At 43.1% G+C, this 70,863-nt stretch overlaps 5 protein-coding genes and 2 non-coding genes across 8 annotated transcripts; 3 read left to right on the forward strand and 4 right to left on the reverse strand.

The window, feature by feature from the left end:
* Window positions 1-27,230: 27,230 nt before the first annotated feature.
* rps29 (ribosomal protein S29) lies at window positions 27,231-28,127 on the reverse strand. The gene is made up of 3 exons (XM_053843629.1): window positions 27,960-28,127; window positions 27,492-27,591; window positions 27,231-27,345 (listed from the first exon to the last, which is right to left on the reverse strand). Exons 1-3 carry the CDS (start codon window positions 28,019-28,021, stop codon window positions 27,337-27,339), a joined length of 171 nt encoding a protein of 56 aa, XP_053699604.1. The 5' UTR covers window positions 28,022-28,127; the 3' UTR covers window positions 27,231-27,336.
* A 599-nt stretch (window positions 28,128-28,726) lies between these two features.
* mgat2 (alpha-1,6-mannosyl-glycoprotein 2-beta-N-acetylglucosaminyltransferase) lies at window positions 28,727-32,923 on the forward strand. The gene is made up of 2 exons (XM_053888037.1): window positions 28,727-28,864; window positions 31,174-32,923. The coding sequence occupies exon 2, from the start codon at window positions 31,368-31,370 to the stop codon at window positions 32,781-32,783; it is 1,416 nt and encodes a 471-aa protein (XP_053744012.1). The 5' UTR covers window positions 28,727-28,864; window positions 31,174-31,367; the 3' UTR covers window positions 32,784-32,923.
* Window positions 32,924-37,473: 4,550 nt separating this feature from the next.
* wdr20b (WD repeat domain 20b) lies at window positions 37,474-43,810 on the reverse strand. The gene is made up of 4 exons (XM_053887063.1): window positions 43,525-43,810; window positions 40,744-40,926; window positions 39,215-40,657; window positions 37,474-38,972 (listed from the first exon to the last, which is right to left on the reverse strand). The coding sequence occupies exons 1-4, from the start codon at window positions 43,771-43,773 to the stop codon at window positions 38,916-38,918; spliced, it is 1,932 nt and encodes a 643-aa protein (XP_053743038.1). The 5' UTR covers window positions 43,774-43,810; the 3' UTR covers window positions 37,474-38,915.
* Window positions 43,732-49,246, forward strand: hsp90aa1.1 (heat shock protein 90, alpha (cytosolic), class A member 1, tandem duplicate 1). 2 transcript variants are annotated; one of them, XM_053887062.1, is made up of 12 exons: window positions 43,732-43,884; window positions 44,849-44,946; window positions 46,244-46,393; window positions 46,469-46,835; window positions 46,914-47,047; window positions 47,121-47,426; window positions 47,509-47,674; window positions 47,742-47,932; window positions 48,010-48,157; window positions 48,220-48,488; window positions 48,561-48,894; window positions 48,981-49,246. In XM_053887062.1, exons 3-12 carry the CDS (start codon window positions 46,244-46,246, stop codon window positions 49,088-49,090), a joined length of 2,175 nt encoding a protein of 724 aa, XP_053743037.1. In that variant the 5' UTR covers window positions 43,732-43,884; window positions 44,849-44,946; the 3' UTR covers window positions 49,091-49,246. The 2 variants fall into 2 exon arrangements, with proteins under 2 accessions (XP_053743037.1, XP_053743036.1); XM_053887061.1 differs by lacking the exons at window positions 43,732-43,884; window positions 44,849-44,946 and adding an exon at window positions 45,456-45,600.
* Window positions 49,247-49,435: 189 nt separating this feature from the next.
* Window positions 49,436-53,807, forward strand: hsp90aa1.2 (heat shock protein 90, alpha (cytosolic), class A member 1, tandem duplicate 2). Its single transcript, XM_053887416.1, has 11 exons — window positions 49,436-49,601; window positions 50,362-50,511; window positions 50,901-51,267; window positions 51,347-51,480; window positions 51,553-51,864; window positions 51,945-52,110; window positions 52,185-52,375; window positions 52,454-52,601; window positions 52,690-52,958; window positions 53,022-53,355; window positions 53,423-53,807. The coding sequence occupies exons 2-11, from the start codon at window positions 50,362-50,364 to the stop codon at window positions 53,533-53,535; spliced, it is 2,184 nt and encodes a 727-aa protein (XP_053743391.1). The 5' UTR covers window positions 49,436-49,601; the 3' UTR covers window positions 53,536-53,807.
* Window positions 53,808-63,447: 9,640 nt separating this feature from the next.
* On the reverse strand, window positions 63,448-63,519 carry trnap-agg (transfer RNA proline (anticodon AGG)). The gene has a single exon. It is a non-coding gene; the product is annotated as a tRNA-Pro (tRNA).
* Window positions 63,520-66,245: 2,726 nt separating this feature from the next.
* Window positions 66,246-66,317, reverse strand: trnap-agg (transfer RNA proline (anticodon AGG)). The gene has a single exon. It is a non-coding gene; the product is annotated as a tRNA-Pro (tRNA).
* Window positions 66,318-70,863: the final 4,546 nt, after the last annotated feature.

Genomic DNA, 70,863 nt, shown 5'->3' on the forward strand with positions numbered 1-70,863 from the left:
CAATCTGACTTACGACCGGTTCGTCGGAAACCGATCGCGGTCGTAAGTCGGATGTTACTTGTTGTATAGCAGCCTACTGGTTCATATGACTCAGTGATGTTTGCCCTGTTGCAGGATGGAATTTTGGCGTAAGTGATTCCTAGTTGCATTCTAACCTTATACTCGATAGAACTTTAAGTAAAAAAGCAAAGCCTCTCTGCATAGCTTGTTCGCATCACCTCAACTACGACAACCAGTCGTAAACCTTGGAACACATAGAAGCTATCGCAGCTTATACAGCAGAGCAGCCAAAGAAGAGGAAGACAGAAAGAATCCAGACCAGAAACTGGCCACACCATGCGAAGATATTCACGGTGCCAAAGTAACGAAACCAAGTAAATAATGCAGCAACATTTGTTGAATTTGTTGTGCCGATATGCAGGTTTTGATAGCAAGTATCTAGCGGCTACCAATACGCAACCCAGTCTCACTGGAAAAACGTGTAATAATGACGTTTGTCCACTTGGCAAAACATAGCCATTCGACAGAAACACCAGAAGAACCATCACCCAGTTACATTTTACTTCTCAATAGCTCCATTGCTACAAAGTTTTCAAGTATTAGCATCATTGGACCAGGGTAATACATTACAGAAATGAAAGTGGTATCTCAGGGAAAGTGAAATGGCACCGCCCCATGTGGATAAAAACCATCAAGAGATTGTATTCATACTCTTACCACAGAAAATACATTTTTATTTGGCTCGTGTCATACTGCACATGCGTTTTGAATCAAACTGGAATGAGATTGATAGAAGATTCATTCCAATCTCTTCCTCTTCAAAAGAGCTCTTCCATCACACTTCATCGGAGATATATCACAACTCACCAAGTCCATGTTTTTTTCCCCAGCCATAGTAATGATTTAAACTGACACTGAGTGCGCCCCAGCTCGTACTTTCAACAGAGAATGTCCAATTTAGCGTGTTCCGGGAGGTGATAATACTATATGTCTATCACCTGCTATACAAGTTATCAAAAATTTGCATGCAGCAATAGCATCTTCGATTTCCATGTCTCAAAGATTGTAGCCACAGTTTGCACGCATTAATGTTTCAGCCTGAGTGAACTTCTTTCCCACACAGACTGACCTCAATAATTCATTGTAAAACGCTATTTTGGCCCTAAAACTGACCAACCAATGTGGTGAGGTCATAATGAATTTTGCATCACAGTGCAAAAAATACCGATATCTCAGGAGTGCCCTAAAATATTTCCACATTTACTCCTTACTGCCGAGTTGTAGCCCAGACTTTCACAACCAGAGTATGAAGCTTGACTCATTCAGACCATACTGATGTTACGCTCTGCTCTGCTTACACCTGACCTCTCTTGTGGCAGCCTCATGCCTTGTTTCTCCAATTTTTCTTGAAGAATTTTCCGGAATTCCGCTGTAAAAATGACACGCTAGCAGGTCCTGACGTGCCCATCTGTGGTTCTGGTGTTGTCGTCTTCTATTCTCTCTCTCATCGTTTCTGGTTATTTACAGAGTTCAATTTGGCTAAATCCAGACAGACACAAAGACAGACGACGGCTGATGTGAATTCATCTGAACCTCCTCGTAAGGAATGAAGCGTGAAGGGAGCAAGAGGAGAATTGGTTTGCTCTTGCAAATATGGCCCTGTTTGTTTACATCCTCTCTACACACAGCAGCGTCCGGCTCGTGCTAATTGGTTAATTTATGAGCAAGGCATATAAAGGCTTGGTATTGTTACTTATCCCGACAGAGCAGAGCAGTGGCCAGATTAACCGTGTCAGGCTAAAGATGTGGCTCGGCAGGAGTGATGACTCCTGAGCAGCTGGGAGACAGAATCAACAACTCCTGATGCAAAAAAATAAATAAATAAATCCCATGCAAACCTTGCTTCTCCCCAAGCCACTTGAGTGATGAAGTCAAAGAAAATAATAATTTTCAGTCTTTTATCCCCTTCATTTTCTTAAATATTTTTTATTTAGCCAATTTTTAAACGCATACAGTGGTACCTCGGTTTTCGAACGCCTCGGAATTCAAACAAATCGGAATACGAACAAAGATTTCTGGATTTTTTTGCTTCGGATTTCGAACGAAAATCCAGAACTCAAGCGCCCCCCAAAAAAAGCCGGAAAAACATAACGTGTGCGGCCCGATCAGCTGACCCACGACGCGCTCTGTTATTGTGTATAACGCAGCCTCTGTATGCAGACGTGTCCCGCTAGCTTCATTTACTGACTGTTTTTTCTTCATACTGAGGTGTAAAACCTTTCCTGTCTCCGCACTGGACCGTGGTAGAGTGTCACAGGGGAGGTGCTTGCTCTCCACTCCTCCACTCCAGGGTTTGATGTCCTGTTGTGGGCTGGAGCTGGGACAGGGATGAGGCGAGTCTGGGACAGAGCGTGACTTGGTTTATGACTTTGTCACAGCCAAACTGCACAGAAGCGCACATTCAGAGCTGGACACGCACCGGGCACCTCTTCCCTTCTGGAGAGACGTCACTCACTCAGCAACCCCTCCCACATGCAGCGGCCACACACATAGAGGAACAGCGCACCTGCAGCAGACACTCTACATTCACTCCGACAAAAGACTATTTTAAGGCGCATTATTTCTTTTTCCATTCATTGTAATGGGAAAAATCGATTCGGACGATTTCCGGCTTTCAGGAACGGATTGAGGTCGAGAACCACGGTACCACCGTATATAAATCCAAATCCATTTTAAAGTCATGCGTACAAGAGCCCCGTTCACCGTAACGTATTCTATCCATACCTTTTTCACTACAGCAATGTATTCTACCGAGGTTTAGAATGAAATGACACGGATGTTCTTCTGGGCCACAGCTGAGTGTCGGGGATTTTTCTTACCATTTAACCTCTCCAACCCTTATCTGGCCTGTCATATCCTGATGCTGCAGGATGCCTTTAGCTTGCTGAATCAAGGAGAAAAAGTGCAAGCGCCAGTGTCTTTCCTCTCCCCGGATGCTTCTCTTTCCCACCAAAAGCAGTTGCAATTAAGATCTAAAAAAAAAAACTCTGACACATCCATTTCCAAGTTCTCCCATGACTAAGTACTGCAGAGCTTTTTCAAAACAAGGAATAGGGTCTTGGGCAGACGTTACAAATCCCCCTTTTGCGCTCTGAAGTTTACCCACCCTCCTTGGTTGGTTGTTATTGCTGTTCACCAATGTATGTATATGTAATAGAGCTACGTATCGTGTGGTAACAGCAACACTGCCCCCCACAGTTTCCACATTCGTAAGCCGTCCATATGGAACGTTGAGCATAAATGGCCTTAAAATGGAAGAAAAAAAAAGCCAACACTTGGGGGAGACTCTGTGTTTGTGGAATTGGGAGGTCCCGCCAGTATGTAATTCGGTGTCGTACCACATGGCATTTAGCAGCTAAAAGAACACCCTAAAGGTACATCCAGACCTCCTGAAACTATGGAGCATCCTGGGCAAAATCAGTCACCCCCTCCATCAGTTCCTGATCCAGCACAGAAGCACACAAAACAATAGGCCCATCTCAAAGACTGAGCGCCACAGGAGGTCCTTTCTTCCTGTGGCAATAAAACTTTGAACAGTTTATTTTTTATTCATCCCTGTAAAATTTACTGTGAAAGATTTTTTGGAACTTTTTTTTTTCTGAATCTGTTTTTTATTTTTTGCACATTGTACATAGTCCGCTTCCATGTCCATCTTTATGTGCACTATGTGCCTTCTTTCTTTCACTGTCTGTTAAAAAAAAACAGCATTTTGGATTTTATATTTTACATTTCATATTTAGATTTTTGTTGTTTGCTAAGTTACAAACCATTCTGATTCCATTGAATTTGAAGCACAACAAATGAAGCCCAGCTCTTTTGAGATAAGGCGACCAGGGTCACAATATCAAAGTGAAACCAAATCTCTCAAATGATCTTAAGGTGCTTCAATTACAACGCTCTTTTCACCTTATCGCAGCTAACTCATAGATCTAAGGTGACAGGCTTAGGTTTGCGAGTAAATTGAACTGTTGTCGGGTTTATGTTTTCTGCTGATTTATCGCAAAATGAGGCCACAAATGGACATTTGTGAGATATAATATTATGTTTTAGCATGAAGCATCTCCATGGCTAGATACTGTTATCTTCCTGAACAACAAGGCGTCACGCCCATGTGCTAGTATGATGTGATGTTGGGAAAGTAGACTTTTGCATCTCATACTGCGACAGAGGAGTTTCAAACATTTGAAATCATTGTGTTTCAGGCTATGACTCATTGGTTTGCCCAGGTGTTGCTGGCTGGTCTAAATCATCACGGTAGCATTTATTCCTAAACAAAGAAAATGATTCAAGCATTTCTGCTAAATATACCTAAAAAAAAAACTGCATGTACCATCTCTATTCTCAAAAGCAAATCATTCTCACAGTGTAAATCCACGACTTCGACTCAATAAAAATGTCTCCTCGACTGTATTCTTGTTTGAACTATGAAGCTTCCACAGGTGGCTTTTAAGATGCCGCGACTGGAAGGAAAGCCATTCATTTTCCTCCGTATCCGTAATGGACCATCTGTATGCATGCGTCTCAAGTACAGACGCACACGTGAATAACACTTGTGAACAAGGAAAAGCATGCTTTTGTGGTCTTCTCAGGGATGAGTGAAAGACCCTCAGATGACTTTATGGAAAAGATTGTAGTGATCCTCCAACGTGGCGCTTCTGGTGCTCGTAATGACGTGCAAAACCTACACTTCAGAGGAAAGATAATGGACAAAATCTATTTCCTTGTAACGCCAATTTGGCGATGGGGCGTGGACTGAAACCATGGCAGGTTGGTGTGACTGACAGTAATGAGCACATCAATAGGAGAGCTCAGGATCTGCCCCCTCAGCCCTTCTGTCCTCAACCCACTGATGAATCGCGCCTTACAACGACTCACACCGGGGCCAATTTACCGTTGAGATACAGCTTCCTCTGGTTACAGCCAATAGTGCTGAGGTGGTGGCTTGACTTGGTGTATTTAAATGTCAACTTTTATTTGCTGTGTGGCATCCTGATGTTTTTGCTGGTGTTACGCAACACGTCTAAGATGCACCAAAAGTCGTAACTTTTCTGCTTTTTTTTTTTCGCACCATACTCTGAATTTGTTTTTCCAGTCTATAACCGACTGCTGATCCAAATTTTATGAGACGCCACATTTATTTTTCAGTTCTCCTCGCATGGCTTTGAAGAGTTTCCATTGTTATTTATTGGTTAATATTCTGTTTAATTGCCTTAACCGTCTGCTACACTTGGCGTCAGCTGCAGATTTACTTCTCAGGGTGAAAAAGCATTTGAAGCTACCAGTCTGATTCACCGAGCTTTAATGTAAGAGAGAAGCTCTCAGGGGACGCAAAGGCAGGAATATAGAGAGAGGGCGCTTTAATGGCAACTGTTAATGGGTTGGGAAGATTTCAGGAAGTTCCAGCTGTTTAGATACAGTAAGAAGACTCCATTGGGTTGAGAACACTGCTTCCGCTTTCATGCTGAAATGGGAGAGTGAGTGATATTTCTCAGGTAATTTCTAGTTTAGTATGAATGGGAACAAAATCTACAGTTTAATGCAGGTCCGCAACTATATGCAGACCATAATGTAATGCTAAGAACACCGAGGGAAATGTCTTTTACTTGAACCTTTTCCACCTTTGTTGATGTCGCTCGTACAGGTAAGTGCGCAACGTAGACATGTCACTCATATACATTAATGTTTCGGAGATGAACAAGAAGACTAGCGTTCTGAATAATCATTACCTCCACCAAGGTGGTTATGAATGTCAGTGTGTTAGCATAGCAACAAAAGAAATGTTTTTAAAGGGACATATGATTCAGTTTTCGTGTAAGAGGGCAGGTTTGCCAATGTTAAGTGGAGAGAGCTTCCGAACGTCTCCCCACGCCTCGCGGAACTGACGCCTTATTCAGCCTTCAATGCAAAGGGAGTCTAATGTGATTCGAATGATGACAGTAGTCACCGTGTGCTGAGCAAGGGCGGGACACTATTTGTCAATTACACTGCGGTGACATCCGAGCGCTGGCCGTCCAGAGTCAAGTCCAAATGCTGCGGCTGTCAAGTTCTGGGTCAATATAAAGGTCCTTTTCTTTGAACTGAACAGCGCTTTAGTAGAAGCTGCCCAGGCTTGGCTCTGGCAAATTTCGTGCCTTAAGCTAGACGACTCCCACTTATTAATCTGTCCATATTTAGTGGTTACAGGGCAGTACATACCAAGGGAAGGCGCAAAAGAGCACCATTTTTCTTCCACTATCTCAAGGCCAACGAGGACTGGTGGCGTCTGTCCAGCCCTCGAGGCCTTTTTCCCAATTCCCAATTTAATAGATTTAAGATATTATCTATCATGTTGGGGTCCAAGTGAAATGGTGACTCATTGGTATTCCAGTCAAAGCAGAGAAGTCCCTTAACACCACTCCAACAAGAATCATGTGATTGGAGTTCACATATTTGTTGGGTTTCATTGAATTTGCGCTTAGTTTGAGTCCCAGTATTTATTCCCATATATTCAGCCGAACCCCAAGAGAACACCGCAATTTGTAGTGAGGCGTCAATGAGGTTTCATGACACAGTATTGAAGGGTGGATGAGGTTTCAAGACACAGTACTGAAGGGTCGATGAGGTTTCATGATACACTATTGAAGGGTCTATGAGGTTTCATGAAACACTACTGAAGGGTCAACGAGGTTTCATGACATAGTGCTGAAGGGTCAATGAGGTGTCGATCCGGCATCGAGCAGGTTTTTATGACAGTCTTGAAGTGCTGCTGAGGCTTCATGAAACAGTGTCCTGGTTTTCAGTGGCCACCAGATGACACTGTCTGCCATAAAATGTTTAAACCTGAATAACAAATTCCATAGAACCTCACAAGATTTCTAAACCAAGAGCTTCTCAACATAACGGCAGGTCATGCTGACAATTTAAAACACGTCATGTTAACAACAGACAGCGACTGCCATCCATCAGCGCACTGTGGTCTTAAAAATGGCTTGGTATGATCGCAGCGTGGAGTGTAAAATTGGATGCCTGCGGCATTTCACAGATTTGTAACTGCCGTGTAACAAACAGGACGGCTGAGAGCAGCACGGTGTGAGCATGTGAAATATATGTGTGTGTGTGCGGGTGTGTTTTTGGATATGGTAATAATGATTATACGCAAAACCAAAGAGACAGGAGTTAAATTGCCACGAGAATAACAAGAGAAAGTGACATTTCATTCCGGGTTCGGCTGACAGTCGAAAGGTAATATCAATAAAGTCATAATGAAATTTTGAGCAGGTGCCCTGGCTGCGGTTTTGAGGCGAGACGTGTGCGACCGTGCACATTCATCCGCTTACACATTTCAAACCCTCCGTGGCTACATCTGAGTGAAATTAATATCTATCCAGAGAAGCCTCCAGTGAGTTCCAGCTGGGTCGCCATCTTTCTGCGGGGCATATTCAATCAGCTGCACTGTAAAAAATGACATTTCACTTAAGCTGACCGCCTCAGAGGCCCCTTGCCTCGCCCGTGCTCCCTCACAGCACCTGTCACTGCTCCCATCCTGAAGCAACATCACGAATTCAACTTGCATCTGGATGAGCTCAGATTAGCTGGTGTCCACTTCTGCAGCTTTATCATGGTCGCGCGGCCTCGTAGATCCACGGCACAGGCGTCAATTCCGTCCCGTGCTGATGGATGCCGTGGCGTTTATTGGTTTGACCACCACTTGCAGGCGACAATATATCAGCTGCTCCTTATGCACATACTGTTTACAAAGAATTACGCAGATTAAACTCCGTCTGCTTGCTATAGTGAAACCATAAATCTCTCCTGATGATGACTGAAGCTGCTTGTCGGCAGGTGACGCACGGCGTCGGTTATCATCTCCGCTTCGTGATACAAACGGGAAGCTTATCGTCTTGCCGTTGTCCCCACTTTAATAATGATACCAATTAGCAATTCAGGTCAGGCCGCTGATTGAGCTGTTGTTATCGCAGTTGCGTAAACAAGGTTCCTTTCTCTTCTCATCCCTCGCTTCATTAGCAGGCACACGGTCGCGTCCTGCAGCTCGAAGACACATGAATCTATAGATCGCAGTGGGCACGCCAGTATGAAAGTGTACGGAAGAAGAAAAGGCCACTGGGAGTTGTATATGTAAGAAACTTGTTTACCTAGAAAAACACTAGCATTTTTCCATGTCTTGTGTGTGACATGGATGATGATGTTTGTGGATGAGCTAGTGATTTTGGGATCATATGAATGAGGAAAAAGGGACTTGAGAACAGGAACTCAAAGGATTGAGTGAAAGGGATCATTTATCCGACTGTAGTGAGGCCTGCCATGATCTTTGGTTTCGAGCAGTGATTCTTAACCATAAGGTTTTGGTTTGTTTACGTGTGAGTAGAAAAATATGGTTATTGATCGCAAATGAACTCAAGAGTCATGAATCACTTCTATTGAATGGGCCCCGGGTCCATTTATTCTGGGAAAGGTGGGCCCCGAGATCAGGAAGGTGAAGAACCCCCTGGTTTAGAGGGACTGTCCCTGACACTAAGACAAGAGGCGGAGCTAGAACAGGCAGAGTTGAAGGTGCTCAGGTATCATTGGGAGTGAAGGACTGTGGTAGAGGGTCGGCTCATTGGCAGAGGTGAGGAGACAAAGGCTCAAATGGTGTGGACACATAGAGAGGAGGGACTCGTGTTGGTGATAAAGATGTTGAAGAGGAAGACAGAAAATAAATAAAAAGATGGCCAAGTCTGAGGAGACTGGACACTAGCGCAGGGTTTGTCTGATGATGGAATTGTGAAGTGTCATGAAACAGTGTCCAAATTTTCAGAGTCTCTGTTTAAAAATGATGTGAGGTTTCATTGAAATGGTTCTTTGGATCAGAGAGTGCTGTCTCTGAATGAGGTTTCATGAAGCATCATCAGGGGTTGCCACAGCAAGCCAGCCACCTCAGCCTGTCTTAGTAATTTTTAGAGGCTACTAGATGGCGCTGTAGTTTTTTTTTTGTTTGTTTGTTTTAGAAATTATGTCAGGTTTCATTGAATTAGTTGTTCAAGTCCAAATATTTTAAAGTAGATAGTGCCATCTGGTGGCCTCTGAAAATCAGGACAGTGTGTCATGAAACCTCATCGACCCATCAGGACTCAAACCTTCAGTGAGTCCAGTCTGTTTGTCTGCCATTTGTTAAATTCCATTTATCGTTTTATTTTAGCGCAACCTTCTCCTTTTTATTTGAAATGCATTTTTGTGTTTCACTTTAACAGATGAAAAGCGTGTTTAAAAGCAGAATTGATACACTGATGGATGCCTGACAGACAATAACGGTAAAGCACCAATGGAATAATCCCTCAGATACACAGCCAGCTTTGTAACTGGCTTGCAGGAAATCCTGAAAAGACACATCACAGGATGAAACTAAGCATGTTGCTTTGCATGTCTCCACATAAGGACGTATGCTCTTTCTTTACGGCAAAGTAGAGATTAAATGTACTAATCCACTTACAGGGAAAATTGAATTGTGGCAGCTGACAGCCTGTTGCATTGAAACAGAAATTTCAAGATCACACACCAGTTTCTGAGATGAAAACGACAAACCATACTATAGTGATCCACCAATTCCACTCATGAATGGAAATAAAGATTTAAACATGAAGCTTACAGCGTACGACATACAGAATGCTCACTCCATCTTATATACAGTGCATGTCTTTGCATCCTTTTTGTGGACTTGAGACGCGCTCATGAGGCATCATGAAACAGTATCATCATTTTCAGAGACCAATAGATGGAGCTGTCCGCTTTTATCGTGCAAAATCGGCACCTACTGCGCTGTGAAAATGAGGATACCTAGGATTCCCCTCACCAGCAACAGAGCCAAATTACAAAACTGCATCACTCGGTATCCTCATTTTCACAGCGTAGTAAGATAAAACTTCCACGCAGATCTCCACATAATGAAAGTGTGACCCCATCAGACAAGCCTGAGCAGTTCGTGACGCACCATAATAGCACATGCAGTGAGGAGACGCCCACCTTGTAACCCCGGCGCCCTGCATTGATTATAAATATCACTGCCAAGTCTGGGGGCAGGGAACCGCTCGTGTTTCACTAAGTGAAGTGATTTAGCATATTAGATACTGCCTTCGAGGTATCTTGAGAACACTCACCAGTGTAGGACATAACCCTAGAAAATGGAGGCCAAGGTGCCCAGGATAAGATACAGTCCAGAAGTTACAAGACCTTAGTTTCTTCGACATACAATATCCGTTCAACAGTGTTTTATCTGAGCTAATAGTCACAGGAAATAGCAAAACAACATGGGAACATACCGACCCCCTCTATCTGTCATTCTGGGGGGCAATAGACGCATGTTGTGGCGGCCTTTTTTTTCTTGTTTTCCAGAACCAGATGCCTTATTGTCACATCTCCTACCACAGGATAGGTTTCATGAAACACTGTCCTCATAGTGTGAGCTAAGTAGTTGGCGCCATCAGTCTAAAAATGACGTGAGGTTTCACTGAAGGTGAACGTGTGTATTTGAAAATGATGCCGTTTCATGAAACCTCACCAGCGTATCACCAGCTGAGGATGGTTTTAATGAGAATTCATAAGACAGGCTCAAAAGGTGGTGCCCTAGGTTCAAAAATGATGAGAGGTTGCATTGAAATAGTAGCTCAAAGCTAGTGATGGGGAAGTGAGGTTTCATGAAACAGTGTCCTGATTTTCAGATGGCACTGTCTACTGTAAAATGTCGGACTTGGAAAAACAAATTCAATGAAACCTCATATCATTTCTAAACCAAGAGCACCATCTAGTGGCCTCTGAAAATAAGGACACTGTTTCATCAACCCTGCAATACTGTTTCACGATACCTCATCTACCCATCACTAGTTAAAGCCAAATATTCTTGAGCAACTAGTGCCATCTGGTACCAACTTATCACTTCTCCTATTGGTTTTACCAGGTTCTTCCAAGTCTCTGGACTCTTCTTAGCGTTGCTACAGGTTCTTTTTTTAACCAAAATGAGTGAAATGAAAACAATGCATGTCGCGTGAAATTACAATAAGTGAATTTGATCGGATTTTATTTTGGTTTTCTTCAAATGGCACACAGCTGGGACCGATCTACAGTCAACCTTGGTGTCTGCTTAAACCTCCTGGTCCCAGGCTTGTGTGTCAGTTTGTCCGGATTCCTGACTGGTGAAGGCCTCTGTGTGGCTCTTGTGGTTTGTTCTTTTTGTCCCTCATGTCTGGAGGGTATTGACCTTCACCCCCTCAGTTCTGTCTTATCCCTGCTTTGGCGGACATTTTGTTTTTGTGGACATCTGAGATATTGGGCGCTTTGTGTCGTGGTTAAAAGCATTAAATTGTGATGTTGTTATTAGATCTGGTTGCCATTCCGACATCAGCACTTGGGCTCAGAACCTCCTTGGCGTTAAAGCAAAAGGAAAACCCAACCAAAGAGAGCACTGACCAAATTTTGCTTTAGTGTCCTTCAGTTTTGAGGTCAAAAGAAATCCAAATTTTGGGAACTGAAACGCAGTAGTTGCAGTTAGTTAAAATATGGTGTCATCTTCAACATACTTCCTGTATGAGGTGGGTTTACGTCCGTGATGGAAACAGAAAAGAAAGTAGACCCACACATGATTCCCCTCGCACGGCTCTTATAAGACTCTGACTGAAATTCCACTCAACCTTTTGTTGTCATTCCACAGTGATCCTGCCTGACATTTATGAATTAATAAAAGACGGCAGAATGTCAGCATATCTATTTGTAGGTTTGCCCACAGAGCATTGGTGCACAGGCTACTCATCCACCATTAAGCTTCCGCCAACTGTCAAAGGTACACGAGCTTAAGGGCTTGTTTTTCCTTGAATGTGGGGCACATGCGTTCGTCTACACTGCAAGTGTGCGGATGATTCATAATCAAGAAACAGCGTCTTTTCCCTCCTGTTTTATCCAGCAACAGCTAAATGCATTGCATTTATGAGGATTCTTACAGCTGTATCCAAAGTAAGGCAGTGATGAAAAAAATTGGAAATGAAAACAGCATTATGAAAATGTGTTCATGAAAGTATGCAGAAGCTTCAATAATGTACAGAATTATATGCATTAATAAATAAAGAAAACATGAAACATCAACACTACGTCTTTCTAGATACTAATATAGACAGCAGAAGAAATTAAAAGAAAAAAATCTTTTTTTTTTTTTTGTATCTCAGCATTCCCTGTATCGCATCTGTATTATAGTCATAATGAAAAAATTATATATATATATATATATATATATATATATATATATATATATATATATATATATATATATATATATATATTTTTTTTTTTGTCTGCCTCTTGAAAAAAGTCTGAGAAGGAGAAGCAAAAGATTCTCCTTCAATTCTAATAATTGTAATGTGTCTCTTATGATTCATTTTCCCGGGAGTCATCATGAAAAAAAAAAAAAATATATATATATATATATATATATATATTTTTTTTTTTTTTTTAATTTTTTTTCTGCCTTTTTCAAGAGGCAGACATTGCTACATGACTATATGACTATAATATATATATATATATATATATATATATATATATATATTTTTTTTTTTTTTTTTTTTTTTTTTTTTTCATGATGACTCCCGGGAAAATGAATCATAAGAGACACATTACAATTATTAGAATTGAAGGAGAATCTTTTGCTTCTCCTTCTCAGACTTTTTTCAAGAGGCAGACATTGCTACACTAAATAAACAAAAAAATCTAAATAGTAACATTGGAATAATATTAGAAATATTTTTGCTCAGTAAATGATGATGTTATAGATTATTAAAAAAATAGCTAGTAGTAGTAGTAACAGTTTTTATTTAAAGGAAATTGTCTACAGAAGTGGAATCAAGTTCTGCAGGGAGGAAGCCGTCCTGCTTCTCTACGTGACAGATGAGCGGGGACATCTGCATACATCATGTTTTCCCAGACTGATCAGCAGATGAAGTGGAAGTGAGGTGGAGGAGTCCCTGCGGCGCTAAAATTTAGACTTAATCATTTCACGAAAGGCTGCGCACCAGCAGAATCACAGCAGACAGGAGAATCTGACAGGAGAATCTGTGTCGCTTTTGTTGCTCTAGAGATTCACTTCCATTCACTTTCTGCGTTTCAGTCCTGGGGGACTGCATGGCTCACCGCTGAAGGAATCTGTGGCTGTTGGTTTGCTGATATTATCCTCCAAAACAACTATTTTAACATTTAGCTTTTTTTCCCGAATAAGAATGAAGATTCATTTTACCATTTTTTTCTGTTTTATTATGAATTTTTGAAAAACTAGCATGAATCTGCTGCTGTAGTCTGCCGACTTTTTGGACTCACCGTTCTCAGACTCACCAGTCTGAGAAGGAGAGCAGAAGATTCTCCTTCAATTATAATCATTTTAATGTGTCTAGTATGATTCATTTTCTCATAAGTCATCATAAAAGTGTCACTACTCGTCCCAAAAGAATGTGGTGTGTATTGTGAAAGAACATTATTCCCATGAAAATAGCATCATGGGTATCACAAAATGACGGTCTCACAAAGTAATGTGAAGACAATTGCGAAACAGCATGGTGAGTTTCACAAAGTAATGCAAAGAGTATTGCGAGATAACGTTATAAATAATTTGAAGCGTATTACAAAGTCACGCAATGAGTATTGTAAACAAACAAGAGCCAATATAACGTGATGGGTACTATGAAATAAGGTGGCGGGTTCAAAAAATATAGTGTCAAGTGAATTGCAACTCGAAACGTGTCATAACATAACAGTATAAAATAAGAGCATTACATAGTAACGTCATGAGTATTCCGAAAGAATTTATAAACTGAAAATAACGTGAAGAGAAGTACAAAATAAGGTCATGGGAATCACGAAATAACATGGTAAGTTTCACAAAATAATGTGATGAGTAGTGCAACAAACATCAAGGGTATTACGACATAATAATATCACAAAATAACTTGTTGAGTGTCATGAAATAACATGATACTATGAAATAAAGAGAAGAGTATCCCGAAACAACGTGATAAGTTTGCAAAAAAGACAAGACAATATCATGAGGCAACGTAATACTGATCCAAAAACTTTAGTACCCGCCTTGCTCCAAACTTCGAACTTCTGTAGTTTTTCATCGGAGGTGCGACACTGTTTTTGTTGCTCTTCACCGCGACATGAAAGTCTTCACACTCCAAGCATTTCTCCTTCAATACCTTTATTTTAACTCACCAGCAGAGTGGTTGCGTCTGGTCCACGCCTGCGGTCTGGATTTATCCGTCTCTCAAGGAAGTGTTTGTCCCGCTGGTTCATAAGATCAAGTGGCATCTTCACATTCACAGACACACACGGTGCCTCCACACTTACGTACGTCGTTCGCACTGTCTCCATTGCGGCACTGATGTGTTTCATTCCAGTCCTGGACCAAACCCAGCCACTTGCTCAGGGATAACACACTTAAGCCCATCGACATTCACCGCAGACATGAGTCTGACCTTACAAATAGCGATGAGGTCAGCGCAGAGCTGGAGGCAGAGCAGCAGAGAAACAGAAGAGAATACAGCATGTTCCTCGGAAAGGCCAGAGGTCAGGACACGCTTGTCCCCGTGCTTGTCCTCAGTGGTGGACACAGGGAGCAGCGAGTCGGTGACATCACACGGGGACGCTGGCGGTGACTCACAGCTACTAATTACGCCTTCAACCTTCCGCCCTCTCTCAGTTTGACTCCTCTCCACCTCGCAGCTGACATTTCCACCTGCCACATTTTGACAATCTCTCACATCTTCCACACTGGCGCTTGAACTTTTTCCCCTCACCTGCATCGACGAGTGTGTCGGGCTCACACGGATGAGAACAACGCACGTCCCTGCACAAACACTTATCTCAGCAGCTTTGAATTTCCATCAGAAGACAGAGCTCAGACGGGAATGGAAATGGCAACAAAAGGAGAATAACATGAATCGAGATGCATCATGAATCAAAGACGACAATCGGCTTGCGTGAAACCATTTCATGTGGCCAAGACAATAGAAACATATTTATGCCTATGTACTCGATAAACTTGGATGATTTCAGATTTTTTTTCAGTCAGATTTTAATCTCAAAATTAGCATAGGTCATCATCTTTTTTTTTTTTTAAATATATCACTATATTTTATCAAATTATCAGGAAATATGAATAATGGAGTGACAGATTCCACCAGGTTGTAAATGGTGTTTCTTATTAATTGTATTTTAATTCCAAATTGTGAACAAACATGAATTCATCCAGATGAAATTATTGAGTTTTTTTGTCTTACGTAGTGTGGAATATTACTGTTAAAGCAAAAGTAAAAATACTTTTGAAAGAGGGTAACTAAAAGCATTTAACACTTCAATAGATCAGTCATCTGTGGCCACTAATGTGGAACAAAGTTAGATAAATAGGTTCAAAATATGTTTGAAAATGTTTTTGGGGGGATTTTTTTTTTATATTTTATACATAATTACAGAAATTTTCATTTCACCAGGCAGGAAATATCACATGGTGCAATGACAAATGAGACGTATATAGAATGGCTTACTGAAATTGTGATTTTTTTTTTTTTTTTTTTTAAAGGTTTGTACTGTGTTTCATGTACTCTTTGTTTCCAACAGCCATCACCACAACGGTTATCTACAGCACAAGATGATTTACAAGAAACCATTGCATTTTTAGCCCACTGAATAAACAAATATAAGGTGTTAATTTCAAAATAAAAGCCCAGAAGCCAGTTGAGCAGATTATTATTTGAATTCTTTATGGAACGTTGAGTACAAATATTGCATTAAAAAAAATCACAGATAATTGCCATCATATGTACTGGGGTAAAAGTACCTGTAAAATAATTTGTACTTAAACACAGTAGCAAGAGATGTATACTTTCTTTAGTCACTGCCTCTGGATTTGCAGTTATTGTGTGCAAAAATCTATATGTTTTATGTTTTTGAAGAATGTCAGGAAAGTACTTCTACCTGCATCTTTCTTCAAGCTCATAGTAAAACAGTAAAACAGCTTATTTATGATACAAAAAAAGCACGGTTTGTTGCAGAGTGTGACTCAAAAATGAATGCAAGGAACTTTCAAAAGTGAAGGCGTGAGTCAGGGGTATGGAGGTGGGTGTGTTTGAGCTCCTGGTTAGCGGTGTCAGCTGGCTGATATGAGGAAGTCCTGGCAGAGCAGTCAGCCGGCTCACCTGAGGAGTAAACATGACAGATGCCGATAGACCCTGACACACGCTGATAAGCCCCTCTTCCACAATCCCCCGGTGCTGTCCACAGACGTCTTATCGTACGGGTGCACCTCTCCGCCTCAGCCTACCCTCTGCATCGCCACCATCGCAGCCTCTGCTCGGTCGCCCCGATACCCTTTAGGCACCGTGTGATCTCCTCCCAGAGCAGTGCACGCTCGCCCTGCTGCAGCTGGAAATCTTGCTTTGACTCCAGCCATTATTCATGTCTGCTCAGCGAGCAGCTTATTTGATGGACATCCTGGGGTGTGACTGAGTGCAAATCCACACCTAACAAAGAGGGGCTGGTTATTCTGGAAAATAGCAGGAATGATGAGACGACCGCGGCGCGGAGATGCAAATGGATCTCTCAAGAACATGGTGAGATGCGGCTGCAAATCACAGCAGCTTGTCAAAGCAACAATGGGTTGATTGTTTACGAAAATCAGGGCTTGTTTTCAAGCTGCTTATATTGATGACAACAAAGTGCTTCGGCTTGTTGACTTGTCTACTAAGGTGCAGAGAAAACGTCTTGAATACAAGACTTTGCTCCTCAAGATCACCAGGGAGAGCCACAAATAGTCTGCACTCCCACAGAGGAAGTCGCTTTTATACCTTAAAAAGTCAGAGATCATTTAGTGTTTTTTGTTTTTTTCTGGAATTTGTAACGTTGGAAAATGTTCAACACCTATTTGGCTTTAGGTAGATGAGGTTTCATGAAACGGTGTCCTGATTTTCAGAGGCCAGCAGATGCCGCTGATGGGACTTGCATCGTCTCTAAACCAGCACCATCTAGTGGCCATCTAAACTGTTTTTGGGTGAGGTTTTCCATCATCATCCAAAGATCTGAGTGCTGTTTCACCGGGGGATGTGGAAGTCTTCTCCAAACAGATCCTCGGGTGTTGACTTTGTCGCCGAACGCCGTCTCTGTCTCTGTGCCTTCATCCTGATCTCTTTCCCTGGAATACAGCCGGATCTCTGCGTACTCCGCCGTCTTTGAAGACAGACCTCGGATCTGACTTTCGCCCTGCTGTCCATCGGAGTGCATGAAGTCCACGTTGGCCTAGTGAAGCTGCTCCTCGGCCGACCGCTCTTCTATCATGTCCTTGTTGGCGTAGATTGGGCTGATTTCTGAGTTGCTCTGCAAAACACCAAGAACCAAACCTTCTCATGTGGACCGGACTAATGTTGTTTGGATCATTCAGATGCAAAACGGCCAGACAGACAGATGATTCCGTCATAACTCACTTCGCTTGTGCCGAGATAGGTGTTTACCAGTGAAGGGTCTGACGGAGGACAGCCTGTCCTGCCACTTGAAGAGATAAGAAAGTCATATCGCTGAGGAGCAACCACCAAAATACCACTCTCACAAAGCATAAAAGAAAATATTACGAAGTATCGGGGCACACACAGGATGAAAGTGGGAGGAGCATACTGTATACCAGTGACGGGCAGTTGAGGTTTCATGAAACGGTGACACCACTAGATGGCGCTTTTGGTTTAGAAATGATGTGAGGTTTCATTGAATGAGTTGTTTGAGTCCAAACGTTTTACAGCAGAGAGCGCCATCTGGTGGCCTCTGAAGACCAGGACACTGTTTCATGAAATCTCACCAACCCATCAATACTATATATACTATATACTTGAAGAGTCTCATACATTTCAACTTCAAATCTGCTTTCAATTCTGTTGTATTTTAAGGGACAAGAAATATTCCAAACAAGACAAACAATTAATATAATGCACAAGACAAAAAAATGTGACAATCTCAGTTTTATAGTTTTACTCTGACACCAGGAGGGCCACATAAATACATTGAAAGGGCCACATTTAGCCCCCGGGCCGCACTTTGCCTAGGTCAGTACTACACCAAACATCCATCAAAGAAGAAGGGTTCAAGCTGCAGTGAACAAAAACTCATCAGCATTTGCAGTCATTAAACACAGCCAAACAGAGGGGATAAACACATTTTGCCACGACCTTGCACACTCCAAGGTGTTGAAATTGAATTTGCGCATTTGCATTCTGTGACAGCAGGAGCGTGAGGATTGTTTTCATGCTTGGGTAAGAGTCCACTGTGTCCTGCATTAGATCTGCTCCCACGGTGGAGTCCAAGGTGCACCTTTGTGTTCACGAAAGCTATCCCCAGCATTTCATCTCCCACCGCAATACCAAACACTTCTCAGCACTTTTTCAAAGCCACACTGTTGCGATAAGCCCTCTTGCATCCGCTGTAATAGTCGACACTAACTTCCCCTTGCATTAAATCTGGAAACACAAAAAAAAGCTTCCTGTCCAACACCTGTAATTTATGTGCGTTTGCCCCCACACCCTGTCCAGGTTGGGAAGCAGGAGCTGAACATAGGTGTCAGCTTCTCAATTTGTTACACTGGAGGTCCATGAACTAAAAGAGAAGGATGTTCTGGCAGATCAGAGGGGGATGAAAATGTTGCTGAGCGCATCAATAATTCACACTGTGTGTGGTGTGTTGGACTCCCTGGATATGGTATCTTCCAAAAGAAAAACACCTTAACAACGTCTTCACAGCGCGACCACTTAAAAAAGAGTACTGCTCATCACAACCTCAGCAATATTGGGAGGTCCTGTCACAAGATTATGACTCACTGAAACCATAATAATAATAAATGGACGTTGAATAAACAGCAATGTAGAAGACAAAGAAAGAAACCTCACTGAACTTGGATGCAACTAGAGAGGGGCAGATGAAATTTCATGAAACAGTGTCGTCGTTATCAAACGCCACCAGATGGCACTCTCAAGTCTATCATGTAGAATTATTTCTAAAGAAACGTCAAACTGAGAGCGCCACCTACTGAGGACACATTTTGATGGATGGTTTGGCACTCGGCACCAAGGTTGACTGCAGATCGGTCCCAGCTGTGCTCCATTTGTGAAGCTCGAGAACGGAAATGTGTGTCAAATAAAACCAAAATAAAGATCCATTTCATCTGTTTTCATTTCATATGACATGTATTGTTTTCATTTCACTCACATTTTGGTTAAAAAAAGATAGGCCTGTAGCAATGCTAAGAAGAGTCCAGAGACTTGGAAGAACCTGGTACAACCAATAGGAGAAGTGATAAGTTGGTACCAGATGGAACTTCAAGAATATTTGGCTTTAACTAGTGATGGGTCGGTGAGGTATCGTGAAACAGTATTGCAGGGTTGATGAAACATTGTCCTTATTTTCAGAGGCCACTAGATGGTGCTCTTGGTTTAGAGCTGAGTCAAAGTCCAAACATTTTACAGCAGACAGCTGTAAAATCAGGACACTGAAACCTCAGATACCATAATAAGTTGACACCATGAAATACTGTCCTTAACATCGGGGCTCAGTAGGTGGCGCCCTCGGGTGATAAATAATGTATAGTTGGAGAGAGTGCCATCGGGAGGAAATGAGCACACTGTTTCATGAAACCAACCATTAACTCATCACTACCAAATACATTACAACAACGTACTCGTACAACATGAAATTTCAATTGGAATTCTTGTCAAACTCTGCCGGTGTTTGCGACCACGAGTTCAGCAGCATCTTTGCGGCCAGATGAACATGGCGAAAAGTGTAATATAATGATGCATACATGAAGGCTGCATAACCACCCACCGCACAAGCTGAGCACTGAACACATTGGCAGACATTTCTGTGAAAAATGGGGAGGTCCAAAAGGTCACTTCTTCAAAGTAGCTTGTTGATCTGCATTTCAAGTGCGGTTTGTAACTGTGCCGCTCATGAACATGACTCAACCGCGGGACAAAGTTGAATCACCTCATCAACACTCTTGTCTCCCAGCGAGCTCCCGAGCGCAGCTGGTTTGTTGCTGGTTGGCTCTTCTCAAGTGAAAAAAACGGGATATTTCAGGCTGTAGACTTTGACACGTGGAAAGATTCTACAGTAACATTAGGCTGGTTTGTCAAAAGACAGCCACTCGTCCCCGTCCTTCATATCACTGGAGAGGAAAATGGCTCCTCTGTGTGGCGATGACATAGGGACTGTGTCATATTTAATACCAGTCATTTTCTGTGCTGTCGGTCTTCCGCTATTGATGTTGTGCATAATAGCCAGGCGCACTATGGCTATAGTGGGAGTCGTAATAATGGAAACAAAGATGGGGAGAGCAGACGGCTGGGCTCCATCCATGTCAGCCCTCTGTCGTCCTGTCTGTAGAATTAGACCTGCTTCTGTCACATGTGCTGGACCCCATTCTGTCTGCCGGCAGATATTCACTCAAGAGTCGACGGCGGTGTTTTGGCCTTCCTGCCACACGTGGTTATGATGGTGTCACAGAATGTTAAAATGTGTTTGCTCAGTTAAGAAGTCGGGAAAACATTATCAATCACTGGATGCAACAGTGCAATGTGCCAAAGCTGAGGCCTGGAACTGTTGCTCTCCCTCTGTCTTGATCTCCACTCTTGGTCGACTCCATATGTTGGAGACATATGTTGACTCTTACTTTTACCATGTTGGCTAAAATCACCAATAACAGGTGGAAACTAAATGACCCCGGATCATGGTTCGAGTGGACGTTCGGTGCGGGGCGACCTCTGGTCACATGGTTTCAATCCGGCTGCTCTCCCTTTATCTTCATCATGGTGGTTGAACAGAGGAACATGAGTGGTAGTTCCAGTGCGTCCCTGCAGGGGGCGACAGAGAACCAAACATTCTTTTTTATTTCAAGTCTCCTGAGCTTAGTTGGATGCGTGATCGCATGAGGAAGTGAAGGCTTCAGTTCAAGTCTAACCTCTGCATCTTTAACATTCAATAATTTGTTTAGTAACTAGTTTGTTTTCTGTCTTCTGCTGTGGCTGTATAGCTCACAGGGAAGCTGGTTCGTGCATGTGGCAGGTCACTGGTTCACTTCCCACTTTGCCTGTTTTTTACATCACAATAGTCTGAATGTGCAGCGTAAAAGTGCTCAGGTGAGGTATATGCATGTAAACAGTCCATGTGGTCGAGTGGTCAGAGCAAAAGTCCCGGCTCCTGTTGCATGAAAGCCTCTGGTCCATCTAAGAGAGAGTCCACTCTTCCATCAAAGGGAACATAAACTTCAAACTATCATGATGTGTTAAAGGGGTTGTGTGAAGTCCCTGGGCTGAGTGAGGCTGGTGATGGCGAGACAAATGAGGTGGGGCTTGACCACAATAAGGGTGTGTTTAAAGGACAACAAAAACAAAGGTGCAATTGCTCTTTTTTTAAACTAATTTCTTCAAAAATAATCTTTTTTCTGTGAGTCCCCTCTCTCCCAGTAACACATCGCCACAGGACTTCACACAACAAACACCATCAACCGCAACACGAACCGTCAACACTTTAAGTTCATGTTCCCCTAAGTGGACGAGTGGGATTCAAAGTCACACACAGACCGGAGGCTTTAAGTTGCTCGATCTGACCGCTTTTATGTTAGCGTTTCACATAACTTTTTAAAGTTAAAAACAGAGGCATCCTAGGTAGGAAGCGAACTCATAACCTCCCACCCGCACAGTAGGCTTGAATCCCAATGAGCTATACGGCCACATAAGTTGCGGTGTTTGGGTGTTTTTCAACTGCAGAACTAAATGAAAATGTAAGCATTATATGGGGGACTTGAACCTACACCCATCACTGCATTACACACAGTGTAATTCAGCCGCACAACTGAACTTTTCGATTGTAATATTTATGCAACTCATTTGAATAAGTCCACCAAATCTTTAAAAGTTCCAAGCAGGGAATTGAACACAGGAGTGGCTTGACTCTGCACACATCCTTGCGTGTCACAAGGTGTTCAGCCCAGTGAGCTACGAAGCCACAGAAGTGATGTTTTATTTTATTGTTGTTGAATTGTTACTCTCTGTTAGATATAGAAAGTTATGTATTTTCAGTTCACGTTGATAGCCTTTAAATTGCTGGTTGTCGAGATGCAAAAAATGAGTTGTGGAGGGCGAAGGTTGGGGTCAAATAGAGTGTGAAGTGCACGTCTTTCAAGCCCCAAAATGGTGACCCAAATCTGTCTTTTGCCGGCAGGGAATCACGGGGGATGATGACATGGTCATAAGCTGGAGGGAGGAAAGCGCGAGAGAGGACTCACCGGAGGCTTCCCGACTGTGGAGCGGAGAAGGCGCTAAGTGAAGTCCCTGCCCTGCCCAGAGCTGGGACTGGTATCTTGCAGGAGCCAAGGACCATTTGCCTGCACGAGTGTCACGTATGAACCGACTAGCGCGACTTACACTTGCGATTTTTATTGAAATGGAGCGCAAGCCTGCGGTTCAGAGAGGCACACGTTTCCACATTACCAAGCAAAAACATCCATCCTGCACGTGCAATAACTCATCGATCCATGATCCCGGCACAACTCCCTTGAAGATCACTCCTCGTATACACTTCCATACAATGCTAATCACATGAGATATTCAATTCCACTCAGGCTTTCCCGCACATACATAAATTGTGGTGGCGGAAATGTTAGCGGGGGGTCATATTCAGGTCAGGCGTTCTGAATTCAAAGGTTATCATCCAAACTATTGCACCTGAGAGCTGATATATCCGCGCCGCATACAGAATTATGAGCATTAAGTGAACATTTATATGGATTCCCACACGTGGCATGATGACTATATACAGATGGACTCATGGCAGGAAAAGGTGCAGTAAAGTGTGTGGTGTTATTTGCTGCCCGTGACCTGGGTTGGAAATAAATTACAATGCTGGCGGAACATCACATCCTCTTAGTCGAAGAGCAGCTGAGAGACCTCGGCGACACCATTTCTCTCTAGGTTGTTTAATGCCACCATTTGATCTTTTTTATCGCCATATATGAGTAATATTTTGGGCCGGTCTGGGAGCCAGTGCTGGGCTGCACTCTAGCAGAGAGGCATGTGACCTGAAGTCTTAAGATGGTCAGTGAAGTTTCGAGTCGTGGAATAGTTCACGAAGTCTTGAACAATGTTGTGTAAACTGAATTTTACATTCAAAGACTCACTGGAAAATAGGTTTTCTCGCTTTATACATGAAGGCTAAAAACCTTGGAAAATAAATTCAATTTTAAGCTCTGAATAAAAGTGACATTAATGGTACCACGCGACTCATTTCACTTTTCGCATGACGGAGTTTCTGTTTTTAATAAAGAAGTTTGACTTCTGTCAGATTAATTCTGCCCCGGGTCTTGCAGTGACTGAATTCTTCTTAACCTGGAGAGCATATCTCCTGCCCCCGCAACCTCCACGCTCTTCAAATGTGAGGCAACACTGCCCTCACAGGTCGCTTCAAGTATTGCTATATCACACATAAAAATAAATAAAAAAAACACTGAAATTACATTAAAGTACACAGAGTATTTGCATTTTTTAATATATTTTAAATCTAATTATTTTTCTAATGATAAATGATAAAGATATTGATAAAGAAATATAAAATACATACACGTTTTAAGTTCATAGTAAATTCTAATCATGGATGAGAGAAAACCTCTTTAAATCATCGCCAGACATTTATATATATATAAATATATATCAACATTACTCTCAGCACTTTGACATCCTTCTGATCAAATCATTGGCGCTCAAATTTCCATGCATGAAGATGACATTAGATGTCTCACTAAGAAGTGGTTCTCACTCATGGAGGTCCCACGCAACAAGCAGGTTGAACTGAATCCTTCAAAATAAATGAGTTGCTGATGATCATACTTGCTCATCACACGAGGGGCCAATAGAGTCGTAGCTGAGGGCCAAACAGTAGTGATGGGTCATGGAACATTATTGGAGGGTTGACGAAACAGTGTCCGAATTTTAAGAGGCCACTAGATGGCGCTGTAGTTTTAGAAATGATGTGAGGTTTTGTTGAAATTGTTGTTCCAAGTCAAAGCATTTAACAGCAGGCAGCGCCATCTAGTGGCCTGTTACATGAAAGCTTGTCAACCCATCGCTACCAAACAGCTTACTCACTGAAACACGACGCCACGTAGCACAGCGTCACAAAAAAAACACACAAAAAAAAAAAACCCTGGAATACCTCCTGCTGCTTCAGGATACCTGGTGAGGCTTCATGAAACAGTCTCCTCATTTTTCCAAGATCCCACTTTGCTCTAAAATCTGAGCAACAAGTTCAATGAAACTTCAAACCTGCAGCGCCACCTTCTAAGCTCTAAAAATGAGGACAGTGTTTCACGATGCCTCACCAGCCCTTCACTACCTGAAGATGCCTCCCTTAACTTATTCATTTGCAGGGAATGTCACTGAAACATTGAGCTCTCAAATTGTTGCAGGGCATTATGAGAATTACCTGCAGTGAAAGATTATGTCCCAGTATAAAAAAAATGGGTCAACAGGGCAAACCTTCTTAACAGACGCCTATGAACTATATGGAAGGTCATAAACACCAATGACATCAAAAATATTAAATGATAAATTATGACAGTGAATATTCAAAATAATGGGTTTTTCTCTAAAGGTTTGCCCAAGGACAATGAAGTGTCATGTTTACAAGCACAGACAAAGTGTCCTCCATTAGTGGAGCTCTTGAACGGGCTCCTCACTCTGCCCAGGTGCGGCAGCGCTCTGGTCCAAGTGGAACGCCGCCATCATTAACATCATGAATAACACGGCGATTCCACGCCGCTGGTGAGTGAGTCAGGAGCAGCGTCCCAAATGAAGCTCTTATATAACATTATAGACCTGGGAATACCTCCATGGTGTGATCCGGGTCACACAGCTGACTGTCAGTGAATTGACTCCAAACTCCACAGCAATATCTCAGACTCAATAATAGTCCATAAGATCGTGAGAGAAATGAGTGTTTGCTGGAGTCATCAAATCTAAGTGTGCGGCAGGAGAAGCGGTTTATTCCGTTGTGGTTTGACAATTAGGTCCTGGTCGAGCGGAACAATGGTGGAAGGCAGATGCTGGACAGCAATAAAGCAGAGAGGAGCCAACTACTCCAGGGAATACAAGCAAGTACATGAGATGAGGTGTCCCAGAAAAACAATGCAGGCTGCTAGTTTGTATGCAGGACTCCGTGTTATCTGTGTCACGCTGGATATTGTAAAATACGTTGTCTAAAAGGCACATCTTTTACAGGTCTGAGACAAGCTTCAGTCAACAATGGAGTCCCGAGTCACCGCTTTTAATAAAGTAAGGATTCTGGTTGAGTTTAAATCAGTGAATGAAAGAGCGGGAGAGAGAAATCCACTGAGCCCAGGCATATGGTAGCAACTGTTTTTATGCAAATGAAGCCTGTCTGTTGGAAAATGCATTTATAGTTTTAATAAACAAAAGAAAGGGGCAGGATGAAAACTCTGAAGATTTAAATGTGTTTTGTATGCTACTCATACGGAAGAGGATTAGGGCCAGAGAAGGAAAAAATAGATTTGGCAGAATATGGTGAATTTTAAAGTGAGACTTTAAGATCAGAATTATGACATTAAAGTGAGAATTCTGACTTTAATCTCAGAATTATGACTTTAAACTTTAATCTCAGAGTTCTGATAAAGTGAAAATCCTGACTGTGATCTCAGAATTCTCACTTTAATGCAGAATTCTGACTTAAATCTGAAAATTCTGACTTTAAAGTGTGACTTTAATCATGGAAAACTGACTTTAAACTTAAATCACACAATTCCGACTTTATGACTTTGAAAGATTTAAAGTGAAAATCCTGACTATCATAACTGGGTGTAAAGTTTGGTTCAGAGTCGTGGTTAAGATTAGTCATGTGTTGTGGGTGGTTAGGTTCAGGGAGAGACGCCCCGACAAAGACAGAAAGACAAACGTGTGTGTGAGAGAGAGAGAGAGAGAGGATCATTGTGGTGAACATTCTGGTGACAGCTCAGAAGAGACTCCCGCGGTTGAGGAGATGGTGGCGAGGAGACAGCGTGCTGCTCTTCAAGCAGCCAGAGTTAGCAATGCTGGCTGGATAATGGCGAGGTCTGCCTGTTCTGCTGCACAGTTTCATGTGAGACTCTCTCCCGCCAAAGGAGAAGAATAGTCTGTAACCATGGCTACCAAACACGACCTATAGGCTCTTTGTGGAACATCTCTGACCAATCTCAACTTCACAGCGGCCTGAGCGCAATATTTATTTTACAATGCAAATACAAACCCATTAATTTGACAGTTTAGGTTAGCAATTATTTATATCTTTTTCTGTTTTATTCCGGCATAGTTTCCATTCAATTCGCCAGATGTGTTTGAATAGCACTCACGTTAATATTTACAGTTGAGTAGCTATACAATTAGCAGACAATACACCTATTTATTTACTTATTAGGAACCAGAAAATTAAATTGACTTCCCGTTCCTGCGTTTTATTTCCCTGGCGCGCAAGCACTAAGCGCGTGATGGAGAGCTACTGACATCTAGTGGGCAAAAAAATACATACAAGCTTAAAAAAACTAGGCTTTTTATCGCGTTAGAATGAATATATAACAATTGTAAAATCAGATTTGTGTCCATTTCGATAACGTTTAACAGGACAAAATCTTTAAGGCGGTATTGGAGACCATGAGTGATGCTTGGTGTGTCAACAATAGTAGGGAAACCTGAATAAAATGTAATAGAATGTGTTTTTTGGTCAATTAACAGCATTATTTGTAAGTACTGATATATAGTATTAAAGCAATAATTTGCCAGACACTGAAGTTTGGTAAATAACAGAACGTGGCTCAATTCATAAACTGCACAAATCAATTCAAACTTCATCTATAGTGTGTAATACAGCCTGTAGTGTGAACCAGCATGTAAACACCAGCATTTTCAATAATGTACCAAGTTAAGAGGATTCCACTACTATTTGCAGTGTTAGTTCTCAGAGAATCTCTTCCGTAGTCGGGCTAAAGTAGTGTAAATAGACGTGAGTTACATTGCAAATACGATGGAGTGAAAATTAAAGGCAATGAGTAACTAAAACCTAAGCAAAAAAATAAAGACAGAATTCAATTTGACAAAATCGAAACATTTATTTTCAAAACTGAAGTTGTCCATCTTGAACAGGTCTTCCAGATTTCAACTGACCCATTCGTGGGATTCGGGAGGTTGCCAGCATTTAGTCCAGCTGTAAAGGAGGAGGACAAAAAGAATGTCAGCATCTTCAGGACACAGTTGGTGGCGTCAGCTGACAATGAGCAAGTGGTATTCTATGTGTTCACCTATTGCATGTGAATAGGTCTTAAAATAAACATGTTTGACAGTTAAACTTGCCTTGACAAAGCCGATGTCCTTTGCGTACTGTCTGAAGCACTGACGGCACATGTTGAGTCCGTATTTACGGATCAAACCATGCCTGTTCGAGCATACTCGGCTGAAAAAGGTCAAACAATATCAGCATTAGAGCAGATATTAATGTTACATATTGAGCCAAATGCCGGCGGAATTACGATGCATTGCGCATTTGTAGACACGCTGAACTGTCACAACAGCAATGTCTACATCTGCGATAACATTTGAACAAAACATAAAAATTAAAAAATTAAAAAAAACGAATGTGACAGCACAGAAAGCGTTTTAAATGTGCTAACTGTTAGCAACAAGCATCCTGCGCCGCCATATTAACTCCATGCGGTGAGGGTTTGAAGACAAAATACCGCGTTCGTAACGACATCTCCGCCACAAACAAATCCACGCCTGTGCGCGCTTGGGTATTTGTTACTCGACAACGACGAGACTGACCAGGATCGGGATCCCTGTCCGAATTTTCGGGGGTGACTCCAGTAGAGCTGTTGGTGGCCCATCTTGTCTCTCTCGCTCGAGCGTCGGAAAGGAGGAAGCAAGGCCGCGCATGCGCAATGAAGCTTTCCAACGCGGCCTTGAAAGCTCCATTTCCGGTTGCTGTAGTTCTTCTAGCGCTCCTAGCGATACATTGTTGAATTTTTTTCATTTATTTATTCATGAAATGTATTGATTTTCTAGTGTTTCCTCTTAATTGCTCTGCGTTTCTCTATTAAAAACTATGTAAACTGTGTAATTGCAAAATTATATAGTTGAACACTGCATCCTGATCCCAGAAAGGGGTTATTTCAAATGACCGTACATTTTTATCCCTCAATGATCACAATCTCTAAAGCTTTTGCGTGTTTGCGTACATATTAAGTGAACTCATATAGCGTCTTAAACACGCCTATGTGGATTTCTTTACTCAGAAACATGGGATTTCTGAGATCTGCTTTAGAATAAAAGTTTCATGCTGGAAAGTAAAAAAAAAAAAAAACTATAGATATAGATATATAACACAGTGGTGGACTCTGGCTCGGCTCACTGTCATTGTTTATTTTTCTGGAGTCTTTCACTATGTCTTTCGTGAATATTTGATGCCGCCACACCAAGCAAAATGTCCCCATTACGCAAAGGCCATCCTCATCTAAAATCGAAATCGAAATCACTGGGGAGCAGCGGCGTCTTCTTTACACGAGTCGTGCGCGCCCCCCTCTGGCGTGGTGCGCATACTGCTTCTACATGAGTGTTTTTATTTTTTCCCAGCAAGACCCCAATTTCCATGCAGCCAGCAGGAAGCTATGGAGGCGATCGCGACACTGCCGAACTGATGTTTCTCGACAAGAGCAGGGCTACACTTTGAGGTAACCAATCCTTCCATTCTTTTTGCGGTTTGGGTTTTGTTCTGCTTTGGACTGGGCTTCTTCGTAAGTTGCTAGCCGAACCGCTGCTAACTTCCAGTTAGCATGGAACGGATGCTGACTGACACAAGACGCACTAGTGCCTCACTCGCTCTTGGACTATTTCAGCGTATTGGACTGAAGAAAAGCCGCGTTTTAGTCCGTTAAACATTGCTTTTTGAAACGACGTTTCATCGAGGTCGGATGTAATAACAGCAGATGGTGTTCAAGTGCAACATTATAGTTTATCGTTACATTAGTGACGCGACTGAAGGATTGAAGATCGGTTGAAAAACAATCCCAATGAAACTTTATTTAATTCATCTCATTCAAGCGTTGTTGTCAACAGATCCGATTCAATCATTTCTGTCACGTCAGCATCACATTTTACTGGCAGGTTTGCGACTCATTTCAAACCGGATGACTAATATATTTAAGTCAGCGTCCCGAGACGGTATAGACGTTAAATATTTACGTTAAAATGTTATATATTGTAAACAGACACAACAAAAATAAAGACAATTGTCAAAACAATTGTTAAAATATGAATATTTTGCAGAGCAGATTTTTGGTTTATGACTTCACAAATCCTAATGTGCTGTGTTACAGCTACATTTTATTTGTTTATACTTGATCCGAATGAATGGAAAAACCCCTATCCATCTAAGGGCTTCACGTTCTCTGTAAAGTTGTATGGAGGATGTTGGTTTTTTTCATGAGGTAGATCCGTATATTTTACTGGCCAGACAACATCATTCCTGTTTATTTAGAGTATCATTTATATCTAAATAATATATCACAAAAACTCGGAGATTAAGCAGGGCTTTCATTAAATATTTATGTTAAAAATGTAATATATTGTAAACCAGAAACAACAAAAATAAAGACAATTGTCAAAACAAAATAGTCCATAAATGTCACTATTTAATGAGTTAAAATGTGAATATTTTGCACTGCAGATTTTTGGTTTATGACTTCACAAATCCTAATGTGCTGTGTTAACAGTTACATTTTATTTGTTTATACTTGATCCGAATGAATGGGAAAACCCCTATCCATCTAAGGGCTTCATGTTAAAGTTGTATGGAGGATGTTGGTTTTGTTTTTATGGCTGTTGCACACAGTTCTCTTCCTCTGACCTACTTCCTGTTTGATGTCAGTATTATTGTCTTTAATGTGGCTTCTTTTTCACTCGTCCCCTTGGTTGCCTGGTGAATTTAAACCAAGGTTGCTATGGTGGCAAACATGTAGCAGGATCAATGTTAACTGTCGCTAGGCTCGATCAGACCAATTCTTAGAGTGCTACAATGAACAATCGTATGGAATTACTTTAGTTTGTGACCATCCAAATGGATCAAAAGCAAACGGCTGAAATGTAGTATGATCAATTGCTTTTATGCTGAAACACAGAACTGTGTTCCTACTGGCTTTATTTTATTTATTTATTTTCAGTGAAAACCTGATCCTACTTGTTGATGGTGAAACTCAAAGGGCATGTGAGAGGCATTTTTAAAGAGTCTCAGAAGCCTACTGTCACTGTTGCCGCTGTCGCAAAAATCTTTTTGCTCGACACGAAATCTTTTTGCTTTTGCTTGACACAAAGGCAAAAGCCGAATATTAATGCCTTCAGTAGTTCAGTCTCGTCTCTGAGTGAATGTCAAAGATGTCTGAGCAGCTAGTTACACTTATATATCACCATAAATAAACTGAATATGTGTGTGTGTGTGTTTGCTGCGTATTAGCCTGTGATTTTCCCCACAGTAGAAGGAAAATATCCAGCGATCTAGTTTTCTATCTTGCAAGCTGGTTATCCTGCTATTTATCCATCTGAATATAACTTCTCAAACACCAAAGCAAAAGATTTATTGGCTTCTTAAACAGTAAGAAACATAGCATCCGTTATTGCTGTCTGTCTGTAAGCAATCCAAATTCTAAAGGCTTCTGTCTTGGCCCCTAAACCATTTAATATCAGGAAAAATGATTCAGACTGCAATGAAAGCCTCATTTTCCAAATAGATTGTACATGCATATGCTCAGGTTATTATTTAAAGCCTGCAAATTTCAAGCGAAACAATTTGGAGCGTGTGCAAAAATGCAGGCTGCATACCACCAATGTTAAAATGTCCCCTTGTATTATCACGAGCAAGTGATGGTCTCCACGCCCTGTGGAGGTTAAGGATAATCGGAACAGGTCGCATTTACAGTCACCATTTACTCGTGAAGCATATCTTGTCGAAATGGACCTAACTCAATGTTTTCAATTCATCTTCCAGGCAGCTCATGCTCTCTGCTACTCTGCTGCCTCCAAGAAAGTGTCATGCCTCATGGAAGATTCACCCTCCTCCAATGACTTTCCAGGGAGATCTATGCTTGCAGCTGTTAGCCTCCTTACATCTTATTAATCTGGTCTGTTGACCCCAACATTTTTCGCTGTTCGTTTTTTTTTTTTTTTTTCCAAGAATCTATCATGAGATTCAGAATCTACAAAAGGAAGGTGGTGATCCTGACTCTGGTGGTCATCGTCTGTGGCCTTGCTTTCTGGAGCAGCGGGCGACAGAAGAAAAGCGACGGCGACCTGTCGCCGAAAGAGGCGGAACCAGCGAGGAGAAGCAATAGCATCAACCTTAGCAGCAGCAGCAGCGGCGGCAGTAATATTCTCAATAATCACGTCGAGGCGCTGCCGGCCACACCGGCTGCCACTCGACCCCCGGCCCCGCCCCCTTTAGTGCAACTGAACGAGACTCGCACGGAAAAACTCAAGGTTTCTAAGCCCGATGTAGACAACGCTACTTTAGTCTACCGTGGCATCGTCTTCCAGCTCAACTTCGACCAGACAATAAGAAATGAGGAGAAGTTTAAGACGGCGCGACAGAAGGACGATCTCGTGGTGGTGGTCCAAGTGCACAATCGCCCCGATTACCTTAAATTGTTAGTGGATAGCTTACGCAAGTCCAGAGGCGTGGAGAACATACTGCTGATATTCAGCCATGACTACTGGTCCCCCGAGATTAACAAAGTGGTGGCCTCCGTCGACTTCTGCCAGGTCCTTCAGATTTTTTTCCCCTTCAGCATCCAGCTCTACCCGCAGGAGTTCCCCGGACACGACCCCAAAGACTGCCCAAGAGACATTCCCAAAAAAGAAGCCTTAAAGATCGGATGCATTAACGCGGACTATCCCGACTCCTTCGGGCACTACCGCGAAGCCAAGTTCTCCCAGACCAAACACCACTGGTGGTGGAAGTTGCACTTTGTTTGGGACAGAGTTAAGACTCTTGCGGACTTTAAGGGTCTGGTTCTGCTCATCGAAGAGGACCACTACATGTCCCCTGACTTCATCCATCTCCTTAAGCTCATGTCGGCTCTCAAAAGGGAGCAGTGCAGTGACTGCGACATCCTCTCCCTGGGGAGCTACAGCCACATCGGCTACTCCAGCAAAGCGAACAAGGTGGAGGTGAAGGCCTGGAAGTCCACGGAGCACAACATGGGGATGGCACTGAGCCGCGAGACGTACCAGAAACTCATCAAGTGCACCGACACCTTCTGTACTTATGACGATTACAACTGGGACTGGTCCTTGCAGCACCTGACAGTCTCATGTCTGCCTTCCTACTGGAAAGTCATGGTGAGCGAGGCGCCGCGGATTTTCCACGCCGGCGACTGCGGCATGCATCACAAAAAAGCCACCTGCATGCCCATCGGCCAGAAAACTAAAATAGAAAATATCCTGCAGAGCAGCGGAAACCAGCTCTTCCCCAAAAACCTCCTGATAGCCAAGAGACTGCCCGCCAACGGGGCCGGAGGAGTGGCCCCACACGTAAAGAACGGTGGGTGGGGCGATATCAGGGACCATGAACTCTGCAAGAGCTACGTTCGATTACAGTGACCTTAACTGCTATTATATATATTCCTGTCTCTTTTGCATCCTCTATTAAGAAAAAAAATGCCTTTTAAATGCAAATCTTTATGGACTACTCTTCATATTGCCTGTTTTACCGGACTGTTCAATAAAAACGAATGTTGGGATTTCAGCCTCTTTTGACATGGAAACCAAGTTCCTAATGTAAGAGTTTTGACCTATAATAAGTGTCTGCTTTAATGGCACTATACATTTTGAGCTCAGTCTTATTCAGGGCGTTTCAGTGAGAACAAGGTTGTTGTGAGTCTTGTTCTACTGTGCTCTCCTAGCTGTGAACTCGCTCTTCACATTCCCTTCAAAACAAGTGAGCCAACTCTGGGACCGTGAAATCAGGTAGTTTTGTGGACATGGCATTCCCAGCGTGCATGCATAATTAATATGAAGATATTTTTATCTTCTTCAGATCAAATGAGTTCCATTGAGACTCGCTGTTCCAATTAAATAACCTCCCACTTTCGGTTCCAACAGGTACTCGGAGCTCCCTACAAGAGCAACGTGCCTCCTAAAATCAACACAAGAAACCCGAAGAGCTAAAGGTCAAACAAGTCCATGTTAATGACATTTAATACACGACTTGAGCAAACAATAAGTGACTTTTTCTGTCATATTTTCACTTCATATTACAATTTAAACATCACACATCTGTGGCAAAAGATGTTTTCTTCTTTGTCACTTTAACTCAACTGACTTGTTAGCTCAAGTCACGGGGAAAACATACACACACACACACACCTGATACACTTGGTTAAAACATTTGGGAGTTAACAAATCAAAGTGTAAATTCTGAGAAATGTATTTGTCCATACACTGTTCTGATACACAAATATCGGACGGGTTCTGTGGAGCATGAAATGAGCTATTTTGTCCCCATTCTGCCTCAGCATTATGAAAACTGCGCACACGAGAAACGCTGGAATAAATTAGTTACGTAGCAATTCAGAAATGGAATATTAAGAGTGCTGTAATTCAGAAACAAAGTGATATTTATTTACATTTATTTTTCCTTATTTATTCCTACTTCTATTTCTGAATTATTATTCTCCTAATATTCCATCCAAAGACAGCGTGTTGTAAGTTGCTCATGTTCTGTGACTGCTCCTTTCAAACTGCAAATCTCATAATGCACTGCAACACTTGAAGCACTTTTTTATTGAAGGGCTGATGAGCTTTCGTGAAACAGTGTCCTCCTTTTCAGAGCTCGTCAGGTGGCGCTCTAGGTTTAAAAATGGCGTGACGTTTCAGAGCAGAGAGTGCCATCTTGTGGCTTCGGAAAATACTGAAACCGCAGCAGCCCATCACGAGCAGAGCCAGGACGGTGTATTGGTGACACAGATACGTCCGCAAATATCAGTCTTGTGTGCTGTACTTGTGATTTTTGAGTGAGGTTTCATGAAACAGAGCTCAGTTGGTGGCGCTCTAGATTTTAAAACAACCATTGAAGGGGTTATATACTATAGGGCAGACACTGTTTCACTACAAAAACAAATGGTCCACTCCACTGTTTCCCACCTTTAACGCATGGCTCCTGACCGGAACTGTTGTCGTACAGGTTGGATAACAACTAACAACTACTACACAACACTAAGTGTTTCTGCAGCTCAGTGCAGGTCAAGGAAAAAGACAAATGTTGAATAAATGATACTTAGACACACTTTTTGGTGTGAGTTTACAGGAGATAGATTTCTCAGTTACACCACTGCGGGAATCCCAGGATGCGTATTTGGGTGCATTGAAGGTGCATTTACAATTTAAGCGCTCAGACCGCAGACCTGTATCGACGGCCTCCATTGAGGATGGAGCTGGCAGGCTTCTCCAAGGCTCCATCGATTCCCCTCCCCCTCTCCTTAACAATGAGTACTGCACACTGTTGAAAATCTGCAACTGCTGCAAGCTTGTGCTGAGTGGACTCTTCGTACTCCTCGGATAAATCTCTCCGCTGGAGGCCTCTTCTCAGAACATTCTTGAATATTGCATGACACGCAGCGGACCGAATGTGCAGCGTAAGCCCAACCAGTGGAGCTGAGCTGGGAATTTTTTCGGTTCTGGTGACGAGGCCAAACAAACTGTGCCGTTGTACTTTAATCCGTAATGCGGTGTGAAGGCATGTGACTGGGGGACGCGGCGCTCCAGTCCAGGCAGCTCCCTTCGCGGAGGTCCAATAATTGCTCTGACCCTCGGGGGACAAGCAGCTCAGAATAGATTGAGAACGGGAGGAAATGGCTCCATGCACCAAATTGTTGGTGACTAATGACTAACCTTGGTGTTCGAGATAAAACTGTCGTTCGTCCAGATGATCTTTTAACTAGAAGCTGGCTTGTGTTGGTGCTGAATGAAGCGAGAATTTCCAGTGTTAGCCTCTTTTTTTTTTTTGTTTTAAAAAAAAAGTACTATTTGTATATTGAAATTTGCAGACAATAGCAAGCCAGTACTGTGGCATGCCTCACCCTAACTCTACTCCAAGAGGTTCATATGAATAGAATTTAACAAGCTGTGTGCGAGTTCATGGTTGCATACCTCTTGTAAAAAAGCTACCATTGCTGCCTTGAATTGCTTGCAGTGTGTTGAAAGGAGGCAACAAATGGGTCATAACCCAGAGGTTAAGCTCACAGTGAGGGTGAAATTTCAGCTCCCTATTGTGTGAGGTGAAGCTCACCTGTATTAAGTCATTTCAAGATTCAAGAGGTTTATTTGTCCCACATGCAGTTACACGCAGTACAACGCACAGTGAAATTCTTTTCCAATAAAAGAAAAAGAAGCGTGCACACAGGAGGCATACTACGATAACAATAGTGAGTTATAAAAACAGCAGTATGAAGCAACAGTGCCGTAGTGAAAATAAAGTCAGAAGTGCATAAATAAAAATATGTGTAAAGTGACAGTAGCCTCTCTGCTGTTCCTTTGCTTTTTACAAAGGAATATTTTTGCAGGGATGTTTATTCCCGAGGCTGGCGCTGCTGAGGTATTAATCATTCATACAGCAGCAGCAGTACACACTGCAAGGTAAACAAAAGTGCACGTCAATATATGGAAGCATATGGACCTGGGATTACATCACTGGGATGATGATTAAAGTCGGGTCTCTCAGAAGCAATGGGCTTCTTTCTTTCAGTCTATTGAATTCCTATCAAGTCGGATGTAATGTTCTCTGAGGGGTCCAAGATAGATGCAGCAGGACCTCTGGCTTTATACAGTGGACGCCTGCAGTTCCAAGCCCTCAGATGGATGAGAGCGTGTATATATAAAGTCAGGAATTCTCAGCAGACACAGGAGAATGAATATGGGCGTCACTTCGAGGGATGTCGACAGAGTATTTATTCAGTCGATCAGAGTGACACTCCAGCAGCTGGATCAGGCGTCGGTCGCTTGGTGACATGACGCCAACGCCAGCTCACAGTGATCCCGCCGACTGGTGGCTTCCATTCATGCAGGTCTTCGCGGTTCACTGAAAAGCGACTCATTCATTATGGAAGATAAGTTTAAACTGAGGATTAAATATACATGAGAACAAGGAAGGGCACCACTGTTGTCAGCCTGGCCAAACTTTCCTTTCATAAAAGATGAGCCACCATTTATTTTGAACCACAGTGCCCCCTGCTGATCCACCCTGATCGGTGCGCTTTTTCACGTGACCCATAATGCAAGTTTTTTTGTTTTGTTTTGAGACACGTTTTTAGCTGGATTCCATGGAACAACAAGAGGAGAAGAGATGGAACTACACGAAAAAATATAGTGGATATTGATTTTTTTTTTCATTCTATTTTGTCCGTGTTATTTATTTTTTGTATTTATTTACTTATTTCGTTTTGGCACACTTGCATTCCATACATCTCTAGCTTATCACTACTTATTTTATTTACACATTTGTTTAAAAAAAATACTAGTAATAAAATTAAAAGAAAAATGTGGAAGCTTATTAGTTGCCTTCCAAAACTTAAACTTCAAAGCTGAGGCAGAGTGAAAATAAGATGTCTGTTATTAGCAAAATAGAAAGAGATAAAGGGTGGTGTATAAAACAGTGCAAGCATGGTGGAATGGGTGGAGACAACTGAAAGAAGGGTAGCAGCAGGGATGGTTTAGACTGGATACAAGTGAGAAGAGGCAGAGTTGAGGTTGCAGAGGTTTCAATTGACCAAGAAGTTGAGGCTAACAGACAAGTGTATCAGGTGGAGAGGTTTGAATATAGAGTTTGGGAGGACAAATTTGTACATGAGAAGAGTCGAAAGTGTGGGACGAGGAGAACGCGAGGAGGAGAGGCGTGACTTGGCAGGAAGGAAATACAGGCTAAAGCAGGGCTGGCTGACCTTCTTGTGTCAAGGATTGGGACAATACTCGTGTTTCTTCGAGGTTACCCCAAATTTACCAGTTATTGAAATTGAACACAAGGAATGAGCAAAACTTGCCAAGTGTATCTCTTCATAAGTAGTGGGAGTAGGATCAGCCAATGCAAAGATTTCCTTACATGTTGAAATGTTGGCATAAAAGCAACAGGAAAGCAAACTTATATTACATTGTACGGCTTAAAAGAGAAGTGTTTTACAAATGAAAACCTCTTCAGCAAACAGGAAGGTCAAAGTCCTCCCACTATGATGAATGCAATGAATCCATATGACACGCTCGGAACTGAAACAGGCTTCAGAAATTCGACACAAAAACATAGTCTGGCGAAGCAGTTTAATAGGCGTCACATGGGGGAGGCGGTTCCTACGGCCCCTCTCCCCCTCCCTCACCTCGGGCACGTACACCATCATCAACACAGTGTCAAATGTTTGTTCACAAGTTCAGCATTAATTGCGACTCACACTAACAGATTTCATGGTAGTCAGTCTTGATTGTTAGTTCACTTCACACACACGCGCGCGCACACAAACACACTCAAACACACACTGACAGATGAGACTAGTGCTAGCGGGTGAGGGGGGGAAGTATGCCAGCGTTAAGTCTTCCTGTGGTTTACCTGAGCTCGGAGTGACGGCTGAAATACACTGCTGCCTCCTGCCTGTAGTAAAGAAGTCTGCGGTGGCAGGCTGTTCAGCTCTACCTATGAGAGAAGACTTTTCCTATACCAAACGTTGCATTAATAAAAAATACACCTGAATTCTCTTTCTGTACAACAATAACAACAACAAAAAAAACATCTGCATATTCAAGATTCATTTTAATATTAGTTATAGTTTCTGTATTAGAAATATCTCTATCTTCTGAAATGAGGAGCTAATGTCAGAACGGTCATTTCATCCATAAATCATTCAAGTACAATATTTACATATATAATACAGTCCGTATCGTCAAACAATATTAAAATAAATGTTCATTAGATACAAATCTTCCTCAATGATTTATATTTCAACCTTGTTGAGGAGTCCTGAAAATGTAAAGCCATTCTCCTCCATTAAGTGCAAACGTTTCCTCCTCACCAAATAAAAAAATCTAAGATTGCAGACAAGTGCTTTCCAAGACCTTCCTCTTTATACTACACTTGTGTTCCACTGTTGAAGAAATAGGGGGCGAGGGGGAGGAGGGTTTGTGCAAATACACGATCAAGTGAGATATATTTCGTAAGGAAGTAGAAAACAAGTCTAGTGAAGAGGTGTCGGCGTTTTCTGGCCGCGCAAGAGACACCCCAAAAACACGTATATGTCGGAAGCATGTGACCACGGCTCCCGTTCCCTTTATTATGAATGCAAGAAATCAATAAGAAAAAGTCAAAAATAGTTGGTCTGCTCTAGTCATTGAAAACCTACAGGCACAAAGGATTGGACACTAGAGTTGATCCGTTGAACTTGATATGATTGTAGAGGGAAATATCAACAGTTGCAATAAACCTTTAGGACAAATAGCAGCCTTTAAATCCCACCCGAGCAAAAAAAAAAAAAAAAGGGGGGGGGGGTGGGGGCGAGGATCTAACCCTGACTCTGCCTTTACTGGTGATCTGAGCAGCCGCAGTATCACAGAGAGCGTCTGGGTAGTTGGTAGTGGAAATTGGAGGCGACACTGGCGCTCGTGTTGTGTGTGACGGTGACCGAAGAAGCTGCAGGGCTGTGGCTCGGTCATCCCCGTCTCTGGTGCACGGAGCTGTGACTAGCAGCGCCTGCACTTGGGCTATACTACTGTTCCACTGGGGGAGTTGGCCGGGTTGTTTTGAGACGAGAGCAATCCCTGCGGAGAGACAGACGACACACATTGATAACAAACAACAGCGGGGCTTGTATGAGACCAAAGAGGGTCGGGTCGGGTCGGGTCGGGGGTTGGGGGGTAGATGCGCTAATGTAAATCACGAGGAAAACAAAAACCAGAAGGCTGCGCACAGTGACGCTAGCAGCTTCTGGCCGGTCAGTGCTGGATACAATGTGAGCTTAGAGGTGTCACATGACAGTGTCGTCGACAGGCCTGTCACTCACCACTTTGCCAGGCCTAGCCCATGTGCAAACGAAGCCCTCCTGACAGGCTGTTACCAGACAGTCCTCCAGGAAGATTAACACAGTGAGTCTCTCGTGAGCGATCTTCTTGCACACCAGGGGCTCCAGGAGAGGCACGTCCTCCATGCGCGGGCACAGCGTCGTGCCCAGAGTCTTGGCTGTATCAGCTTTTGTCGTCCTTGAGGAGGTCAACTGGTTGAGCTTGTCACTGCTCTTGCTGCTGATGTGGCCCATGCTGTGGTTCCGCTTGTGGTCTTTCTCGTGGCGCTCCTTGCGAGAGTCGTGTATTGACAGGGTGGCGAACTTGCTGACGCCTGTGGCTATTAAAGCGCTGTCAATGATGCTGTTGCCTTTGGTGGTTGTGGTTGTTGTGGTGGCGGCGCCGGCGCTGCTGCTGTTGTTGCTGCCGCTGCTGCTGCCGCTGCTGCCTGTGTGACTGTTTGGGGTGCTGCCTCCTGCTGGATTGGAGGCTTGTGGCAAGCTGTTGGACCGAGGCAAGGAGCCCTGCAGAGAGTTCACTGGGTTGCCGCTGGAGCTGCTATTGCAAACGTCTTTGCCATTGGTGCCGCTGGTGTTAGTGGTGTTAGTCAACGAAGTAGTCGTAGTTTGTCCAGTGGTTGGAGGACTTGTGGCACTCATGACGTTAGTATGAGTCCGAGTTCGGGACAAAGGAAGGTGGGGGAAGAGTATGTCTTCAGTCAGGTCCCACAAACACAGCTGGGTGTCTTGGCCCACTGAGCCAAAGCGGTAGGTCACGCTCACAGGCCTGCTGTCCGTAGAGTTCCTTTTTGAGAGACGGGACTGAGCGCTGTTAGCTCGGTCACGACCAGCGCTGAAGTGAATCTGCTCGAAGAAATCCTCGTCGCTCCCGCTAAACTCAGCGGGGAGGTCGCCATCCTCCACACTGGTGGTACAGTGGTCGAACGCCACCACACTCACCCACGACTTGTGTCCGTGGCCGCGCGCGATCACCCTGCAGTCTGAAAACGACCACACCGTCACGAGATCGTCCTCCCCGCCGGCCACAATGTATCGCCCGTCAGGGCTCCAGCACACGCACAGTAACCCCCCAAAGTAGCTCTTCATTGTTCCGTGAAGCTCAGCCGCGTCGAAGCCGAAAACTCGCAGGTAGCCGTCCTGGCTTGCACACGCCAAAAACTTGCCATCCGGAGAGAAAGCAAACTCATTGAGAGCTCCCTCACCGACTGTCCATCTCAGCAACGGGTTCCGGGCTGACTTGCTTTTGCAGGTATGTACAGCGTAGTTCTCCCCCTGCTTCAAGAGCTGGTAGTGCGGCGCAGTGGTGCCACACGTGTTCTCCACATTGTACAAGTACATACTGCCACTGGAGTGGGCCACCAGAAACAGACTCTCGGATCCAGGAACCCATCGTACGCACGTCACTCTGGACTTGTCTATGAGTCTCTGAGGAGAAGAAAGGAAAGGAAAAGCTTTCTGATCAGCCCGATCAACGGTGAGCAGTACATCTCATGATGGAACACAGCACCCACCTCTTCATTGAAGAGCTTGCTGGTTTCCTTCTTGATGGGATCTATGAGTTGCACCTGGCCTGCTGAGAAGCCGACCAACAAGGACACACTCTCCGCCGTCGCAGTGAGTGGATTGAAGTCATGACATGTGGGCTGCGTTCCTTTATATATCCGCTTGTCAATAGGTTTACTGAGATCAGCCGCCTGTCATGGAAAGAAGTACACATAGCAAAAACACAGTTAACAACAGCCCTCTAATAAGAAAAGTGCATATCCAGGAGGAGCTTTGCTGCCTCCCTTGGGTAAAACGGTGGGTTAAAATGACTATCTGAAGATGAACATAAACACATTTTGTCGAATCATTCCAGTGATGATTGGATGGAGCGTCTCAGACCATCCACTCACGTTTGTACTAATGCATTCTGTCAAAACAGAGAAGAGTGGGCAACACAATTGTGTATTCAAAACATACAACCATATCAGTTACGAGTGGGGATAATACAGTTGGACGGATTTTCGGACTTAAAGACAACAACAACTTCAAGAGATAGATTTAAACAAAGGAGTTCACATTATATTCTGTTAGAAGTCTGAATTATATGGATTTTCATGAGTTCAGCAGATGACATGAGACAACTGGAGACGTCAGTGCAGTCACAGAGGACGCTCAAACATCGCCTTTAGGATAGCGATTTCATTAAACCAGTTTCGAGTAATTGTCGTCTCCCATCAGGTTCCTACCTAGATGGATTTAGAATCCATTTTTCACAAGGCATTGTTTACATAAATGCAAATGAAGTGGGGCTCTATTGCAACACAATGCTTGTTTGTGGTGTTAAATGTTGAATAAAAAGTGTATATATAGCATATATTTTTGGTTTGACCTTGCACAATAATTTTCTTCTACTTGTATAAAAATAAATTCATCAATTGGGGAAAAGGTGAGATTTACGGTTTTGTTCGTCTGACTGACTCTTGAAAACGACTTAAAAAAATACCACATATTATAGGTACAGTGAGCACTAAATAGTGATGTTTAATCTAATTGAGAAATGCTCCATTTGTCGCAGTGGGCTGCATCCCATTCTGTGACAGATCCCATGAAAGAGTTAAGGACAATGGCGCAATGGAGTATTTTGGGGTGAGAAAAACATTTACAACAAATTCGTCGTGTAATGCAGATTTGTTCAGCGATATCAATGACACCACACTTAATAGTGTGGTGTCATTGTCATTGTCATGTTAAACTGGGTCGATTTGAAAGACATGTATAGTCTGCATCACTTTTGTAATAGCTGTTCAACAATTCATTCAAGCCATTTGGAAGGTCCAGATCTGATCATACAAACAAACTTCTGTGTCTTGACAAACCGTCTGGAAGGCAACTGAAGTTCAAGTTCAAGTGCAAGTGGCTAAAATTGGATTCAGTCAGCAGCCACAACTTGTTATTAATTCTGACACACAGGAGATCATTACCGTTATTCAGAGGGGGGAAAATAAAAAGGCCAATGCTGCCAAAAGCCGTTGTTCCGGGGTGATTACCGCTGCATGAGTAGATATAACCAAACAAAATGAATTGTCCTGGAAAAACATGTTAAGAGCGACAGCATGTTATGCTCTATGCTTGTGTCACTTATAGTGTATGTCACAGAAATACAACGAAGGTGCTTCACAGACTTGTGTTAAAAGGTCAAAAAAAAAAAAAGAAAGTCACATCCGACTTACGACTGGGATCGGTTCCGATCCAACCGGTCGTACGCCAACATTCAAAATAGCCGACCCGAGGGTTATAGGTACTACTGCAGTGGTAAATTCCACTTGTCTGGACACGAAATAGCTGCCTTTAACCTATGTTACATGTTCGCGTCAAGACAAGCGTTTTAAATTAATAATAAAAGCAAATAAATTGGTTTGCTGTAAAAAAAAATAGTCCTTATGAATTTGGTGACTTGCCGAGTCATCATTTACGGCATCCAATACAGGGTTTAGTACACAATGTCCTGGATCCTATTTTCACAGCGGCATAGGTCAAACTGATGTTACTATAAATAAAAAGACAAAGAATAAGAAAAAATAGAAATAACATGCCTCAGTAATCACTGTGTTACAAGAAAGAAACCTTTTATTTATGCATTGGATTCTCTTGAGGCTGATAATACTTTTTTTATACTATTTAAATTGAGATGTGCGCCAACCAAAAAAGTCAGAACAATAAAAAATAATTGATAAAAGCCCTGAACAAAGTAACGTAGAGAAACAAATTGAAAAGATACATTTATGTTTTGGACCTATGAACAAAAAACGCTAAATTGGGAGAAATAATAGTTATTGTACGTACCACTGTTTAAAAGAGTAAAAAAAAATTACAAACACACTCATGAGCTGCTTTCTATTATGAATCTCATAAAGAGCGAAACTTACGATCACTATAAATACTAGGAATTGGTGTTTGTGGGTTTTGTGCATCAAACCTTTGGAGTGTACACAAACGTAAATCAACACATGTAAAGCACATCTTGGGAAACATCTCCTCGGAGGACATGCGTTTAAACGCATAGTGCATGAATGTCCGCCGGTGAGCTTGTCATAATGTGACACGCTCCACGCTTTACGTGTTGAATGCGACGTTTCTCGTTTGTAAACAACTACGATTATGTCAGTGGAGAATGCTAATTAGCCTGGAACTTAGCAATGTCTGCTACGAGGAGACCTTTTGACAGCCTGTGAACTTGGGCGATAGAGGCTGACAACTGGTCACAGTCCGACTGGACACCACTCCTAACGGCAGACGCGCGTGCTTACCTTCCTGACGCCTTTGTAGATATAAAAGTATAGTTCCCGGCCCACATTGAAACAAATCCTGTCGCCGTTGCCGGACTGGTCGTTCACGTTGACGAAGGAGACCTTGACGGGGTTGGAGCCCTGCGAGTTAAAAGGCACCCGGTTCGGGCGGCTATATTCGGAGTGAGTGAGGAGTTTGTAGACGCCTTCCCTGGTGGTGAACTGACTTTTAATTTCGTTCGTCTCCTTCCCTCCTCCCTCCGCCGCCATCTTGGAAGTTGGCGTTCATCCTTGTCCGACTCCCGGATGTTGCCTACTGCGCATGTGCCGCTCTGTGGAAGTGCAGCGCTCATGCGTATTTAGACCTTAGCTTGGAGTCAGGTGAGGCGCAGGTCGAATAACAAATAGCATGACTTCACTGAACAAATACTCTTTTTAAGCAGTAGAAGAATCAATAAATGATCCTACATCAATATAGTATAGGTCAATCTTTTTTTCTGTTGTATGTATATATATATATATATATATATATATATATATATATATATATATATATGAAAAAAGGTTTGTATCCTTTTACATGCAGTCTATGCGCATTAAAATTCAATTTATTAACTTTTTTTTACAATGGAAAAGTGCGAAACTAATCCAAGTATAATTAATGCTGGTAAACGACTTAGACAATGTTATGTTTTAAAGGAGAGAAATTTTTCAATTTTGTTGAAGTAAACTTCAATGTTGATGGATGGAGTCACTTTACCAATCAAGAACATATTGGTAAAGTGAATGTGACAGATATCAACAGTTGTCCTGTTCCTGCCCATCTTAAAATAAGTATTGGCCTGACATGTTTGACACGCTAAACTTTAAGATTTGGTTTCTCCCAACAGTTTGGCCGCATTGTTTGTCATTTCCGCACATAAAGTGGAACAAGACGGACACAGAAGCCTTTGCTATTTTGCCAGCCAGAAGACTAAGTTGACTCAACTGGAAATCCTTGAAGCCACCCACATATGCTGGAGCAAGGACATGTTACATTTTCTTAGACTGAAAATGATCAGATCGACTCGAGCTAAATTCAACAACATTTGGGACCACTTTATATAAATAACCACACTAAAATAAATAAATGCATATTTTAAGTTGAATAAAAAATATTCAATTTCAGCATGACATGTTATAAATAATATAACAAAATCGTTTTCTTCCTCATTGATTTTTTTTTTTTCAATGCTCTCACTTTTTGCTGTTTACTGTTGCAGCAGAATATTCCAGCAATAAATCTCTCTATTTGTTCCAGTCATATCACTTTACAGTGATTGCAACACTTATTTCTGTCATGCAGTGGAACTTTCTCCAAGGATCTTCTGTCAACCAGGAACATACCATTACATAACAGATGAAGAGCAAGCACTCTACACTGCCACCGGCAGGTCGAGAGAGGTAACATTGATGTCTTACTGCTGCAGGGAATGAATGAACAATACCAGATCTGACTGAGTTGGATAAAATGGTAGCTCATGTTTAACATTGTGATTTTTTTTCATCTGTCTAAAATGAAACTGTGAGTGGTTAGTCCATCAGCATGGATGTCAATGACTTTTGAAGTTATACATTGTTGCATCAGAGAAAAAAAAAACGCACATTGAAGACCATTTTGCCTGTGCGTTTGTCCAAAGAACCCCCACAAGAGCAGCTGATAGCAAGCGTCCTGCACAGCTGTGACGTGTGTGGGGCGTAACGGGGCCTACAAGCCCAACTGGCTATCAGGAAAGCTCTAGTCTTGAGTGACAGGCACTTCTTGTGACTGCGAATCCCTATAAGGTCACATCAACTTGAAGTTTCTCGCAACCCCCCACCCGTCGCGGCCCATCTCGACACCCCCTTTACAGTTGAAATTACCTTCTGGAAGCTTCTGAATGGGAGCTTCTAGAACCCCCGCCTTTAAGTATAAAAAGACACGGCGCCTCGTGGGGTCTTCATAGAGCCAAACGGAGCTCACTCGACCGCAGACTTCGATAGGAGCAGCCTTGCCGTCTTCAAGGTGAAAAGATCAGCTCAAGAAAACTTCAGATTTCAGAACAAATTAAAATCAAGGTAAGCCTCTTTTTAAATGAATACTCTTCAAGCAACTAAACATAGAGTGATCTGGTGTTATCATTGCGGAGTGTTCTTTTCCTGATAAATGCGGCGACCACATGGCACCGACAGGGAACAAGGGGGCAGCAGGAATGGAAGGCTGGTTGCAGACAGAGCATTAAATCCAGACTTGAGAGTGGCTATTAAACTATTTTAATTCAAAAATGTGGAAAAAATGTTTCAATTCTCCACCAAACTCTCTAGTGGCAACACAGGCATATGGTGCTTATCTTGAGTTCTGAAACACTGATTTCTTTCAAGTGCCATTTGCTGCTTCCTGCTGAAACTTAAAGGTGTTTAAAGACACGTGGGGGGTGATAAAGGGATCCAAGCTCCACCCATCCTCCAAGTGTGTGACTGACAGACAGAACACATGGCCGACTGTGAACAGATGCAGCCACCCCCAGACCCACCTCCTAGACCATATGGCCAATCAAACTACACAACTAGCGTCGTTTTCCCAAGGAAATATTACTTAATACACAATGACATTCAAGGTCAAACAAGTTGTACTTCAACAGACGGGCTAGATTAAAGGCATTCCCAATGTAAAGGATATGTGCCGCTTTGCTTTAAAATTTAGCTGGTAACAATTTTGCAGATGCCTGAGAACGCCGCACACGCTATGGAGGAGGAGCTGGAGACCTTCGCCTTCCAGGCTGAGATTGCTCAGCTTATGTCCCTCATCATCAACACCTTTTATTCCAACAAAGAGATCTTCCTCAGGGAGCTGATTTCCAACTCCTCAGATGTGAGTACAGAGCATATTCAATTCAAAATAAAAGTCTTTCTCTATAGCCATTAACAATCCACCGTCTTCCAACAGGCCCTGGACAAAATCAGATATGAAAGCCTGACAGATCCCAGCAGGCTCGAGTCCTGCAAGGAACTGAAGATCGAAGTCAGACCCGACCTGCACGCACGCACCCTGACCCTTATTGACACCGGTATCGGCATGACCAAGGCAGACTTGATCAACAACCTGGGTACCATCGCCAAGTCTGGCACCAAGGCTTTCATGGAGGCTCTTCAAGCTGGAGCTGACATCTCCATGATCGGCCAGTTCGGTGTGGGTTTCTACTCAGCCTACCTGGTGGCTGAGAAGGTGACGGTCATCACTAAACACAACGATGATGAGCAGTACGTGTGGGAGTCTTCAGCCGGGGGGTCGTTCACTGTCAAACTGGACAACGGTAGGAACCTCTGCTTTACGTTACTTTATGATACTTTTTTGGGAACTGCTCACCATTTTGCTTTTGGAATTTCTTTAGGAGAGCCGATAGGCAGAGGGACAAAGGTGATCCTGCATCTCAAAGAAGATCAGACAGAATACTGTGAGGAGAAGCGCATCAAGGAGGTCGTGAAGAAACACTCCCAGTTCATTGGATACCCAATCACTCTGTTTGTAAGTCAAGTGAAGCCACTTCATTTGAAAAGTTCGGGTAAATTCAACACCTAAACACCACTTTGATTTACAGGTGGAGAAGACTAGAGAGAAAGAGGTCGATCTGGAAGAGGGGGAGCAGGTGGAGGAAGTTGAAAAAGAAGCAGCTGAAGACAAGGACAAACCAAAGATTGAGGATGTTGGGTCGGACGAAGACGAGGATACCAAGGAGAACAAGAACAAAAGGAAGAAGAAGGTCAAGGAAAAGTACATTGATGCCCAGGAGCTGAACAAGACCAAGCCCATATGGACTCGTAATCCAGATGACATCACCAACGAAGAGTATGGAGAGTTCTACAAGAGCCTCACCAATGACTGGGAGGACCACCTGGCGGTCAAGGTGAGCTGCATGCCCCTAAAAAGATGGCTTTGTCCTCCTCACAGAAGAATCCATTCTGAGATGATCTTTTGTATTTTCACAGCATTTCTCAGTGGAGGGTCAGCTGGAGTTCCGAGCTCTCCTTTTTGTACCCAGAAGGGCGGCCTTTGACCTCTTTGAGAACAAAAAGAAGAGGAACAATATCAAACTGTATGTGCGAAGGGTCTTCATTATGGACAACTGCGAGGAGCTGATCCCAGAATACCTCAGTAAGTTAAAAAATCAGATTAGAAATCCTCAAAAACAACTCATGATTAAAAATGTATTACTTCTCAGACTTCATCAAGGGAGTGGTGGACTCAGAGGACCTTCCCCTGAACATCTCCAGAGAGATGCTGCAGCAGAGCAAGATCCTTAAAGTCATCCGTAAGAACCTTGTCAAGAAGTGCCTTGAGCTCTTCACTGAACTGGCAGAGGACAAAGACAACTACAAGAAGTACTATGAGCAGTTCTCCAAGAACATTAAGGTGTTTATAATAGCCCCCTTTTACTCTCCTGAGTTCTTGCATTATTAAACTTTATGATATGCTGTTGCGTTTCTCAGCTGGGAATCCATGAGGACTCTCAGAACAGGAAGAAACTGTCTGACCTGCTCCGGTACTATACATCAGCTTCAGGAGATGAGATGGTTTCCCTGAAAGAATATGTTTCTCGCATGAAGGAAAACCAGAAACACATTTATTACATCACCGGTGAGTTAAACATGATCTGACTCCACCAACATGATCTGATAACATTTTATTAACCCGAGCAGGTGAGACCAAAGACCAGGTCGCCAACTCCGCCTTCGTGGAGCGCCTCCGCAAGGCCGGCCTGGAGGTCATCTACATGATCGAGCCCATCGACGAGTACTGCGTCCAGCAGCTGAAGGAGTACGACGGCAAGAACCTGGTTTCCGTTACCAAGGAAGGTCTGGAGCTGCCTGAGGACGAGGATGAGAAGAAGAAGCAGGAAGAACTTAAAACCAAATTTGAGAACCTCTGCAAGATCATGAAGGACATCCTTGACAAGAAAATCGAAAAGGTAAAACTTGAAAATTAAACTGAAGCCATTTCTGTCCTATGATCAGCATTCAACCCATTCTTATTTCGACAGGTTACAGTCTCCAACCGTCTGGTCTCCTCCCCTTGCTGTATCGTCACCAGCACCTACGGATGGACCGCCAACATGGAGAGGATCATGAAATCTCAGGCCCTGAGAGATAGCTCCACTATGGGCTACATGACGGCCAAGAAACACCTTGAGATCAACCCCATGCACCCGATCGTGGAGACCCTGAGAGAGAAGGCGGAAGCCGACAAGAACGATAAGGCTGTGAAGGACCTTGTCATCCTCCTGTTCGAGACCGCCCTCCTGTCCTCAGGGTTCACCCTGGAAGACCCCCAGACACATGCCAACCGCATCTACAGAATGATCAAGCTTGGTCTTGGTAAGTCTGTTGACCACCAAAAAAAAAAAAAAAGTGTTCGATGCAACATCTGGAGGGATTTTCTCTAACAGTTACCTCCACTACAGGTATCGATGACGACGACTCTCCTGTGGATGATCTGGTCCAGCCTGCTGAGGAAGATATGCCAGTTCTGGAGGGTGATGACGACTCGTCAAGAATGGAGGAAGTTGACTAAAACATTTAGAAGACTGTGTCTTTTTTATTTTGTAAGTTATATGCCTCCTAGAAAACACTGAATAGGTTATAATTTGGACAAAAAAATGAAATAAATGTGTGTTTTTGTAACTTTTTTTATTATTATAAACACAATTTATAATAAAATGCAAATAATTTTACCCAAGTCTGAGTCTTTGATCCTCCTTTTTGAATAAAGTCTAATTGAAAGGGGAAGAATCACAAAGGCACTTCACTCGAACTTCCTTCCCCTTCAACGGGGCTCATTCTAAGCTCCACCTCTTTATCCATATAAGGACACAACCGGCGTTACTGTAGCACGATTGACAGACGTATTGGCCAATGAGCGGTCCCAGCCGGGGCTGCAGCGAGGAAGAGTCGAGATGGTTCTGGAAGCTCGTCTCGGGATTCTAGAAGACTCGTGCACGCTATAAAAGTCCGCTGCGGCCGCTCCAGACGTGGACACCCCTTCAACTTAGCGCGCTACATTCCGAGGAGAGGCGACTGACGAGGTAACCTCGATTTATGTGAATGCCATTATATGATACAGAATTATAATCTACTATTATTACATACATTTATTGCATTTATTGTCATATTATTTGTCGCAGCCCTGTTATTGCCTTGATCATGTCTTGCTTTTCGTATTTTAGATGTATTTTAACATCATTTACTGTAGCTTCTGTCGGTCTTAAATGTCAATATGTTTCAAAATATTCATGTAAAACAAGCGAAACATACTAATAAGAAATATTGAAACATCCTGCTGTTCGATATTTTAAATAAGGCTGAATATTTAAAGTGTGAGTTAACACATTATTATTGATGCACATAGGTTAATATTGGTGCTTCACCCCCCAAAATAAGACTCCGGTTCAGATACGTGCAGGAGGTCGCTTCATTCCACATGGAAGCCTCCAGATAGTTTCCTCATCGAGGTACATTCTAGAATGATGCTCTGTCGCTTGTGAGCCACAAGGTGGCGCACACCGCTGCAGCCATAAAAACAGTAAACGAATGGTGTACTACACGCTTGCTATTCCCATGTATGGTGAAGTCTGGTGTGAGAAAGGTGGATTATAGAGAGGTGTAACTGTCTGTCACACCATCTGTCTTCACTCTGATCCGATGATACACCCACTTAAATCCACAGGAATGAAACTGTTCACTTCATGCTTCAGTAATAATATTAACACTGATGTAGTTAGCATATATTTGTGTGTACTAATACACAGAGAGTGTATCTCTGAAGCGCCTTTATCCTTGTTACAGATGCCTGAATTACATGACCAAACAATGGAGGAGGAGGCTGAGACTTTCGCCTTCCAGGCTGAGATCGCTCAGCTGATGTCTCTGATCATCAACACCTTCTACTCCAACAAAGAAATCTTCCTTAGAGAGCTGATCTCCAACTCCTCAGATGTGAGTCTGACTGTGATGACAACTTGTTTTTTGCAGTGGTAATCTTAATATTACTGTAATTACACAAGTTGAGTATGCAGTGCACTTCTACTCGATGAAAAAATACTCCTCCAAGACGTCTTACTGTAAATGGTTGTGGAAAAATTGTTGCTAATCGGACATCAACGTTTTGGCTAAAATATTTTCTTGCTTATTGAAATGGGGAAATAAGAGAATTATTAGTTAATTTTACCACTGTTTGACTAATCCAGGCAATATAATGTAACGTAACGTAACGTAACGTAACAAATATAAATGTGGAACCCGGAAGTCACTGCGACAGATAAAAGGGGGAAAAAAACCCACCACCCAATTCAGAAGTTTTGATGCTTCTCACTTTTTATTTCCAGGCTCTGGATAAGATCCGATATGAGAGCCTTACTGACCCCTCCAAGCTGGACTCCGGCAAAGACCTGAAGATTGAAATCATTCCCAACAAGGAAGAACGCACCCTGACCCTTATTGACAGCGGTATCGGCATGACCAAGGCTGACCTTATCAACAACCTGGGTACCATCGCCAAGTCCGGCACCAAGGCGTTCATGGAAGCTCTGCAGGCTGGGGCCGACATCTCCATGATCGGCCAGTTTGGTGTGGGCTTCTACTCAGCCTACCTGGTGGCTGAGAAGGTGACGGTCATCACTAAACACAATGATGATGAGCAGTACGCCTGGGAGTCTTCAGCCGGGGGGTCGTTCACTGTCAAGGTGGACAATGGTAAGCTCAATGTTCATTTACATTTCGATCATTTTTTTTCAAGATGGACTCTTGCAGCAAACATTGTCTTCTGCTCCAGCTGAGCCAATGGGACGCGGTACAAAGGTTGTCCTTCACTTGAAAGAAGACCAAAGTGAATACCTTGAAGAGAAAAGGATTAAAGAGATTGTCAAGAAGCACTCGCAGTTTATTGGCTATCCCATCACCCTCTTTGTAAGTCACCGGCAGCTGAACGTTTCTGTGAATACTGAGGTTCTGGTATGATCTGGAATTCATGTGATCCAGGTGGAGAAAGAGAGAGATAAGGAAGTGAGTGACGACGAAGCAGAGGAGGAGGAGAAGGACAAGAATGACGAGGAGAGGGATGAGGAAAAACCAGAGATCGAGGACGTTGGCTCGGAGGAGGAGGACGATCATGACAAGTCCTCTGACAAAAAGAAGAAGAAGAAGAAGATAAAGGAGAAGTACATTGACCAGGAGGAGCTGAACAAGACCAAGCCCTTATGGACGCGGAACCCTGATGACATCACCAATGAGGAGTATGGAGAGTTTTACAAGAGCCTCACCAATGACTGGGAGGACCACCTGGCCGTCAAGGTTGCCACCTGAACATCTGAAATGTTAGGATGAACATGGAACCTTTGAGTCACACTTTGTTGATTGATCTGTGTCTGCAGCACTTTTCCGTGGAGGGTCAGTTGGAATTCCGCGCCCTGCTCTTCGTGCCTCGCCGTGCTCCCTTCGACCTCTTCGAGAATAAGAAGAAAAAGAACAACATTAAGTTGTACGTGCGACGAGTCTTCATCATGGACAACTGTGACGAGCTGATCCCAGAGTACCTCAGTAAGTATCGACCTTCAAACGGAGGAGATGGCGTCTGATGTGTCGCTAATACCTGTTTTATATGTGATTCCTAGATTTCATCAAGGGAGTGGTGGACTCTGAGGACCTTCCCCTGAACATCTCCAGGGAGATGCTGCAGCAGAGCAAGATCCTGAAGGTCATACGCAAAAACCTGGTCAAGAAGTGCCTGGAACTTTTCACTGAGCTGGCTGAGGACAATGATAACTACAAGAAATATTATGAGCAGTTCTCCAAGAACATCAAGGTAATACTGCGTCACACTTCTGTCATTCAATGATCCATTATGTTTCACGTAAGCATGGTTTTTGATGTTTTTTTAAAGCTTGGTATCCATGAGGACTCTCAGAACAGGAAGAAACTGTCCGAGCTGCTGCGTTACTACACCTCCAGCTCTGGAGATGAGATGGTCTCTCTGAAGGACTACGTGACACGCATGAAAGACACTCAGAAACACATCTACTACATCACAGGTGGGTTTTTCTACACGATCTAAATTCAAGTATTGGGAAGTTTTTGTTTTCGTGGCATACATGGCTGTCTTAAATTGTTGGGTTTCAGGTGAGACCAAAGACCAGGTCGCCAACTCTGCTTTCGTGGAGCGCCTCCGCAAGGCCGGCCTGGAGGTCATCTACATGATCGAGCCCATCGACGAGTACTGCGTCCAGCAGCTGAAGGAGTTTGAGGGAAAGAACCTGGTGTCCGTGACGAAGGAAGGCCTGGAGCTGCCTGAGGACGAGGATGAGAAGAAGAAGCAGGAGGAGAAGAAGTCTCAGTTTGAAAACCTGTGCAAGATCATGAAGGACATTTTGGAGAAGAAAGTGGAGAAGGTAAATACGACGTCACAGTGTGTGTGCTTATTCAAAGGCAAGCTGACAAGTGGTCCTCCACAGGTTACAGTCTCCAACCGCCTGGTCTCCTCCCCTTGCTGCATTGTCACCAGCACTTACGGATGGACCGCCAACATGGAGAGGATCATGAAGGCTCAGGCTCTGAGGGACAACTCCACCATGGGTTACATGGCGGCCAAAAAGCACCTTGAGATCAACCCGGACCACCCCATCGTTGAAACTCTGAGGCACAAGGCGGAAGCAGACAAGAACGACAAGTCTGTGAAAGACCTGGTCATCCTCCTGTTTGAGACCGCCCTGCTTTCCTCAGGATTCTCACTAGATGATCCCCAGACCCACTCAAACCGCATCTACAGAATGATCAAGCTTGGGCTTGGTAAGTTCCCCTCTCTCTGACGCTGACTTTCTGTGCTCATGAGTTAAATATCCGTGTGGCTTTGCAGGCATCGACGAGGACGACCCGACCTCAGACGACATGCCGCCCGCCCCTTGCGAAGACATGCCACCACTTGAGGGCGATGACGACGACAGCTCCAGAATGGAGGAAGTGGATTAGGCCTGTGTTCCATTTGTATTGTTAAAAATTAAGAAATATTGTTGTAAATGGGCTCCGATCAACCGGCTGTCTCCTGAAGACATTCCCTTTGTTGCCAGCTGTTGTCTTAGTCGAAGTATCTATCATGTAGGATTCACTCCCTGATACTGTTCTTTTTCTCTTATTTTGTTTTCGTTTTGTTTGTTTATAAACATTCCAGTGTGTTAGCTTTGACTGTAAATAACGTTGATACTGTTACTTGATAAAGAAATAAAGTTGGTAAAGTCGACGTGTTGTCTCGGTTGTGTTCTGAAGATATTTGTGGTGGCTATATTGGCTGTACTTGAGCAAACCAGCACAACGTAATTTCTAAAGCAAATGATTTCAATATTTGTGGATGTTAACTGTTTTATGTCATACATTTCTTTGGTTTTCTTTATGTACACATGGTCCAAAGAAGAAGTTGTTTTTGGATAAGAATAAAGTAAAGTAACTCCACGCTACGATATACGTATACATTAAACACCAAAGGTATTTGACAGAAACTCAATTTTTTATCCATTACAGATCCCTCTAAAATGCGTTATGACGGACAGAAACAGCAGTCAGTGCCCATTTCAGACAAACAAACAAAAGAAAACATAGTTATATTAAAACATATTGATAGGTATTTTAAATGGTGAATATATTTTATGGATCAACTTGCTAGTGTGGTATAAAAAGCACATTATTATTGATTTATTTTGAGGAGTAAAGAATATTTCATTGTGAGTTTGTTAAATCTTGAATGTAACATTTCAATATAACATCTATGGAAGGAAACAGACATGTAAAATGGGGTCGGGGTGACGCATATATTACGACCTCATTGTGGCCGCAAACAGACAACATAACTTCAACCACTTATTTATATCATACGTTCTTTTTTTTTCTTTGAATGTGATTCATTATCTATAATATTCTGCTCCAAAACGTAACTGCAGTATCTATTCATAACACTAGAGGGCGCTAAACTGCAAGCTATTTTTCAAATATAGCTCGCTCGCCAGAATATTCTGCTCAAAAATGTGACTGCAGTATATGTTTCCAACACTAGAGCGCGCTAAAATACAAGCTATTTACCGGCATTGCAGCGGTTTCCATGGGAAGTTCTCCATCATCAGAAGTCTCACCCGTTATGTCTCACATATTCACCCCAGGTGAGGTGCACCTCACTCTCAATTCCACACGGGGCGGACGGTGTTGCCCAAACATTTCTGTCTCGTCCACAAATCTGGACAATACACACTGTAGAATCAATGACTGGTTCGGCACTTCATAAAGAGTTTATTGTAATTTTTTAAAAACTTATATTGCTGGTAATAAATACATATCTAGATTCATAGGAGATTTTGGACGGAAATCAAGAGCAATATGTTTTAAAAACTTGAATTAAATGAATAAAAAATACAAATTTTTGTTCACTCGCTTACATTGCATATTTTCAAATCCACATTCATGAACTCTCACCTCATGAAATTCGCTCTTAAAAATATATATTTTGAAGCTATTACATTAGTTTAAAAATGTTACATTAGAAATATATTAATACAGTATGATTTGTAATCCATGATATAAACAAACCAAACAACAAAAAAGAAAACATTTGACGTGAAAAATTCCTAAAAAAATAAAAATAAAGTAGCTTCGGTGATGCAGCAAAACCTTTCAATAACACTTCAAAGCAGAGATTCAGCAACAGTATGTGGGTCAAATTTCCCCGGTGCATTAATGGCATGGCACAGTTGGGCCTCTGTTCACTTTTAGTTGACGTCATTGTGCCGTAGTCATTCACCTAAAGAGGTCAATTGGAGACAAACTAAAGAAATCTCGACACTCTGTATTGAGGAGTTGAGTGTGCAGACAGGCTGGGTGTTTAAATGCTGAAGCACTGTGGACAAAAGAGGTCCCTGTGAAAGAACACTGTGTTTTACAACTAAAGTCCAGATGACATTACTGCCACACAGCCATGATTTTCCGATTAAAAATTCTAAATATCCTGGATGTGTTACTGATAGCGGTGCCTTGGTTCTGAACCTACAAAACCGTGTTGCAGTTGACGGATCACAGTGACAGGATCTAATAATACAAGCAGAGCAGGGGGCTGAATCAACACAAGCGCTGCCACTGACACCAGGTGAGCTTGTCGTATTTACCGTCTTGCCTTATCTTGGCACCTCGTCCTCTCCGTTCCTCAAGGTGGACGTGGGTGGAAGCAGCGCTCTGACCATGATTATAGCAGTTGGTGGTGACGGCCTCATGTCGATGGACCCTGCTCTCAGTTCCACCCTCATAGTCTGAGACCAACGTCTGACATAGAGGTGATTTCAGAAGCCGTTTGACCATAAAATGTTTCAACTCCTCTGGACATTTGTAGTTGAGAGGTGAGCTCTAGAACTCTATGTGGCTTTTATATGCCTTCTAATGGCTAGATGGATGGACAGATAGATAGATAGATAGATAGATAGATAGATAGATAGATGGATGGATGGATGGATGGATGGATAGATAGATGGGTAGATAGATAGATGATGGATGATGGATAGATAGATAGATAGATAGATAGATAGATAGATAGATAGATAGATAGATAGATAGATAGATAGATAGATAGATAGATAGATAGATAGATAGATAGATGGATGGATGGATGGATAGATAGATAGATAGATAGATAGATAGATAGATAGATAGATAGATAGATAGATAGATAGATAGATAGATAGATAGATAGATAGATGATGGATGGATGATGATAGATAGATGGATGGATGCATATGTACATAGGTAGGTAGATAGATAGATGGATGGATGATGGATGGATGGATAGATAGATAGATAGATAGATGGATGGATGATAGATAGATAGATAGATGGATGGATAGATAGATAGATAGATAGACAGACAGACAGACAGACAGACAGACAGACAGAAGACAGACAGACAGACAGACAGATAGATAGATAGATAGGTACATAGATGGACAGATGGATGGATGGATGGATGGATGGATAGATAGATAGATAGATAGATAGATAGATAGATAGACAGACAGACAGACAGACAGACAGACAGACAGAAGACAGACAGACAGACAGACAGACAGACAGACAGATAGATAGATAGATAGATAGATAGATAGATAGATAGATAGATAGATAGATAGATAGATAGACAGACTGATAGACAGACAGACAGACAGACAGACAGACAGACAGACAGACAGACAGACAGACAGACAGACAGACAGACAGACAGATAGATAGATAGATAGATAGATAGATAGATAGATAGATAGGTACATAGATGGACAGATGGATGGATGGACGTCCGGACAGGCAGAGACAAACAGATAGATAGATCAATAGAAAGAATAGAAACATCGCACAACGTCTGAATCTCCTCCACATTATTGGGTTTGAAATACTTTCTTTCACTCCATGAAGACGCCAACAAATTCCACCACTGAACCTCTCACCAGTGTTTCATCGCAAGCTTCCGCTGGATTGTCAAACCCCAAGCACGACTCTCAAAAAGCAGCGCTATTAATGAGCGTCACTTCGGATTTGAGCACGGCTGCAATAACGTCGCCGCTCGAACAGCACTTCTGAAATGAATCACCAGGATCAATTAGCAGCAATTAGCTTGAGATTCTTCTGCTTGATGCTTGATGCTCGCCGCGGCGCGATGACTCACGTATGCTGCTCATTACGCCTGGTTTTCGCTCAGATCAGGAGCTCGGCTAATACTTGAAATGTCATCGCGATCTTTAGCTGACAGTCTGGTTGAAAAAGACCGGATGAAACTGTCAGTCGTAAACACTGTGTAAGGGTGGATAGTTCAGTTTCTCTCTGAATTCACTGGTTCATATCTGCATCTGTTTGTTCCTCTTCCCTCTGGCAGGAGGCTACGGTCCATCCAGACCAGAACCTCCCGTCACAGGAACAGCTACTTCCCCTCAGCCGCCACACTGTTGAATTCGTGAACAGCCTTGTTGTTATTTTTATTTATTTATTTTATTTTATTTTTTTGTCAGCACTTTATTCCAAAACACTTTCTTAGTTGGTGGGCTCCTCCTGCACCTGAGTCCATTATATAAGTGAGTGAGTTTTCTTCACCATGTCTTTTCAAAACATTTGTAGCTTAAATGAAAAACGATTGGTCCTTATAACCGTCTCAGTTGCAAGACATTCATTTTCAGAGTCCCCTGGGTGGCGCTCTATGCTCAAAAATCTTTGATTTAAACAACCATTTCCGTAGAACTTCACATTATTTTAAGCCAAGAGCGCCACCTACTGAGCTCTGAAAGTGAGGACACTGTTTCATGAAGCCTCACCAGCCTTCACTACCAATCCATGGCACATATAGTATTCAGTATGATGAAGTTCCATCAATATATTTGCTCTCTGAGTGAGACACACAACAAAACCTTACAGAACATTTAAGCAAATTTGCGTTCAACGTTATGTACGGATCCAGGTATGGACGGAGCCTTCTGTCTGTCCGCCGCTTTCATTTAGTCCGTATTTCCAACCTCCTACAACGCCGCCTCTGTTTCCTCTCATGTGCAAGAGGTACTTTATCAACACTTCTTCCACAGTCGCCACCTTTGTTTTGGAGTTTGATGTTGTCATAAACGCTGCGCAGCTCCCCCGGTGGATAAATCGGTCAACAGCAACACCGATGTAAAGAACGCATGAAAGTATGTGATCATTCATGGAAACATCTTAGGAAATGTACGTGAATTTTAGACGCAAATCGAGCATAAATGCACCATTATGGTCTGAGTTTATAGTTTAGAGTTTAGTAACAACCATGTGTTTGATTTGTCCCGCCATGTTTTGACTCTAAACTCCAGTGTTTAACACATAGTTGAGTTGTGTGTTTGCGTGCAGGTGTATGTTTTTTTATGAAACCATTTACACTTCCCTTGGGGCGGACGTTCATTGAAAATGACGGATCACCAAGCAACTTGTGTCCCGTTAAAAGGCGGTAACTGTCGTGCTGCCTTCCACCGCAGAGTCTGTTGTTCGTGAATACCTTTTGTCTGTTGCTTCTTTTGGGCTCAGAGGGGGTTCCGCGATCAATACGGAGGAACTTTCCCTGAATGAACCGACCCATAAGTCAGTCAAATCCATCATCGCCGTGATTAATAGCTGCAGCTTAAACTCCAACTTTACAGTGACCATGGCAACCAAGCCAGAGAGGAAGCGGAGGGGCGGGAGGCTAGGTGGGGGGGGGGGTCTCGCTGTCAAAAAATGTGCAGTGAAAAAGTAGAAAAGCTGGAAAGTGAAAGAAGAAACTGCGCTTCTTTCCACAGGCAGAATGTGTGTGGGCTGGCACAAACTCATTATTACTGACCTGAATTTCACCCTTGTTGTGTTATTCTCGTCTAGAAATAATCCAATAGTAACACATCTCTGTGACACTTTGACTTTTGGTTCGAAAACTCTGCTCAGAGCTTTTTCATCGTGCAGCTCTCTCACTTCAGAGCCAACACCGTGTTGGCCAAATTCTCCGAAAACTCTCGGTGACTGTTAAGAACATGTCTATTTTATATATCCAATATCCATGAAAAGAGATTGAAGCAATGGTCTCGCTGTAGCATCAGGGTAATACAGTGGGGGGGGGGAAGCATTCGATCCAGTTGAAAGCTCAATGGGTCCACACAACACGGAAGGCTCACTCCTGTGCCACTGCACCTTACAGAAGGAGAATACACTGTGAGATCAGACATTGTAACCACAGGAAAACCCACAGGTCTCACATTAGGCTAATTTCAGTCACTTTTAAAATGAGTTTTTATGAACTCACACTGATGTACTGCAGTGTTTCTTTTAATTCAGGGTCAGTGACGCTTGTGGCTAGAGGCAGGGTGCTGTGCCTGCATGGATGAGAACCCTATCAGTCAAAGACAACATAAAACTGGGAGAACTCAGTGATCTACCGATGGAGTTGTTGGCAGCTAAGGATGAAAATGATCTTCCCGGCTTGGCCTGCTTAGATACTCCTCGTGGGGTAAAGCCCATAGTCGAGAAGTTGCCTCCAAGCCTACAAGGAAAATGGCTTGCAACAGGCTCCCGCTTTAAGGAGGATCACAGAGTAACTTTTCCTCCCTTTTCATTGCTTTTCCACGCCGCCTACGTGGGTTTACAAACACAGTGGGGCGACTCGACTCAGGTTGGACCTGGTCATCTTCTTGCACAGGAGTTTCAAAGTCAACTGTGCTTCCGTCCCGTTTTTCTGCTTTCTTTTCTTGCTCGTAATGCTGTTTGACCGCTTTCAGCAGTTTGTCCGCCTTCATTCTCGCCTTAATTCCCAGCTTTTTTGCGAGCTTCTGTAAATCCGCATATTTCATTGAATCCAGGTCCTCAGCCACGTTGTCCGTATTATCCCTCTAAATCTGAAAACGGTATATAAACCAAAGCGATGCAACGGCTGCAGTCGTTGCTTCCGCTCTTCTGTGTATTTTACTCTCCGTACCTCCCTGGTCTGTACTCGGTGCTGCTTGTAGTTCTTCTCATGGGTGTTCATGATCAAAGACTTGTTTCTGTTTGCATTCTCCATTGCTTCTCCAAATGGCTTCAGCTTTCCTGTGTGAGCTTTGTAGCCAAGTTTTGCCCTGTCCAGCAACAGCCAGTCACTCACAAGCTTCTATTGTCGGGTTAAGACGCACTGTTCTTATGTAAGGTGTTTCGGTATTAAGTTTAATTTGTTTAAGGTATTAGCAGGTATTTTGTAATATTGAAGTGGATTCATATTTTGACAATGGGTGTATTCATTTCCGCGTAAACCATTTGTTTCCGCTTTCGTATAAAACCGGCTCGGGCGTGTCAGGAGCCGTCAGAAGTCAGCTTGCGGTGTTGTGTATCGGATCGTTGGGCCTCGAGATAAGTTAGTTTCCCGACGACTAAGGCAGCAACGTCTGTAAGTGCTTGACTTCATTGTGAATTCACTCACGGTGCATGTTTGTCTTGTTGCGGTAGTGCTGAGTTTGCCGATTGGGCAGTAAGAGTCTTTTTTTTGTTTTGTTGTTTCAGTTTTACTCGCTTTCACCTACGGAAATAAAGGAGCAAGGCGCTCAAGTTGTTGAAATGTTATTTCTATGTTCACGCACTGGGCTAACACATAGATGTAACAGTACATTCATGTTGTTCATTTTCTATTTAAACTTCCTTATACAGGGATAAATGCAAATGTAGATCAGTCCAAATATTTACCATGAAATGACCAGGAGAACGGAAGTGAGTCTGTCAGTGGCCCTGACTGGACTCCAAGTACTTTGGCTCAGGACTCCCGGCTGTCGCATTGGAATGCGCCGCCACGAAATAATCTTCTCGCCTCAAACCTGATGAACTGCTACCTGCTGTGACACCACGCAGCTAATATTCACTGTCAGTTTCCTATCCAGGCAGGAACACACCCACCCACACTGGGCTATCTTTGGTTTCTATTCCTCCACTAATCTCAGGCAGCATTATGCAAGGCCAGCTGCTCACTTACCCAAGACCCTCCCCGGGAGCTTTGCTTTAACAAGATAATCATAGCCACGTTCAGATTGACATTTCAGACACTCTCCACTCACCACGTCGGTGGGGAACCGTACGTCTATTACTGGATCCACATTAGAGCTGGACCATCATCATTTAGAGCAAATCACTCTCTTCATTGTCGAGCACTAACGGATGGTTATTTGCATTCAAAGTTGCAGCCTTTCTCGGCGGGAGATTAGCGCATATATAATTTGATTTCAATTAATTTCTCCTTCTTTAATCCAGCCGAGGGCCAGAAATGCTGAGCGCCGTCACTCGCCGACCGTCACTCTCCGTTATTGTGAGGTGGCGGCTTCGCAGTAAAATCAATGTATTCCACTTAATATTCACTTTGCCGTGGATTGGATCGTGGTGGCTTGTTGCGGCGGATCATGAGAGAATCTGAGGGACAGTTTTATTCCCATCTTTACACCAATCTGCAAAATAATGGGATTAGTTGTGTAAGGAGAACGTGTGCACTCCAAAGGTAAGTTCACACTAGTGGTGATGAGGCTTCATGAAGCCTCATTTTCAGACCTTGATCGTCTTGGTTGAACAATGATGGGAATTGAAATGGTTGTTTAGATCCTAAGATCATGGAGCAGAGAGCACCATCTAGTGGGCTCTGAAGATGAGGACACTGTTTCATGAAGCCTCATCAGCCCATCGCATCAATAAATAGGTGCGATCACGTCCATATGTCGGGACAACAAAGTCGCAGGTTTCTTTGGATGGCATTTGCTGAATCATTGAAAAATACGTTGCACTGCATTAACCAATCAGAGCCCAGTAAAAAAAAAAAAGTTCTGAGCTTGAACGACAAAATGTTTTGGGAGTGAAAAAGTCAGCTCCACAGATGTGAATAGACTGTGAATTTCAGCACTGTCTGACAGACTCTCCATCTCTCCAGGCCTGAGACCAGCATCAGTTTTTAAAGGATTTTTTGGATTCGCTTTTTGTCTGCTCCATCATCCAGGTTCAGTCTTTAAGGCTCTACCAAGGTGGTGACGCGTCCAGTCATCTTTGGGTTGCTCAAGCTCCTCCACTACGGTTTGCCTGATACACAGTGAAAATAGCAAACTGGAAATATTTACTGACACAGTGACACCTTCCGAGTGGTGTCGGAATCTTATCTGTAATTCTTTCTGCTCACAGCTGAATGGCTGCTTCATATTTAGCGAGTGTTTGTGTTTCCTGAGAAACACATTGCTTCTCTTGGGGGAGGTTAGTCAAACGAGCAAGCTGTTTTTTTTCGTGAAGCGTCCACAGGCAGCGGAGTACTGGAAAGAAATCCTGCGAAAACTTCTGTTTTATAATCACAGATCGATGACGAAACCGAAACGCTCATCTGTTGTTCTTAATGCTAATTCTTAGCCATGCTTTATATGTCCCATTACAAACAAAAACCTGTTATTGTCTGTGTGATAATTGGTGGCCTTGAATGCTTCACATGGTGAGCGTCTTCTGCGACTGTGAGAGGGGGAGAGTCAGGTGGTGTACAGATGTTGACAAAAAAAGATCACACTTGCGCAGGCTTTTTAAACTAGTGTTGCCCATCATACAGCTGTCAGTTGCTCTCTTCGTGACATATGTCATCAATCACAGGCAGTAACTGTGAGAAGATAGTATGAAAGACGACTGGGCTGCCACTACTGAAGCCTCTATAGAGAGATATATCGCCTTAATATTTCATCTTAAGATAATGGTAACTTGAATGTAGAAATGTTGTAGGACTCATTCAGATTGACCTCAAGTGTGGTCTTCCTCATCCTCTTTCACCAGGGATTTTCCTCAGGAAGGATAAAAAGCATACAGGAAGTCAACGGGCCGGTCCGGGACCTCTCGTACCCAAAGCGAGAATCATACCCCTAGACCAACGAGCCACAAGGAAGTAGACCTTTTCATGGCTAGAACAGGTGTTGCGCACTGAGCAAATGGGCTTCGTCTTGACTGACCCACAAACAAGCTGGTCTCGCGTTCCAGAAACTGGGTTTGGGTCACTTCTCCAGTGGAGAACCAACAGACAGCGGCCCAAACGCTGCTCTGCCATGGCAAGAGTTGGCTGAGTTACCTCGACAAGCTAGTCTTCCATTTCTTACAGTTTCCCACCAAAATGTCTCTCTTCTCCATATGTCTTTAACCCCCAACATCAGTCTCAAAACTTGAGCTGTCCCTGTCATGACTAAGTTTATTCTTCACAGAAACCCCCAAGGAAAGCCAGAGCATCTTAAACTATGATTCTAGCTATTGCATCTGTCCTACTGTCTCAAAAACACACATGAAGAGAGGACATACAAAGTATATCGATTTTGTGTTAGAAGACTTACAGAACAAAGTCGAAATATACCATGACATGCCATTGGGCTCGTCCGGGATTTGAACCCGGGAACCCTCGCACCCTAAGCGAGAATCATACCCCTAGACCAACGAGCCACAGTATAACCCTCACATTAGAACAAGAGTCAAACTCACTTGATGAAAAGGCGCGACAACCACCTTGCTGTGACCAGAATCGCCCCCTGCGTCCAACGATATTTTGCATGAAACTTGAGCACACCTTTGGCCTGAAAACCCAGCTGTTAGGATACTTTTGACCGGATGAAAGGACACACTAGAATGATGTCACCATCAAGCAACGCCACACTAATCTCATACAGGAAATGATTAGTCATTTGAAAGATGACAACCTCCCGAACCCCTCACTGAAATTTAGACGAATAAATGACACAGGAAGTGATGCGGATGGTGTCTCCAGGGACGCACACACTGCATTCTTGACTGATCACAAAGCTGAAGGGGTGTAGCGGGGGCCTCGGGGTCCCATTGCTTTCTTCAAAGAGGCAGGAGGAGGAATGGAAATCCATAGGAAGAATTCTTCAAAAGGGATTTCTGGACCATGCGTACTTTCCATGTCGGCTGGCCCCAGTGTTCACTGTGGCTCTTGTTTTGGATGAAAGGAACGTTTCAGATGTTGTTGTTGTTGGAAGTCTGCTACTCTACATAGGTCAAATATGGACAGGGATTATGGAAGATCCATAAAATGATGACAAGAACGACCTACTAGACTTGATGGAACGATTCTCCCTCCATGAGAAAAGCTGCATTACAGGGCTAAAGTTGGATTGGTTGGCATCGTGGCTCCAGCTTTTTGAGAGGCCCCTAAAGAAATGTGGCATGGTATATTTCGTGATGGAGTTTTCTACGATAATAATCACGCTTATTCCTTGTCATCCGCAGGTCAACAGCTCCCTTCAGTCATCTTCTGTAGCAAGCTAGCACGAACACCCGCCCACTGCTCCTCCAAATCCTCGCAAACCCCTTCAATCGCTCCTTCATCTCCGAGCCTGTGACTCATTAAACTCATGAATAAAGCGCCTGTTTAAAAGTTTGGGTACAAACTGAATCATGTCTTTATGTAAATAGAGACATCAGCTATTACCTTCTTTTTTTCCCTTTTTTTTTTTGTCCAGGAATCCTTGTGAAGTCAACTTGACTGCCGTCAGATTGACACCAGTGAAGAAGATGCCATTCATGTGCCTGCTGGAATTATGCAGACATCTCTCCAGAGGTGCACTTCAGAACGCCGCTCCTTTTACTTTAAACAAGTGGCCTCCCCGTGACACCCGGCAACAAGCCCACGAAATGATCAGTAAGGATTGATGCAGGTGAAAATATGAAGCTGTTGCAGCAGAAGAAAGCAGCAATCTACACTTCAGATGACTACACAAGAAGCTGTGAGATAGGTGACATGGCCGACATTGGGATTGCTGTGGTTGTCATCATCTCCTAAGACTTGAGGCCCATTTATGCTCATCCATACAAAATTGTACCCATCCGTTTCAAACATTACCGACACTGATCACATGCTTCCATGCGTGTTCACCAATATGACCATCGTGGGGGAGCACCCTTGAGTCAAAGGTTTATGAAAACAACAAACTCCAAAACAAACATGGCGACTGTGGGCGAAGTATTGATGAAGTAGCTCTTGCACAAAAGACGAAAACGGAGGCAGCGTTGTCGGTGATGCCATTAAATATACCGCGACTGGAGGACGGAGAATTTACGCCATTGTTATGTCTTCTTCGTTCCTCATTGAAGCAACCTATCGGGTAGTAACAGTAACACTGCCGTCAAGGTTTCTGGTGGTACTGCTCTGTTTGGTCTGTATCCATAAACTTTGTGGAAACATGGAGAAATACGGGCAATATGAAGGCTCCGCTCGTACCCGGATCCGTCCGTAACGTTGAGCATGAATGAGCCACTGTTATTAAATAACTCTTTGGACCCCACAGGGTCAAATCTTTGACTCCAAAAGGTTAAAAAAAACTCTCATTGCTCAATGCATTTTAAAAATGTGGTGGACTTGCAGCTCATAATTATTTTACTGATCCTCCCCTTCAGCAGACTGTCAGTTCAGTGAGGACAAAAACTCCGCTGAGCCAAACAAGACTTCCGTAATGAGTTCACCACATTTGTACATAGATTAGATCTGAACACCCTCAAAAAAGTAAACTCCAAGTTTCCAGTGTTATGTGAATAATTAATGCACAGAACTGGAAGGATTCTCTCTGTGCAGAACAAGAGACTGAATCATTTCCACACATTTCTGGGATGGGAAGCTCTTTAAAGGAAACCAGGAGAAAGTATTGCTGCTCTAATGATGGATGGACGCCACTTCAGTGGACTGTCATCACCTGCTGAGATGGAACACATTTCCAGACTTGTACCTGAAGAAGCAACGCTCCATTTTTGTCATTTAATGTTGCCCCTTTGAAGACACCGTTAGAGAATCGGCAAGACTTTTGGTCATCTTTTAAAAATGTACTTTAAAAACAACAAAACTCTTCATAGCAAAATAATTAACTTATTCTACTTTCAATTCTGATGTATTTTAAGGGACAAGAGATACTTCTAAAAAAAAAAAAATGCACGGTTTTACTCATAAATACACACATAAATACAGTCAAAGAGCCACATTTGGAACACGGGCCGCACTTTGCACCGGTCTGGTTGAGAGTGACATTGGAGTATCATTGATTTCACATCAGATTCAACACTTAATCTCACCCATGGACCTCAAGTGTTGTGTTCCTCATCCTCTTTTGCCACTTTCCTTTCCTCACTGACAAGCCTTAAAAAGCACTCAAGATAGTACCGGGCTCGTCCGGGATTTGAACCCGGGACCTCTCGCACCCTAAGCGAGAATCATACCCCTAGACCAACGAGCCGCTGGCGAAACACAAAACATTGTTGAACATGAGTGAACCAATTGGAATCGCCTTTAAAAATGGACCTAAATCTGAAAGAAAACTGCCACAGAGTTGAGAATGAACCTGCGGTGCACCGTAGTCACGAGCCAAATTTGAACTTTGAATTTGACTTGCTGCAACCGAGCTCATTATTTCCTCATCAGAAATGATTCCCGCTGCTCATCTTGGTAATGGATGGTTGCGCTGAAGACGACACACAGCACTGAAAGCCCCAGAGCCATTACTCAGCCTCGCTGTGACCTTTACAATAAGGGAAGCACTAAACAACATATGTTCGTAACACACACTCCTATTTTTCTCTCATGTCGCATCACGTTGTGGCGGTGTTGTAGATGGTGACCCTCAGCTTCAGAGCCTGGATCCAATGGCAGAGGATTCACTCGCCTAATTATGGAGATAAAATAACATGTGAAGGCTCAACTTCTTGTCCTGGTTGAACTTGCGTTGCATTAATATCCCGCCGTCGCGCACACATACATGAGAACTCTAAATTTAGGCCACTAGTTAGCGGCGCTGTGCATAAATAATTCAGCCTCCAGTCGGTTTGCTTCCGTGGGTTCCAGGTTGACAGTAAATATGTTTGTTGCTGCTTTCATGTGAAAATAGTCTCGTTTCTCACCTCTTCCCAGAAGCGCCTCCTGAACATAGAATATCTGTAGACAGAGGGGACATGTTGACCCATTTTTCTGTCAACAGAGCTGTGGTCTGGGATATATATATATACATGCCGGTACTTATATTTATTGACGGGTATAGTATAATGGGTATTACTTCAACAAAAGCATCTAATGACATGTTATAAGTGAAATATCGCTATTTTTAACTCTTATTCTATTCTTTGCCGTGCATCCCCATTTAGTGAGACTTGCTTTTTGTCCACTTCAAGCCACCGTAGATCAGGCTACTTGCGCTACTAGCTTGTATTACCAGATCAGCCCAAGCTGATAAAACGCGGAATATGTTTGTTTTGCTTTCGCTGCTTTTCTTCATTTCTTTCTCTCACTTGGGTGACGCGCAGTTCTACGTATCTCGGATGCGTTCATGAGTGTCAGAATTTCCTTGGCTGCAGAAAACAATCCCCGACGTGACTATACATCAACGCCACATGACCGTGGAAAACTTTGACTGCTGGCTTACACGACTGGAGAGGAGATACGTTCGAAAAGTTTAGTTATGAACGACGCTTTGTGCGCTGAACGTAGGTGTCATTTTACTTCCAACCGACATTGGCATTTTGAAAGGGAAGTGTCCCTGCTCTTCCATTTTGGGAGGCAAACATATTATTTCGATGAAAAAAAGGAAACCCTGACTTGGAAAACTATTTTTTCCAGGCATAGAAGCACAAAGGCGATGTGTTAAAGTATTTATTTTAATGGAAGAAAGAGGATGAGCTTCACAAAAAAGGTGCAACACTCAATATCAAATTGGATGCTGTGGCCCCTCAGTGTCCATCAATTTCAAGAGGAATCGCTATAGATTTATCAACATTCATGACCTTGCAAACAAGGTTGATCCTCTTTGTGAGAGGACGCCGAAACAACCTCAGGCTGCGATGACTCGCTGTCCTTGCCGCAGCCACGCTCGTGTTTACTCCTCCACCGCAGTCGTCTTAGTTTACTCCCGATCATCTGGACCTGATTTCGTAATCAACACAGCAGCAAGCTCTCACATATCTCAAGTTTCACAGCTGGTTTTGAAGACACGTGACTCCCTGGTTTTGTTCCCCTTGACGATTTGTTATCCGTCTAAATGTGACGTGAACACTGACTGCTGCTTACAAAACAAACGTCCTCTTCGGGACACTGATCCCTCCTCTTCCTAACAAGCTTACTTTCATCTGGGAAGAATGGCTCACCTCTACTGAAATCCAAGAGTCATATGGGTTCAGTTCTATTCACTATAGTTTCCATTTTCCAATCTGTTTTGACATTGCTTTTTTGGATCATGTCCAGCTTGCGCAAGTTAAAGACAGTAAGCGTCCCACCTGCTACATTTAAAGGGACCCAAGGCTTTTGAAGTGATATTGGAGCCCTGTGGTGCGAGGAATAGTGAATTTAAATTTTCCAAAATAAAGGACAGGGGAAAATGACAAGTCTATAATTCTTTATGTTACTAAGATTTGATCCATTCAGTTTTTTAAACTGCTTTATTTATAGCCTGTTTGGCTTTCAACATGCTCAACACTTGATGGACCGCTGTGGTCCAAGGTGTTCCTCCACAATAGAGCTTGTAAACATAGAGCTTTGCACCATGGCCTTAGTATAAATAGAACAAAATCCCGCTCCCCCCGCCACCCCGGCAGAACTCGCTCTTTTCTACAGCTTGTCAGCAAGTGATTACACAGCTGGGAGAGGAACGTCAGGGTTCTACGTATACGGCTTTTGTCCGCGGCGATAGATCTGCCACAAGTGTGTGTATGTATTCCGGGCCCCTGTCTTCGTCAGCAGCCCATTCTGATTCTGTCAGCACTCATCACCGCGATACATTGTTAGCCATCACGTTGCTGCGTCTTGTCTTCATTGGAAACAATGTGCATGAGTGGGTGTAGTATCACCATATGCTGTCAGGAAAGAGCTGCTTCTGGCTCGCAATCTCAAAGCAAGGCCTCCACTGGTATCTGTAGGATAAGGTTTACCAACTGATATCATTTTGGAGCGTGAAAATGATTAAAGGAAATGTCATTTTTCTCCATGCTTCAGTCCCCATTTATTGTTGGAAGAGTTTTTTTTTTTCCTTCCGTTGCATGAAGCGCTTAAATTTGGGCTGCAACCGGCGTCTGTCGTAAGAAGCTCATTTGGGCTGTTGTGAAAACCTTTCAGAGCCAGGATATGCTGGATGGATTTCTTCACACAACTCTGGCATATGAATGTCCCATTGCGAATAAGGTTGCGGGTGCAACAGCAGGAGTGAAGAGGCCCAGAACATTCCACCACCTTCCCAGAAGATCTCGCTCTGAGGCAGACAACAGCAGCGTATCATCTGCAAAAAGCACAATACTGAAGACCCTCCACACCCTGGCCTCACCAAGAAATTCCATCCATAAAACATGTGAGGAGTGCGGGTTCTGTACCCCATACTCCCAGGATATCCAGAGGAACACATGCCTTCAAACATTAGAACACAATCTATGCCTGCAGATCATCTGAAACAAGTATAACACCAGTCATCGAATCACAGCTGAGGAACACTTTGAGGAAGCTACTGCTTTTATTCTGGATTATACGAGAAAAAAATATTTTGACAGAATGTCATCGTGATCTGCTGAGTCTCATGCACAGCCACATGCACGCACTTTATCTGTCAAAGACGCCATCTAACCTCCAGACGCACCGTCCTGAATCGCAGGTGGACGTTAACAAGGTGTGAGATTTATCGACGGGGCAGCACTGACCTTGTGATTTTTCTCCAGCATCTGTTAGAGGGGTCAGAGAACAGCGCTCCCTGCTGAGCTGGATCGATACCATGCTTCAACAACTGCGATACTCTGCAATACTCGCTGTCCAGAGATCATTCCAGGAAAATGTCTTTTACGAAGAAAACATCTTACCTCCAACTACAGCTGAGGTCATGCATGTGTATTCCTATCTATCTATCTGTCTGTCTGTCTGTCTGTCTGTCTATCTATCTGTCTGTCTGTCTGTCTGACTGTCTGTCTGTCTGCCTGCCTGCCTGTCTGTCTGTCTGTCCGTCCGTCCGTCCGTCCATCCATCCATCCATCATCCATTCATCCATCCATCCATCCATCTATCTATCTATCTATCTATCTATCTATCTATCAGACCAACAGTGCCGTTAGTTGAAAAAAGTTTTTCAGTTTTTGTTAGTTTAGAAAGGAAGATCTAGTCATTTTTTTACGCAGTCATCCTCTTTCATCACCGCTCTGGTGTCTTTCTGACTCCAATTTCTGCAAGTCTTTGCTCCTCGAGACGAGGATGGACACCCAGATTTTGACGTGTCCGGAACATCGACAACACATGTTCCAATCGTGTCCAGACATGAGCAACAAAGCCCTATTGTGAAGAGTACCAGTGACCCCACCCTCACTGGAAAAGGATCTAACTTTGCACCGGCAATGCGGACCAGACTCTGACACCGGTCATGCACAGATCAAATGGACCGTGTTAATCGGTGCTGAACTTATGAAGGAAAACAACCTCTTTTGGTCCAAAATATTTCCTCTATCTTGAGATATATTGGATTGTAAAAGCAGATTCCCACCAACATTCCTGAACACTGCATTGAAATAATTGGCTGATATTCACATAAACGCCAGGGTAAACATCCTGACAGTTTGTGAGAGTGACATGCTTTATGACCTTTGTGGTATGTCATTTTTTTTCCCCCCTTGGTGCTGTCACCACTGTCACTTCCCGCTGTCACCGTCCAGCAGAGCAGAAATGTCACCACGCAATATTTTAGAACACAACTCCGAATTAGCATCCGTCAACGGCTTTAGCAGCGCCGCACATCAATTTCCTGTCCCGCTGCAATGTGGGTCAATATA

Source organism: Synchiropus splendidus, chromosome 15, assembly GCF_027744825.2.
Source record: "Synchiropus splendidus isolate RoL2022-P1 chromosome 15, RoL_Sspl_1.0, whole genome shotgun sequence".
Classification (NCBI taxonomy): Eukaryota; Metazoa; Chordata; class Actinopteri; order Syngnathiformes; family Callionymidae; genus Synchiropus; species Synchiropus splendidus.

Bases quoted from the DNA above. Each gene is read 5' to 3' on its own strand.
- rps29 (XM_053843629.1), bottom strand. From the start codon at position 28,021: ATGGGCCACCAACAGCTCTACTGGAGTCACCCCCGAAAATTCGGACAG. The intron at 27,592-27,959 runs GTCAGTCTCGTC...GACCTTTTTCAG, and splicing joins GGACAGGGATCCCGATCCTG to CCGAGTATGCTCGAACAGGC.
- mgat2 (XM_053888037.1), top strand. From the start codon at position 31,368: ATGAGATTCAGAATCTACAAAAGGAAGGTGGTGATCCTGACTCTGGTG.
- wdr20b (XM_053887063.1), bottom strand. From the start codon at position 43,773: ATGGCGGCGGAGGGAGGAGGGAAGGAGACGAACGAAATTAAAAGTCAG. The intron at 40,927-43,524 runs GTAAGCACGCGC...TTTCCATGACAG, and splicing joins TCTACAAAGGCGTCAGGAAG to GCGGCTGATCTCAGTAAACC. The intron at 38,973-39,214 runs GTGAGTGACAGG...GTCTCTCCGCAG, and splicing joins GGGCTAGGCCTGGCAAAGTG to GGATTGCTCTCGTCTCAAAA.
- hsp90aa1.1 (XM_053887062.1), top strand. From the start codon at position 46,244: ATGCCTGAGAACGCCGCACACGCTATGGAGGAGGAGCTGGAGACCTTC. The intron at 47,048-47,120 runs GTAAGTCAAGTG...TTTGATTTACAG, and splicing joins GATACCCAATCACTCTGTTT to GTGGAGAAGACTAGAGAGAA. The intron at 48,158-48,219 runs GTGAGTTAAACA...TAACCCGAGCAG, and splicing joins ACACATTTATTACATCACCG to GTGAGACCAAAGACCAGGTC.
- hsp90aa1.2 (XM_053887416.1), top strand. From the start codon at position 50,362: ATGCCTGAATTACATGACCAAACAATGGAGGAGGAGGCTGAGACTTTC. The intron at 50,512-50,900 runs GTGAGTCTGACT...TTTTATTTCCAG, and splicing joins TGATCTCCAACTCCTCAGAT to GCTCTGGATAAGATCCGATA. The intron at 51,268-51,346 runs GTAAGCTCAATG...CTTCTGCTCCAG, and splicing joins CACTGTCAAGGTGGACAATG to CTGAGCCAATGGGACGCGGT.